The sequence below is a fragment of the Helicoverpa zea genome, chromosome 10, assembly GCF_022581195.2.
Source record: "Helicoverpa zea isolate HzStark_Cry1AcR chromosome 10, ilHelZeax1.1, whole genome shotgun sequence".
NCBI lineage: Eukaryota > Metazoa > Arthropoda > Insecta > Lepidoptera > Noctuidae > Helicoverpa > Helicoverpa zea.
The window spans coordinates 7,985,929-8,056,832 of record NC_061461.1 but is presented as its reverse complement, the minus strand read 5'-3'; the positions used below and the strand labels follow the sequence as shown (position 1 = coordinate 8,056,832).

Here is a 70,904-nt window from a genome sequence, read left to right as displayed (position 1 = left end):
AAGGTCTCTTGTACGAGAAGAATGTCTATCTTATGGGATTGTAGGAAGGCGGAAATCTCGTCGCGTTGGCCGAGAATACCGTTGGCATTATAATAGCCAAGCCTAAGGGAATGGGGTTTAATTTTGGATGTATTATCCATTTCTATTTCCTAAAGTGAGGCAGGTTTTGAACTGCCTGGGCGACGTCTGAATACTCCTGCATAACGGAGTAGAGTTTGATAAGGTCGCCATTGCTGGCGACTATCTCCCTCGAAAGTTGTTGAGCTCTGTCGCTCGTGAATACACTGAACGTGCTCAGTATAACGTTCATAGAACTGAGCGCTGATACTGGGCTAGAAGAGGGCGCGATCGCTTGCGCTTGCGCGGGCTTGGCGGCTATAGGAGCCGCGGAGGGCGCGGAGGGCGCGGAGGGAAGGACGGGAGGGACGCGAGGTAAGCTCGCGGGCGCCGCGGTGGGATTATTCACCGGGGCGGGAGTTGGCTGGTGCTGAGTTGGCCTCGGGGTTGGAAAGGCTCTCTGATGGTTGAGAGGGTTCCATGGGGAGGGCCGTTGTGGGCTGAGACGCTCGGGAAGTTGAGCGGTAGGTAGCCTCGCTGATGGGCTTTCCCTTAGCTGGCGGGCGTTTGCACGCTTGGCCAGCTTGGGAGACGTTTTTGGGGCCTTTGGGCAGCCGCGGTAGTTGGCGGGATGACCTGAGGCGCCGCAGAGTACACAGCTCGGAGGCTCGGTGCACAGAGTGCGGTCCTTGGGTCGCGGGCAGTCGGAGGTGCCGTGTTGGCCTAGGCATTTCACGCACCTAGGCTGGGCGAAACAGTTGCGCTGTGAGTGACCCCACAGTTGGCAACGGTGGCATTGGGATACAATGCCAGATCTATTTGGCTTCTCGATTGAGATGCCGGTTAAATTACATACCGATTTGATGTTAAAAATCGGGTGGATTTTAGAAGGACACGGCTCGCATACTACGAGCACCATGTCGAAGGCGTGGCCGCTGCGGGCGCGGTGCATCCTATGGACTTGCGTCGCAGGGATGTTTTGTGACTTAAGGTGAATTAACTGTCATCGGGTCTAGTGTTTATATATACTGGTCTGCTAGTTTCCCCCTCCACCGGAACCCTTGTTATCTTTCGAGTCGTCATTAGACACCGCCACGCTTATGTCCTTGTGCCTGATGTAATCAGTAGGCAATACCGTATAGTTTAGGTCATAGAATACGTCACTGACGCGCACGCGCACGCGCGGCAATCGACATTCAAACAGCATTAGGTACTCGACATCGAATCTTAGAAAAGTGCCAATATTTCCTGGAAAAAACATAATTACTGCAGCAGCAAAAAGGAAATGGTCGCGGGCCGCTTTGCATGGCGAATTCCAATGACATAATCCGTTGCGCTCTTGTTATCGTCGGCGTTCCAGCCATATTAGAACCCAGTGGTCTTGCACTCGATGATGGCAATAGACCAGACGGTGTGTCGTTATTCCCGTGGAAGATGGGTAGTTCTTTCTTTAGTATCGGACGTGACCTGTGTCGATACTCTTGCACCAATCCTACCTTCCTAGCTCGGCGCGATGAGCTGGTTCCGCTGCTGCGGCTGCAGAGAACCTCCAACCCTGGCAGGTAACTATACCTTAGCTTGAAATCCTCGGGCCGTAAGGTCCAAGAGCTCATCTGCTTTATAAAGCTCCGGCAAAGCGACTTACTGACACTTCAAGTGACCCAAAGGCTGTTTTTTTTTTTGTCAAAAATTAAGCATTGCCATCAATTGCCATCCACCAACGTGGCAATGCTGTCAGCCTCTTGGGTACACTCCCGGTGGGCAGTGATGAGGAGTTTTTAATGCCATTTTATAATGACTATTATTGTTTTATGTTGTATACAGATTATTCCGTACCCAATCACATTAAAATTAAATAGGTTAATATGTTTGTCGATAATATGTCGATTAATACAAAGAAAAAAAATAAAATACATGAAAATATGATTTTTTCAAACAAAGATTTTTTAAATAAAATAAAAATTTCCGAGAATTAGAATACCATATAAGAATCAGAGTAACAACGTAAATTCTCCCTTTAAAACTGACAGCTGTCAACTGGTCAAAACATTCGATACTCCTAACTTTATCTCTGCTTTACACAAGATGTTGTAAATTATGAAAACCACTGAATGGATTAGGTTATTTTTTTACAATTCGCCATAGAATATCATAAAGTATATGTGATACAATTTAATGTGATTAGGTATGCACGACACACCCGATATATAAATAAGTTTTTTTTAAGTTTCATATAAATATGTATGTGTATAACCTTATATAATGACGTTATTAAAACTTTAGTCATTAAAAATCAATATTAATTCTACACAGTCAATTTTTCACAATACGTAAAATTGCGCAATTCAATTGACGGTCTAGGGAGTGCCTAACTCCACACAGTCAATTTAGAACTTACAAACGTACCTAATAAATATATGTAAATGAATCTGCGCGGTCACGGTTATTTAGCCGTTATATAGATAATAATACGGAAACCTTTGCACTTGACCAGTTTTATCACCTACTAGCTTCCGCCAGCGGCTTCGCCCGCGTGGTGTGTTGATGAAAAGTAGCCTATGTGTTAATCCAGGGTTATCACCTATCTACATACCAAATTTCAATGAAATCGGTCCAGCCATTTTTGCGTGATTGAATAACAAACATACATTCTCACAAACTTTCTCATTTATAATATAAGTAGGATTATAAAATATCTCCAACTATTATTTGGGTATGATTTAAGTTGTCACCAATTTAATTCATTTTGTGTTTCTTAAATAATAGGGTTTGCCCTCAAAATAGTAGATTTGTCACCAAAATGTAGTCACCAAACAATATAAAATTAATTCCACAATAAATTACCGAAAATCATGGAGATATGGGGTCAAGTACCAAATAAATGGTTTTGTATGTATTATTATAGGTTTGTCCTAATAGTATTTAAGCAAACTAATAAAAAGAGATCACCAATAAATCATATATTATATCACTAGAAAATTTCATGAAGGTCTAAAAATGTAGGGTAGTCGTCATCATCCTTTCAACCAAAAGAGTCTACTGCTTAACTGGCCATGTGCCTCCCTCAAGGGTCTTAATTTTCACAGATAGTATAAATATATTTAAATTAAATTTCTAGCTGAATAGTAAATAAAACAATTAAAGTCAAAATAATCAATATTTATTGTTAAAAATAACAATCACTATATATATCAGCGCTGGTTTGGATTTTGAACGGCGCCCCCTTTTTCTTTTCTGGCCGATAAGTAAATTTTTTTTGCTTCTGGTGGGGGGCTAATAAAATGCACCCACAACAATTAACGTAATCGTCGCGAATGAAGTAAACTTGCATCTCACTGCCCGCGCCGCGCATCGTATGATCGTACCTACAATCCATCCGTTGAGGTTGAGGCCCGAAAGCGCCCCAATTTGTCTCCCTTCCCTTCCTCTTCCCTTTGAACATATTTTCATTAAAATTATAAACTGATGTATTAAATTGGTAACGAATACATGATTTTAATAACTGAACGAATTAAAATGTAACTACTGTATTGATGACAAAATAACAAATAAAAAGGAGTCGCAGTCAGGGATCGATTAATCGATTTATTCGGTGACAGATGTACCATTTTGAGCACCGAGCTATTATTTAAGTAATAAAACTATTATTATAAGAACGAAGTTTATATTCATGTGATGCACTACAATTTTATTGGTAATCCATCTCATATTTAACACATTATAACAAAAATTTGGTAATTTATACCTGGGAACACTCTTTGTTTATCTGAAAACGAAAATATTTCGTGGCGATAGATCTATTTATTAGGTGATACAACTTGATGACAAATATAAATTTTGGTGACAAAAAATATAGTTCCCCTATTATTTTACCAGTCCGTGTCTCTGACAATAATGGACAATAACCACTCACTGACAACAAGGCGCGCGCTTTTTCAACTGTCATTATCAATGTCAACAGTTAAGTATTGACTGAGAGAATGGGGTATAAAGAGAGATAGCTTGATTATATTTAACGCAAGTGCGAAGGAAAACGATATATATTTATGTTCAATAAGTGTAGATTTTGACGCGGAACTCAATTATGTCAAATTGTTATACTCGAATCTGTGTGAATTGTGTGATTGAGATTGATTGAACTTAAACTGACTTGAAGAAAGAAATTAAGCCGGTTTATGATTTTACCATAAAACAAACATCATTTCATTATTTTTTTAAAGTGAATTGCAACTATGAGTCTTTGGGTAGATAAACACAGGCCTAGAGACTTAATGAAACTAGATTATCATAAAGATCAAGCCGTTCGTTTGAAGAGTTTAGTTCAGCAAAGTGATTTCCCTCATCTATTGGTTTACGGGCCATCTGGAGCCGGCAAGAAGACCCGCATAATGTGTTTACTGCGAGAACTTTATGGTTCAGGTGTAGAAAGGCTGAGACAAGAAACCATGACGTTCACCACACCTAATAAGAAGGTGGAAATCATGACTGTAAGCAGCAATTACCACATTGAAGTTAACCCTACAGATGTCGGGATTCACGATAGAGTAGTTATTATGGATTTGGTAAAGAATGTGGCACAAACCCATCAAATAGATTCCTCAGGGCAAAGAGAATTCAAAGTTGTCATATTGAATGAAGTGGATGATCTAACAAAAGATGCACAGCATGCCTTACGTCGGACCATGGAGAAGTACGTAGCAACATGTCGCCTGATACTCATTGCCAATTCCATTTCTCGTGTTATTCCAGCAATCAGATCCCGTTGCTTGACAATAAGAGTGCCTGCACCATCAGAGAATGAAATTGCTTCTGTTCTACAGTTAGTTTGTAAGAAAGAAGGTTTGAATATCCCACCAGAGCTTGCCCTCCGGCTTGCTAAAGCTGCTGATCGTAACTTACGAAGGGCATTACTCATGTGTGAAGCTTGTAAAGTTCAGCAATACCCTTTCACAGCAGATCAAAAGATACCAGAGCCAGATTGGCAGCAATTTATTAGAGAAACATCATGTTTGATACTTTCTGAACAGTCACCAAAAAAGCTAATTGAAGTCCGACAAAAATTATATGAACTGCTTATACATGGAGTACCAGCAGATATGATTTTTGGTGGTTTATTAAAAGAATTGGTACGGAACTGTGACATGGCTATGAAGTGCCAAGTTGCTAGTAGTGCAGCCAACTACGAACACAGAATGAGGCTTGGAAACAAACCTATTTTCCATCTTGAAGCCTTCGTGGCCAACTTTATGGCTATCTATAAGAAATTTGTGGAGGAATCCATAGGTGATGCTTTCTAAGGATTAAAATTAAATTAGATTGTGCCTGTTTTAATTGTTTATAATAAATAACTAAATACAAAATTATTGTTCTTATTTAAAATTTTTATTCATAATTGCGGAACTGTATGTGGATTATGTTGATAAGAAACATTACTTGTTATAATATTTGTAATAATGTTTAATTGGTACTTTAGCAGAGAATAATCTAAAATTATCTACAATGGAATGCATCAATGCTGCCGTGATCTCATTTGAGAAGTGATCCAGGATGGATTGTTTCTGTTGTAATGCTTCATCAATTATGTAAGAATCGTCAGAATCTGTGAAAGGAATTAAGAAATATTAATTATTTTAAAATAGATGACATACCAGAGTGTGGGAAAAGGCTCAGGAGATGATGCCATACCAGTGTGGACGGGTAGGTACCTTAAGTTTGAGTGTTCAATCAATCTGTACTATAAAAAGGAATCATTTTTTTATTTGTTTGAAGGCTGTTGGTTTAAAAGCTACAAAACTAATAACCACTGACAATGATTTGAACAATTTCCTTATCACATTACTACCTATACGGTTTGAAAATGTTGTGCTGAGTAGCTATATATTTAGAGAAAAAAATCTCGACAGATAGAAAACCTAGATATGTACTAGATATGTCTGACCTGCAATAAGATTTTGAGACGCCTAAATAACAAAAGAGAAAGTTTTACACCCAACCTATTATTTTATTAGACTTGGACTTATTGTTGGCAGCACCACAATACAATCAAAGGCAATTATTTATTAAGTAACTAATGGATTATCTCTGTTGAGTGCTATATTGAAGTCTAGACTAGATAACTAACCAGCCGATATTGGATAACTTATTTAGGCTAAATGGTTAATTAGTGTAGCTTGGAACATTGACACTCACTATTAATAATAAATGACTTTTCTTTACCTACATAAGTGACTTTGTTAAACTAGGTACTTAGGACCGCTTAGTGAGGTACCTAGGAAGGTAATATGCATATAATGTTGCATCACAGGAAGATTTTAGGCAGTTATTTTATTATAGGTAGCAGCATTTGCGAGGATACAGATGCATTGTCTATTTATTTTTTCACTTTCACTATTTTGTCATTCATAGTAGGTACGATCCGACACGACCGAATAGAGACAGATATTTTGATACGTGCACAGGTGCATCAAACGCCAGACTGCTAATAAACCCTAAATAGCGAGTTCGGCCCTACCCGGGATTCGAACCCGAGACCGGTTCATAGCCGCGCTGTGACTATCAGACCAATCACAAAGCAATAAATCATGTCTTACTTGGTTGCAAAAAATACGTTGGCATATTCCTGACAGCTATCCTCTCTGGACCGATTGCAATGTAATCCTCATTATCAATACCCCGCAGTATGGTTCCAATGTAAGTTATGTTGCTCTCCGCGCCATCTGAAATTTTAAACGTTATTTTACGTGGAACAGTCCGAAGCTACCTAAACTGCACTTAATTGCAGTAAAACAAAGTTTAATTGCATGAGACGTTGAAACGGTGTTAGCGATCTGGTTATATCTGGAACTTACTTTGGATGTGCATTGTCACAGGTGTTTTGTTTTTAATACCTACCGACCCCAAATTAAATTAGATAACTTTAGATAGGTATCTGTAGTACCTACAGGCTAAATTAACAAAAACAGATTTCTCACGAACTGTGTAGGTACCTACCTATCAGGTATTATTCTATAGTTAGGTTAGTAGGTACTTACGAATATCCATAGTTATGTAGGCGTTATGAGGTTCTTGTCTTCCAGCTACTTCCATACTTATTTGGCCTGTCAAATGCAAGTCACTACTGAATATGACACCACTTTTGCCACCTTCTAAGTTAAATCTGTAAAGAAACGATATACCTACAAAAAACAGTTTATATAAATCTTTTTCAAATTATTGTGTTACGAAAAATTACTCAAGTCAAAAAGTGTTTGGAGATGCTGGGATTTGAACCCAGGACTTTCAGCATGCGAAGCAGACACTCTACCACTGAGTTACATCCCCGATATGCAAGGGTGATAAAAGTAACGATTTATACCTACCTAAAGATCCGTAGAAGATTCCTAGCCTGTTATCTTTTTGCATTATTATGTTATGAGACATATACCTATGAGGTAGAATAGTGTTTTTAAATAAGGAAAAGTTATTTAGATACTATCTACCCAGCTAGGTAAAAAAATATTGCCCTAATCAACCAAAGTAAGTGCCAAGATCAAAATCGAATTCTAAAGTAAACCCTGTATTCATGAAGATTAAAACCTCCTTTCGACGAGTTTTGTCCACCTGGCGCCAGTAACGTTGACCCTTCTCAGGGAAAATGACGTGTGCTGTTCTGGTAAAGCCAGGGCTACACTATTTATAATGGCGGGGTCCACAGGCTGCATGCCAAAGTGACCGGAGTCCATTAGGAAAAAGAAAGTCCTGAGACTTCGGCGCAGGCAGTCGATGTGGTCAGCCCGGCATGTAGGAAATGGGAGCGGCGGTGGCACTGGAAAGAAATACAATAATATATTTTTTTACTGAGTAGGCAGGTAACTTACTTTCTTGATTGTTTTTAGTACTAGTTGACAGGTGTACCTAGTCCACGCCACGAAAAAAGTTCAACAGATGCGGCGCTAGTGTCTATGCAGTTGCTCAGTAAACATTACATGCAAAATTAAATTCTGTAGTTCCATTATTTTCCGCCTGACTTGAGTCGTGGCGCGTACTCTGGCCTAAAACCTTTTGCTTATAGTTTTAAGTAAAGTTCTAAAGCCCTACATCTCCATTTTTTATTTGAAAGAAATGCCTGCATATATTCGGTAGTAGGTAGGTAGGTACGTATCAATTCGGTACGGTACGTAAGTATCCCGTAAATATATAGGTAGCCTTTCCTGTAAGGGAATAGTGAAGCTTTCCAACAGTTAAAAACCGTCTTACCACAAAAACTTTTTAACGTCAGTTTAAGACTTGTCTAAAAAAATGTCAAATTATGACGTTGACATAAGGTTCATTTTGGAGCCACATTTTTTTTAGACAAGTGTAAAACAGTTGTTAAAGTTTTTTGTAGTAAGGCCAAAAATGTTTAAAATCGGTTCATTACGTAGTTTGGAGCCTTTAGGGTACATACAAACAAAAATGTTAGGACTAATTTGATTCCTTTGTCCTAACTTAGGTAGGTAAGTAGGTACGTGAAAAAAGTAATGTGATGTTTCGTAATCGTAATAAACATAAAAAATCCACAACATGGTAACAGACTATCGGACATCCTGTTCAGATGATTCGGTCGTAAAATTTTATGAATATCATTTGAGCCATCAATCAAAATAAATCATAAATAATAAATAATAAATAATAATAATAAATAAATCTTTATTAGGCATTCCAGAGTATACAGTAATAATTTACAATGACAACCGCACTAGGCAAATGAAATTGCTTTTACTGTTTCCTGTTATAAAATAATCGAAGTAGGTAGGTAGGTAGGTACATAACTACCTATAGGTACCTACAATCTAAATCTATCTATAAATATCGATATTATACGTATACCTATAAAAATGAATCCTTATATCCCTTAGAGGGGAGGTAGCTTAGACCCGGGAGAAGGACATAGGATAATTTTTGTCACCATCAGGCTACAGATCTCCAGACTCGAGTGAAACCGCGGGAAAACGTCTAGTAGGTAGGTAATTTTTGTTAAGATACGTAGGCACCTAGATAGGTAGGTACTTACCTATTTTTTTTATTTAAGCATTAAAATTAATTAAAGCAACCGAGCACTTTACCTAAATTGTAAACTGAGAGAACTGGTTCTCCTAATTCTCCTAATTTTACTTAAGCAACATAAAATGATTCATTATTGAATGACAGAAAAGGATAAAAACGTTTATTTAAAAAAAAAAATAGCGGAATGCAACATACGCGTCAATCGTAATCGAGTCATGATTGAATCGTAATCGAGTCGTGATTGGATCGCAGTCGAATGTGAATCGTATTATTTTTGAAATAAACGTTTTTATCCTTTTCTGTCATTCAATAATGAATCATTTTGTCTGCAAATGATTTACGATTGCAATATGATTGTAGAGCAAACTACAGTATAGACCAAAATCACCAAAATAGCAGACCAATCGCAAACCAATCGAATGTCGTTGGAATACGATCGGTCTTATATTAGTAGCAGAATGACCGATATGGTTAAAACTGCTATTGCGATCATATTGCGATTCGATTTCTATTCAATTTTGACATTATTAACTTAGGAGAATCGGGCCCCTGTAAGACGGGAGAACCATATCTTAAACAACTATTCATTATCCTTAAGGCCAGGTTCCACCGGTGTGCGGCACTGTGACGCCCAAAAGTCACCCAAGCAAACAGTTGGGAAGGTTTGCGAACAAATACCACATTTCTTTTCGGTGGAATCTCACTACAAGAAGGTACTTAGGTACGTGTACACTAACTTAGCATTCTCAGGAGTCATTATCCTCATACCGAGGACATTTGAAAACGGTTTTCTTTATATTTTATTTTAGTGTACTAAGTAAAGTGCTGCAATTAATTTCTGAGACCTGCAGATCGTGTGAAGAGATTAATATCAAAACACCGGCCTTATTTCTCATGTTGGACACACACATTTGTCTTTTCGAGGAATTAAAACAAATAAAAAATATATGGTAAAATATTTCAGAATTGCCTGTGATTAGTGTGATGACTCATGATGTGACGATTTACTCCCTAATGTGCTTTATTATGTTACTATACTTACTTAATTAATTTAATGAATAATGAGTATAAATGAATTTTCTGCCATAAGTATATCTAGGACGAATGGGCTCACAAATCCGCCCCCTGCATGTAAGTTTATGCTCATATACAAAACAAAAACATACCTACTTATAGGACCAAAGAGGTGGCAAGAAAAAAGAATTCTTAGCCGAGGTAATTGACCTATTGCAGAATTACTGGTTGAATATCTTTTTTAAAAACAGAAAACTTTATTCTTCCTGTTGCTGTTCGCTTTTCGAAATTAAAAGATCAAGGTCTGATTACTCGATCACGTAACTTTTACTTTTACAGAATTGCATGAGAATATTTTGATGGTCTTTGTTATGATGTTAAGGTCCTGTTTTTTTTTAAATAAGTACTTTTAATGTCGTCAAGCTTGTTTTAAGAAGACAAACGAGCTAAATGACTCGGTGTGACTTCATGTGACCTTTAAATTATGAGTAAAGTCAACATTACTTACACATCATCTTTATACTATAGTTCGGCCATTCAGAGAATGCGTTCCTGACACGTCGCGATTGAACTGACGACGTAACTACATTCATTGATTATTGATATAATAATGTTGTTTTAATGCTCCTCAATTGTTAAAACGGTAAACAACCAGCAAAAATATTTTTATCGTAACTGCAACGCCATTGCAAAGTTACGTCGTCAGTTCAATCGCGACGTGTCAGGAACGCATTCTCTGAATGGCCGAACTATACTGACTGTTACCTACAGAATATGCGTCCTGAGGACCGACTTCCCATCCGGATAGAAGTAGATAGCCGACCTATAGGTATCTCTAAGGTATTTTCTATATCTAGGTACATTTTTTTTACGTTGGGTAATGTTTATATTATTTATTATGTGATTTTGGGACCGAAGTAATTAATTTGTTTTAAGGTTAGATTTCATGACATTTACTTTTTTAAGACCCTAATGTCTTTAACCTACCTTAAACTTTAAGGTCATCTTTGTTTATTATTACAAAACTCATTAATAAAAACAAAACCTAAAATGTCGTACTTAGTCATAAAAATAATGTAAAGCTTGACAGATAAGGTCGTAGAGAGGTACCTAAATAACACCGTTTCACATTGTAAGTACTGAGTTTTTACTGAAGGTATGTAAAAGAGAACATTAATATCCGTACCTACACATTTTAATGTAGGTAAGTACCTAGGTACAAAGTTACCTAGGTACCTATTTTTGCATTTATAATAGGTAACTACCCACATTACATCACATTTAAGTGAGAATATAGCTAGCCCTTGAATCATTTAAGAGTAGGTAAAGACCCGATCATCCCGCATTCTAAATATGTCTGGCTTCTAACTTACTCCCATGACCTCCAGTCTAGTCCATATAAAAGTAATATAATTCATTTTTTATGTATTCGTTTTTCAGATATGGCTAATATTTACATGCTTTCCAAATATTAATAGACTGGTTGTAAAAATAAATGGGATGGCAAACATCCGAGACAAACATTTCATTATACAGGTCGTCGAGATATACCAAGACCTAAACATTGTTCCTAGATACATATAATAATGCTGTAATAGGTACTGTTGGTACCGTCCAAAACGGTCAAAATTGAAAGCATTTCTACAAAGGATAAAAAGTGTTTAGGTACTTATTTCTTAAGCATTTTTAAATAGTGTCTTATTTACCTACTTCTTTAGAAAACGGGGGTTAAATAGAAGACAATGAATGAAATGGCTTTATTTTGTCTCCAATAATTTTCATTACTCGAAGTGTAGACTGCAGATTATATACCATATTTAGAAAACAAGAGAAAAGACGAAGTTTCTAATTCAATACATTTAGATATCAGGTATTGTATATATTAGCCAAAAAACATATTTAATGTTGAATAATCCGTCCTTAACAATAAGTCAATCTTGGGTGTTATATTCACAATTCCTGATTTAATTGTTCTTACAACCGTGGTAATAAATACGCTATTTATGTTTCTTGTAACAGTAAATAAGTTTCAAAATAAATACCGTAAGCCCATCCTTTTAAGATCGCACAAAATTTCACTAAGACGCCGAAACATACTCACTTGGGCCATAACTCTTTTGTTCTATTTGACCATCACAATACAATAAAGTTTGAAGAACAAATATCACACAAAAAGGGAATTGCACACGACCGAGAACCATCTTGCTTGCACTAATAACCATGAAGAAAAGCTTGTTGTTACTACCAACGTTTTATATACCGAGTTTGTTTTCTCAAAAACAACAAAAAAAAACCGGATCCAGATCGCTGGAGCGAATTTAAGGCGAGTTTACACATGCATTGTTTGTAACCCGTACCTATTTGTCGACTCATTTGGGATTAAAGGTGTTCTTTTTTATTTCATGGCTGGCAACTTTATATAAAGAACTTCAATATTTGTGGTCTACAATCCGCAATTTTTTCGAGACCATTAACCCTTTGAAGATAGTACCTAATGGTGTCTTAGCTTAGAAGACTAGAAAGGGAAATAGGTTAACAGTACCGTAATATAGTAGGTACAATTGAAATTGAGTGTAAATTATAGTTTGATAAAATACTTACTGCGATTAAAATAACAAATCTTCTAGGTACCATTTGTGTTTCATAAAAGGTTTGATTAAGATTGGTCATCGGAATCAATTAATAGCCTGTCTGATGCATTTGTATGAATGGACCTCAGTTGTAAAAGTAAATCGAATTGCCAATACCTTTTTTTTTACGACTTCAAAAATCATCAAATGATGTCAATGAATCATCCCGCTTTGGGTTAGCAGGGGTGAGGGAGTGTCAGACTCTTACTGACTAAAAACCGTCGTGATCCGTCGTAGGCCTTTTATGTACCAGGGCTGCGGTAGCTCTTTCGAACAATTCCGCAGCCCCGGCAGACCTTGGCCCTGTTGGGCCCCGCTGGGGTTGCTGACATCTCTTTGAGGAGCGCGTGGAACAACGATACCTGCGTTGAGTTTTGTTTTTTAGTTAAGGCGACGAATTGGTCAACAATAATTCCATAACCGGCACGCGCATCTAAGGCGCAAAAAGGGGTCGGAGCGTCTGAGCGGGGCGAGGATAACAATACGCGGGCTAGCTTATAACTAAAAGTCGTAAGCGACAAAATGGTCTTGTAATTTTATTATTTAGAAATGATAACTTGATAAAAATTCCTTCTACAATTTTAAAGGGTATGTATATACTCAACTACTAAAAAGTTAAGAGGCTTAAATCGGTCCCGTTTGCCCATAATATGTGAATCTCTTTTTAAAAAGAGGTATGTTTGATATATTTTTCTCTGTTATAAAAGTTACCTAATCATGTTTTGACGTCTAACAAAATAAGGTTTATATCATGAACTTTCAGGTAACCAAGTTGTATTTTGATCCGTTTTGTATTTACTGAGAAAAATTGAGATCCTTGGCGCCAAAAATTCCAATTCGTCCTCTTAATAGCTTGAGTAAGTGTACTTAATTTTATTTTCATGAGTACCAGGTTCTAGGTTCTTCATTACAGTTAATTAACAGGTTTATAGAACCACAAAGAGGACATATAAATATAATATACACGGTAGATGATAGTAAATTCCTATTTAGTTACCAGAGTAGATCCACACACGTCTATGGAATTCAACTAAAAATAAAATGAGACATTTGTAAAGCCTCCTTGCAATAAGAAATGAACGATTTTATGATGATGCTCCGTAACTTGTCTACAAACCGATCGAAATTGAAACTCAATAAAATCGCTGGAGAGCAGTCTTTGTTCAAAAAGATATCTACGCTGAAGGGAAAAAATGACGTATTTTACTATTTTCTTCACCCTTAATTAGGTTTGAGGCTTCTTGATAAATGATCTGTGCAAATTTAATGATCTGCCTTCGTGAAAAATTCTACTCGATGAACAGACAACGGGACTTTTTGTTCCGCAGATCGGATAAGCTTAGAGATTTACTAGGTTTTGAACCAGATACTCAAGGAGCTCGACAAGATTTAGTTTTTGGAGTTATGTTGATTGTGTTTGAGACACATAAATACTGAAAATAATGTAGAACCAGATTATTTATTCAACAAGATCATTGAACTTAAATGATGACTAATACAAATTAGTACACCTAATGTGTGTAGCGTTCCATTCATGAAATGCATTGTTATGCATAGGTTAGGTTCCTTCCTACGCTGGTATTTCATGAAAATAATTTAATTTTGGCAAAATTTGTTTATGTTTCTCTTAGGTTTAAGATTTTCTGTTCCTCCGTGGTTTTGAATTCTCTCCTGATATACAGAACTTTGAAAAAGGCCAATTAAAAAAAAATCGTAAGTAAAAGATCAAGAGAAATGAAACGTTTTTTACAAAGATTGTCTGGTAGCTATGTAGGTTTTGCTATTAGCATTGAAAATCGCAGAGTCCCTTTTTTGTTTCTCTAGAACGTGTTACACCGAGTTTCCAAGTTCAATAAACTCATAAATAAATACTACAGAGCTGACTCATAACTGGATTATTATAGGTACGCCAGATAATTGACTTCCTGACAACACTAACCTTTTAATGTCAGACATAAATCAGAAGAAGATGAATCTTTATTTGCAGAGAATTAAAGTAGCTTTGTCTATCTGGGTACTGGGTTTCCAGTCAGTACTCATCATCTCTCGGGCCTTTCCCAACAATTTTGGGGTCGGCCACCAGTCTCATCGAATACAGCTGAGTACCAGTGTTTCACAAGGAGTGACTGCCTATCTGACCACCTCAACCCATTTACCCGGGCAACCTTACTAGCTTCTAAGATATATCTACTTAGAAAGTACATACAAACTTAGAAAAGTTGCATTGGTACCTGCCTGACCAGGAATTGAACATACACACTTATAGTTGAGAGGTCGGTTCTTTAACCACTACTGAACCAAATGAAATTGGGTGCAGGTAGTATAAAACCTGAGGAAGGACATGGGGTCCTTTTTAACCAGTTGCGAAAAGTAGAAATGCTAGTCTTCTGATAAGAAAATAAAACAAATAATGTGCATTTTAATTTTGTAGTTCAAATAACCAGTACAGTGGGGCTGTTTAACGAGTTCTTAAATGTTTTGCTCGGGAACATGGATATTGCCCTATCGATACTAAGTGGATATAAAAATCTACCTCTAAGTAGCTATATGAATGTAAAAGTAAATACCTTGACCTAATGAGTGAGTGAATTTTAATTATTTATTATTATTATTTCAATTAATGTAATAGGGTAGTGTCCAGGGTCTAAATAATGAAATAATATTTAGTCCGCTTTTTAGATAATCAAAAAATATCGGATAAGTATTTTTTTCTTTTTTTAATTCAACATAAAATGACAAAGATACAACGCTTCAAAAATTAGGAGTGGGGGCCTTTTACGTCTCAGAGTCCTGAAAATTGTAGCACTTTGTGACGTCACACTTAACTTTAATACGCTATATCTTAATAAGTTCTGATCCAATTTAAAAAAGAAAAAAGACGTATCGCTTAATTTTGGACAATCTACAAGACGGACTTATTATTATTTTTTAGGAAACTAGCCTATTGAATAGTATAATGTAAATTAATAGTACAGTGCTCCTGGGTTACACCGAGGGTAATAGCTAGTCTAAAGATATTGCTAGAGTTAGCGGTATTCACAACGTGAAGATATACGTTTATGTACATACATAATGTAGGTACATAAATTAATTAACCAGCAACAAAGATGGAAAAACAAAAATGCTCGATAAGAGGCAAACCTTTACGAGATTGTTAGCATTTTCTTACTTGCTTTAACTGCATAACTCAACTGGGGACTTACCTCGTACGATCAGTGAGCGACCGGTTGCCGGCCAATTAACGGCTGTACCCAATATTTTATCTATCTGTTGTTTTACTTACTATAGATAGGGTTTTGACCGTGGAAACTTGATGTCATGGTATGGGCGTGTGATGCGGAGGAATGAGAGTCATGTTGTGACTTGTGAGGAAGATTTTGAGCATGAACGCGGACGGATATAGGGGAAGAAGACGACCAAAGAAACAATGGATGGATTGTGTGAAAGTTGATATGTTTAGAAAGAATGTTCCTTGCGAGATGACGGCAAATAGAAGAGTATGGAAGGAGAAAAGATGCTGCGCAGACCCCAAATGAAATTGGGATAAAGTTAAAATGATGATGGTGAGATACGGTTTTGACATAGACACATGCAAGTAATGTTACATTCCTATCTTTAGTAAGCAAACCAACAGATACAATATTGGGAGCAGTCGCAGCAACAATTTATCGTTGTGAGTTTTTTCTCTTATAATTAAACATATCTTTGGACCAGGTCCTTTATTGCAGGTATTCCCCAACTTTATGTCTTCCTACTAGAGTTTTTGTTTCTCTTAGTTCATTTTTACTTTAACTTTTTTTTAATCATTCGTCTTCTTTCAGCCTGCGTTTGGCGTTATACGAGATCACAGGGTTGGGACACCCATCTGTAAAATAACCGACAGAAAAAAAAAATCGAGTGCTATCTTATTTTTTGTGTCACGCACCAAGATTAAAAAAAAACCATCTATTTTCTATAAATAGCAAAACCACAAAAATGTTGTGTGATCTTATTGTCAAATTTATAATAAGCCTATTGTTTCACCAAAGTTCGTCGACTTTACGCAAAAGCTTATCATCTCATATACTTACGGAAGAATTATTGCATGCCTTTGCTGTTAGATATAGGGCTGGCACACTAAAAACGGAAATAAAAAATATACGCAATATTCTATTTATAGGTATTCATTCGTTATCATCCTTATCGCCTTTTCCTGCTTGTGCATGCATGAAGACGGGATTACACAAGCCTTGATTTAATGTCTCGCGGAATTAACACTAAATCATTATTTTTTTTAACATCTAATGTTATGTCATGTAACGCCTCGTTCCATGTTTGACTCTAATGTTTAGGTTTGTTCAAAATCATTTTATTTGACTGTTAACTCAGTACCACAGTCCCAGACCAGATAGGTGTTTTTGGTCTATTTTAGGCAAGATGAAATTTGTCCTATATACCTACCTCTCCTATAATCCGCAATAGGTAAAGCTATTGAGTCTTGGACTTTCTTGTAAATATTTCTAACAACCCTACATTCTGTAGGTGTAGCTAATGGTTTTTTATTTTATTACTTTATCAACAAGATACGTTGCTAATGCTGTAAGAATATGAATATTTCATACGATATTGCTTTAACTGGATTTCGTTTTTCTAAGCACAATTTTACTTACAGAGTGATTAAAGCTATGCATTGAAGAAGCAAACGCGATTGGATAATATATAATAAACTTAACTCGGAACACTCCTAAAAATGTGGTTTAAAGCGATCTAGCCATGATCTATCTTCTCTTCTTAATGAACTAGCCTTTTAATGCTTCCTTAATGATTAACCTTAAGCTTTGATCGTGAAGATGAAATTCAGGTTGAATAAAACGCCGACATCTTTATTTATTAATTAAATAATGCTGTCAAAACACTTCTCTTGTGAAATAAAATAATAATATTTTGGCGCTTGCTAATGAGCTGACTGCGTTTGTTCTAAGAAAGCAATGCAAATGCTGGTAAATAGGTCGCGGATATTATTATTATATAGATATATAAATAGATGACGAAGGTTTAGTTCGACTTCATTCGGTGTAGATTTATTTTCAATGTAAGAGATAGATATGAGTATTTACATATAATGGTTTGTGAGATTCAATAGCTTTACCTACTGAACTTATCGACATCGAATATTTTGCATCGTTAATAAATTGGTGTCCGAAAATCCTTTTACATATCTTCTTCTACTTACTTCGAACTTAAAAAAGTATCTGTTTATTCTATAGGTCCCGTTCGTTAAAAAGTATATCAAAATGAGTTTTGTTGTTTCAAGGATATACCAGGTGAGAATTTTCTTTGAGTTTGATTAAATTATGATTCCAATTTCCGTCTTAGTGAGAAATAAAAATGTCTTCAATTTTTCTTTGAGAATCCTCGCGTTCTGTGGATACTAAAATAGAGCTTTGTAGAGTTATTCTACTGAAACTTTGAAGATGATTAATGAAGTTTGTGGCTTTACAAAGAACTTACCGGCATTGCCTTGGTGATAATAATTTATATTTACTGAAATCGCGAAAATCTTAAATAATTATCATAAGCAGATAACTGCGATTTTTTGCGAGGGAATTATAATAATTAGGTATTTACTGAATTAAAACTGTAACTTATTTTATTGAGTTGTAATTTAATATACGGTATTTGACCGCTATAGCGGTCAATCATATACGTACCAGTACCCCCATAAATCTATTATTATCATTGACCGGGTGACTAATAATTGCAGTAATTAAGAGTCATTATCAGCCCACCATTTGATAAACAAACATTTTGATCTGTAGTGTAGCTAATTATATGTACCTAGATAGGTATCGGATTAAGTAGGTCAGGGAACAGACAAAAAAAACTGGGAAACATTAACGTAATTCGTTTAATTTCACACAATTAAGTTGCCAAGAAAATAAAGCAACGAACATAAATTATGATAATCGAGATTTTCAGCATTGTTTACCTATTTTATTAATTGGAATACATAGACTACCCGGAATCTATACAAACCGACTCCATCCAAAGATTGTAAGAGATTCCTTTTAGCGATAAAACCGGTCCTTGAACTACGCATATTTGTTTGTTGCGTCATTGTCAATGTTTGTCCTTTTCGTGTACAATAAAGAATATTGTATCTATTTATTTATATTGACAGCATGGTTAGGTAGGTGCAAGTTCCACTGTGTTACAAGATTGTTGTAGATTCAGTTTTTTTTGTTCTAGCGGTACCGGTGTTTAGTAGAATATTACAATATAAAAGGTATCATCGTGTAACTTTTAATTGTTATAATATGCTTGCAATACTTGGCGTGTTACAACTGAACTGCCAACAGAAAATATTTCAATTTCGAGATGCACTCGTATGATTTCGCATGATATATGGTTTTGCAGATTGCACTAACGGAGTGTCAGCTAGAAACCGCTGTGAATATACGTATTTTGACAGTTATTGATAGATAGAACGCAATTTGAGTCTTAGCGTCCAGAGTTATTCTAGAATTTGTAGAGAACAAACATGTACCTACTTTAAATTTTGGAGTGTTTGCTGAATTTAGGAGAATTACTATACTACAGATATCCTAAACTTCCTCTGTAAGCGGGTGAGCCCAGCTGCTAACCGGACGCAAGAAGGCTCTAATCTAAATATTCGAAGTTAGCGGAATTCCAATTAATCTTCTGTGTCAACCCGTTTGAACGCTATCCTTTACTAAGCGTTTTTTACCTATATAACTTTTACCTATTTTAATAAAATTAGCCAGAATTAAAGTTTCATTGCCATCAAAGAATTCCATCCTTAATGTTTATTTTAATAGCACGAAGATTCGATAAAGCGCATCTGTGACTTAAAGTCACACTTTCCTCACGCTAAGAGTAAAAAGCCAACAGCCGTAACGCTCAACACATTTTTCTCCTTAGATGATAACAAAGAACAATTTCACCTGACATCTAGCTGACTGAGGAAAATGGTATTTTCTAATATTTACCGAACATTAATCAAAGTAAAAGATTCTTTTGTTTATCGGTACGGTTACCTGAGACAGCGGGCGGGCTGTACTGTAATGGGCTTAACGGAACGTCGGGAAATAAAATTCAAACGATAAACATTAAACATGGAATTATCTGGAACCTTTTATATGTACAATTTTATACGGAAACCGTTCAGCAAAGAGTTTCTACATTGAATTAAAAAAAATACGAATCTGTATAAAGGAATCACAGTCACTATGCAGTCTTTTATTTACCTACGTCTATATTTACATTCTGGTTTTCTTCTTCTTTCCTTTCATTAATGCGATCAGCTGTCTTTCATTAAATAATAAGTAAGTACTATCCATATGAAGTTGGCGTAATGCCACCAAAAGTATCCAAGTATTAATTCATGGCCAAAAGCTATACTTAGTTAGCCATATTATTACAGCACGATTAAGGCTCTTTGACACCAAAAGATTTATCCTGCAATTTCAACGTGCCAACATGTCCAAGATACACGAACCAGTCGTTAAACATGAATTGGGTATCTAATCTTAAAAATGTACAAACCCTTTTTACGTCGGCTGAATTGATTTTTGTATTATGTATACGTTCATTTTGTGTTTGACATAACACATTTGTCGTGTAATTTGGTACAGACTCATGTTGATAGCAGGGGTTTTGAGTGCGTGATGTTTTTGCTACATTGCATACATAATTTTACGATCAATCGTCCTTGCAATGAAGGGATCTGTTACTAATTGCTGCTTACGCCCCCGAGGCAGATTCCAATATTATGATACAAAGACGATATTACGTATCCTTGTTTGCAACTGAAATAAGGGATGTTTACACATATTGATAATGTTTGAAGTAATTTTTCCTGTTATTGCTTTGAAATGGATATGTTGGAAATCATGTTATATTCAGTTATCGAGTATCCTTCAATTATATTTAATACGAAGGTATTGACAGTATCTAAATTGGGAAACGTTGAAATGGAACTATAATCAGAATTTAAGGATTGTGTGTATAGACTACTAGCCGTTTCCCCGCAGTTTTACCCGCGTCCCGTGGTAACTACTGCCCGTACCGTACTCGTGGATAATGTAGCTTTTGAAAGAATTTTTAAAAACGGTCCAGTAGTTTTTGAGCCTATTCATTACAACCAAACAAACAAAGTTTTCCTCTTTATAATATTAGTATAGATACTATAGAGGAACCCATACCTGTTAATTTTCATTAAATCCGTTATTTTGCTTTTGTGTGACTAAGACATCTTTGAGTATATATAAGATTTTGTGTAACAGATTTACCTGTTCTAATTAGTATCTACCAACAGAGTGTAGTTAAGTGTTTTTAAAAGTCACTGCAGTACAGTAATTAGAACCCGAAATCTGTTTAGTCAAATCTGCGGCCCCAGTCTGTTTTTATTGGTCAATATCTTATATGGAGTACGTCTCACACTTCTTATTTGCGAAATCCCTGAAATATTCCTACGCTTTTCACTGATTCAAGGGGATATTCAAAAGGCCATATCTAAGCTTTAGATCTTTTTCTACACAAAATATTATTTATATTCTAATCTATTCCAGGTCACTTGATATTAATCCAGCCCCATTTTTCTATTAGATCGAGAGTTGCCCTCTGAAGTCAGCTGTCGCCAAGTTATTTTTAATATGTATGTGGAACAAATATGGGTTCTCTTCAAAGTATAATCCGACCTTTTTCCTTTTAAAGAGCCCAACTAGCTTACGGTACAAGTTTAAAGGTCACATCACATCAATAGAGTATCGTTCCTTTGACTTTAATAGGTAACATCTATTTGCCCAATATTGAAATCGTGATTTATTGAATGAACATACAGAAAATAATCATGGTAAAACAATTACCTACTTTTTGCAACTTCTTTTAGGTCACACGTGTGTCGATATATTTTTTGCTACAATTTGTGGTTTATTATTTATTAGCTTTTTTTTTCTGAGTAGCTCTCTCGGACCGCGAGTGAAACCGCTAGAGAAGACTGGTTCTAAAATAAAAAAGATCTTAGAATTTAATTGGTTTAATAGATGTCAGTAAAAAAGGCTTCTTTAGGGAAGATATCTGCGATTGCCCTGATGTTGTGTATGACGGTGACGTAGGCGGCTTCTACAATATGGCATAGCGTCTTCTTCCGTAAAGCCACCTTGTTAGTCTCGTAACCAGGTTTCAGAGCCTGTGCATCGGAGTCTGTTCAAACAAAAACAAATTTAAAAAATTAACAGCGAAAAGAAGCCAAATGATATGGTCTTAGATTAACCCATTGTGTGACGGAGTCCAGATATGCACGAGACACAATTAATTATCTATTGTCTCCCAATTACGATAGGTAAAAAAGCCGCAAATGGAGAATGTTATTTAATGATAAGTATAGAATTAGTAATCAGAATACTTCACAGAAGGAAGAATCAGCGGTTCGAATTTTCTGAAAGTGTTTTTTTAATTAACCCTCTTTATATCTAGGTGTCGATATATTCCACACAGATTCAAGCAACGTCATCTTGTATCAAACTAAGTCAAACAGAGCTACTATGTACAATTGAATATGGGTACGTTAGTGTTTCTTTTAAATTCATACTGTTCATATAAACAATCAGACTAAATTATAATGGCGTCCACGGCCGATTTCGGCCACGGCGGCTGTTCTCATTTAAGGAGATCAGCCAGCTGCGCAGGACATATTATAGTGCACGAGCATTTGCGCAGACACAGGTGCACTCCCTATTCCTTCACTCTCATAACCCGATGGGACGGCAATCCGACACGACCGGAAAGAGATCAGGCGCCTCGGGGCGCCTGATCTCTTTGGCTCTGATGGCGAGGCGGGGCGATCTCCGATGCACGGGTGAATCAATCACCAACTTCCAGACTACGGGCTGCTTTGTGAAAGTTTAAGAAAACCCCAATTTCGGCCCTACGGGAATCGAACCCGAGACCTCGTGCCAAGCAGCCGCGCTTGCGACCACTAAACCAATGAGGCAGTCTACAGAGACTAAATTATACGCCATACGGACATGTTCATGCATACAAAAGTTTTGACTCACACTCGAATACATCAATCGTAGCAAGAAGATACACTAACTACAACGCCATTTGGAAGGCTTAGCAGATGATCATTACAGTAAGTAGTTAGTGACTCGAATTTGCTTTTGCTACTTACCACTGTTCAAGGCCTTTTGTAAATCATCTCCAATATCCACGTTCGGTTCTCCAATGATTTCACATGTATTCACCTCTGGGCCGACTACGAAGTAATCTTTATCATCTTTTTTCTTAAAACTGTAGCCATATTGTGAGCTTCCTATTGCAGCTGTAAAATATAATGTAAGTATTACATAGTACTTCTGTCTAATGCATAGGCGTAGCCAGGCATCGGTTTAGGGTGGGGCAACAGTCTAAAATAATGTGAACATAACTAGTAGTCTTACCCCGAAAAAAATTGATCTTCATATCTTAATACTTAAAGGTAAAACATTTATAGTAAACAATCACAAATATGTATGAAAGTTTGTTTAATCGCATAGCAAGTTTTGATTAGTTTGAGGACTAAAAAAGTAAACGCAAAAAAATTAAAACTACGCAAAAGTGTAGCGTGTACGTGTGTAACGTGAGGTTTTTTCGAGATTTGGGAAAAACCACCACGAACTATGGTAAAGACATTTCTTTGTTATTAATAGGACTGATTAGTCAGTTGGTAAAACCGAAAAATAATCAAAACACTCAGCCTCATAAAGCGCGATTTTTTTTTTAAGTTTCATGTAAAAACTACCAGGAGCTATAGCCAGCGCGCTTATTTTATTAGCAGGACTGTTTTTTTCTCAGTAAATCGAAAATAATATAGATCAGTAGCTTCAAGATGCGAGAGCAAGTGAGCGCGAGTTTCACAAAGTTTGACGGCAAAACATCAGAGAGAAGTAACGGACTGCTCGACCTTAGCGAGCCTGACTATTTTTGCTATTAGCAAGACTTTTTTCTTTGTTTGAAGGACTCTTTGCTAGTTGCTGTACATATGCCAACATTGAATTTGTGAACTATGAATAAGCGTGCGAAAATAGTGTGCCTTTTTAGCTTGAAGACTTCGAATTCTAATAAGTGAATGCGCGAGCAGAGCGAGAGAAACTCTTTTAAATATATTTTTATAGAGGACTCAAAAAGAAAATAAAATTGTAGGCCCTATGTAGGTACAGCTGAATGCGAGAGCAGTCTTTGTTCATGTTAGTTTGCGATTGCAAGAAAAAGTTAGCATGTAGGTCCTTAGAGTATAATCATAAAAAACTAAATTTCTCATATTTATTTATATCTAGAATTACCCTCAGTTCTCCTTAACTAAACTTAGGCTTAATCTAAAGTCCATTTCACGAAAGAAGTCCCGTGGAAAATTGTGGAACTATGTATATATTTTTGTACGTATGTATTTACTGAACTATCGCTTAGACACTAGCGCTGCGTCGGGAAATGGACTTTACCTATATTCTGATTTAAGAAAATAGGAAGTATGCAAAAGTTTGTTGAACTTACTTGTTGAAGCTGTATAAGCTCCATTAAAAACTTTATTTTGCTTGGCGAATTCGATTTTGACATCACCCACGATATTCAAAACAGCTTTTGTTTTTAAAACCACAGATTTCTTGTCTGTATCCATTCTGTAAATAATTATACAAAAAGTTTATCAAAATTGATAATGAGGCAGGAACGGGCAATTAGTGCTATCAATAAGTCAATTTACTGCATCTTTTCTTGTTTTTGTCACATAAAGCGTGTACGGGATGATTTGTGTTTTGTATTCCGTTATTTGGACGAATCTTTATTTTTAGCGGGGCTCGTAAACTAAAGATTATCGGAACTAAAATTTTTCCACTGCCTATAGACATTGTATGTATACTAAACTTGGTTAGTTTTCAGCTCTGTTGCATACAAGTTAATGTGCTGAAAAGATGGATAATATGCCGGTTGTTAAATCTTCCCCATTCTTAGGTATCTTCTTCCTATTTCCCGTGGTGAAACCGCGTCTCGTGGGAACTGCTGCCCGGGGTAAAATAATCAATTTCAGAATATGCGGAAGAGTATAGCTTTCGTTTGTTTTGGAGCCTTTATGGTCAAACAAACAAAAAATGTTTCCTCTTCATTATAATCGTATAGGTAGAAGTATATATAGTGTAGATAACGTAAACTACAGCCACATGGTGTGCACGTGGTTCCCATTTATTTACCGTTTCCCAAAACGTAGTAGGTGCTCAATTCGGATATTCGTGTTTTTCTTGTATCAAGATAATAATTAAATTAATTCTTGTATTATTTGTGTTACAAAAGTTGTGACACAGTTACTTTCGCATTTATAATTTAAAGTAAATTGCTATGAGCGAAAAAATAAGCAAAGATGTATGTTATGCTGACGAATTAGGATAGTGTTATGAGTAACATTTTGAGCATGAATGTGGATATAGAGGAAGAAGACCTCTATAGAAACGATGGAAGGATATTGTGTAATAGAAGATTTGGGCACAAAGAGCGTCATTTATGACATGACGTCAGATAGGAAGAAGAAGACATGCTGTGCCGACCTCTAATAATGAATTGGGACAAGGGCACCCAAATGTTGATAGCGGTGTGTCTGACTTATTACTAGTACAGATTCGGTACTTACTTGAAGTCTGATATCTGCTGCCTCTTCAATCCAGTTATATTTATGTTTTTGAAATCAAAGACCAGTCCCAAGCCTTCGTCGACCACGACTTTTAACTCAGGAATGATCAAAGGGTCAATTGCCTTGATTTTGTAATCCGGAAAACCATTGCTTGTTTTTTCCAAAAAAGATTCGGTTGCTCCACTCAAGCATTTTATGTCATTTTTACTGCATGGATTGAAAAGTGTTCCTGTAAATGAATAATCATCGCAGATATAGAAAAAATAGTAGAAGTTAGCATAGGGACTAAATGTGTATTTAGACTGGAATTTAACAGGGCTCAGTATTACTGAAGTTTTGTTTTTTTAAATTTAGACTACAAGAAGAATAATAAAAATATCAAGTAATTGTTGTAGAAATACAATATCCAAAACACTTTATTATAATGCAAAAAGAGAGAGATTGTAATAGTGATTAAATTAATCTCAAAGGAAAGAACTATGATATATACAGCTAAACAACTAATTCAACACACCATGAACGGTAATCGTCACTGAGATGAAATAACAGAAGACTTACCTCCTTCCGAAAGTACACAACTCGCAAATGCAAGCAATATCAAGCTCCTATAAACTGCCATGTTGTAGTCTTAATGATTAAATGAAGAATACTTAAGAATTAACCAGAGACCACTTATCTTTACACTTTCCTTTGTTTACAGAAACTGATATAATAGGTAAAGTGACTAAGAATTTCGATAACAGAGGTCAGAGTTATCGAGTAGCATTCAAATACGTAACGAGATATTGACATTAAACTTCAAATAGAGATTTATTGAAAATGTTTCCTTAAGCCGATAGCGGTGTTTGTAGCTAGCATAATAGTAGAAAAGTGAGTGAGAAATAGTCATTTTTTTCTATAGATGACGTTATAGTTATTTCAATGGAATAACTTAAGATTTTCGCCGTCGCCGTCGTTTGCCGTTCGCGATCGCCGTCTACATGTACGAAGACAAGGTCAATTTAGTGGAACGTAGATTGAAATATATATTTTCCCTTGTATTTCGTGTGCTCATTCATAATCATAGTCATATTATACGAAATGAGGTAAATCAAAGAAGAATTTTCTGCAGGCATTCTAATGTTGAATGTTTATGCGAAAACATTTTTAGTATTTCTAAAGGTCTTATCGATGCAAAATCAGTTTTAGCAAAGGCTGTCCGACTTGTCCGTGTCTCATTATCGTTTGCATCGTTTTCCGGAAAATAAAAGCTTGTTTGTGAGTTAAAAAGTATGGGAAGATGCGAAGAATGCGAATATGCTGAGATATCATGACCTTAATTAAATAAAATAAAACCGTCGGACTCCCACTCGGTGGTTTTCTCACCTATCTACTAAAAAAACTGGCCTGGGGCTTGTCGAGCCACGCTCAGTCACGCTCAGTGGGGTTCCCTAGTTTTCCGATTTTAGCTCATGCCTATACCGATCCAATTTGGAAGAAATCTTAACACTGTGAAATAGTCCAAAGTACACTGACATCTCTCGGTACATTTTACTGTTTTTTTCACTAAGATACAACATAAAAACAATTTTTTTTATTAATAAAACTAAGTGGTATTTAAATACCAGCCGTCTAGAGAGAGTTGTCATGTCCGGCGGCCAGTTAGCCCAAGCGTAACTAATACCACAGGACGTATCTGAGAGATGAGAAAACTATTGAAATAGTAGGTTTAAAAGAGGCTATAGATACGATTCTACTGGTTAAATCCCCTTCGGCAAGGAAATTAGCAAAAAAGTCTTTTCAAGTATTACAGATGCGGGCAAAAATGTAATAAATGCTATTATAAACTATTGTTTTCAAGAAAATAATGGTGGATTGTCTTCTATCATCACCGTTCTGCCCTGAACCCAATTTTATTAAAGTTCAGTGCCACAATTTTTTTCTCTTCCACCGTTTTCAACTTACCGTTATCTCACGCCATAACTATCCATATGTTTTTTGCCCATATCGAATTTTAGGTACACTTTCTTTTACTCAACACTACCATTTATCGTCATCTTTCCCATCCTCTAAACTAAACCCATCCAAAATCTGTCTCACAACATGAATTGTGTATTGTCATCCATCCTAGGTACGATTACGAATTTAACTGAGGCCATGGGTATCTATTTGGTAGGTGCACTGTTGAAAATATATAGGCAATTGTGTTTAAAACATATTTGTTTAAATTGTTTTATCTCCTTATTCCTGGGTTTTTCGCTTCTATTTCTCTATGTCAGCCAGCATACTATCATTCCTTGCTTTCTTATTCACATGTTCTATCACTATTAAACGATGCAATATGTTAAAATGATCACAAAAAATGTTTATCGCTTCTTTTTATTACCTACTAGCCGTTTTGTCTGCGGTTTCACCCGCGTCTTGTGGGAAATACTGTCCGCACCGGGATAAAATATAGCCTATGTTACTTGGGAAGAGTGTAGCTTTCCAACAGCGAAATATTTTCTTTAACAGGCAAAAAATGTATCCTCTTTCTTATATTAGTTTGCATAATCACTTTTCCTAATATCAATATCACGTCATAGCATTGCTGCGGATGGCTGGCGATCGTCTATTGTTTTTCTACATTAGCAACACGTAATGGCTTTGCTTTGATTGATGCGGTCACTGTGATGTGGTTACTAGAGTAACGATCCTAAATTGTACCACTAATACATTATTATAACTAGGTGTAAGGTTAAGAGCTTGTCGGTCCGATAAAAAAGACCTTTCTTGAAATGACTATCGTCATACGTCATTTTGTTTGACCACATAAGAACACATTAGCACTGTTAACCATTTCTGTAAAGTCGCTGTTTTTTGGTACGTAAGCTTATTTGTGGCTATCGAACTGTCTATGTATAAAATACCAAAAAATATTCTTCTTCATCTTAATTTGTAATACCTATTTAAGTAAATACTAGTCATTTGGTTATACATATTTTGGTTAGTTCGTATTAGGTGAAAATGTAGTATATGCGTATATGAATTACCTTTTTTTGGGTACCTACCCTATGATCCTGCTACGCAAGGGCTTGCTCGTAAAAATGTGATGATATTTTCTGATTTAAATAATAAGATTAATTGAGTCTTTACAATGGGAAGATTTCATTTCCCATTCGGGTTCTTTTGTACAAGTAAAGACTACAGAAAACGGATACATACTGTTGTTTTCATGAAATTAAAACTGATAAGAGGATTACGCAAAAATAATGTCATGTCATTCTTACGCATTATTACTGAAATACAGGGTGCGTGTTCGTTTGGTGTTTATGTCACTGCAAAACTATACTACTGTATAATCGTATGTTGGCCCGTTTTTATTTTCTTAAAATACAAATAAATTAAAATACGCAATGAAGTAAAAAAAAATGGGTACCTACTTTAAGATTTTGTAATATTTTTAGAACAATGTCTTTTACCATCGTGGTTTGTTAAAAAAATTAACTTCCATTAAATTCACACGCCAGCTCACTCCTAAACATAAATCTTTTAAGTGATATAATACCTATAATGGAACGTAAACTTCGCATCACTCTGTAGATATGTAGGTAGACTTCTCAATAAATATTTTGAGGTCGAATGGGCATACAAATAACAAGCGATTAAAAAAATGACATTCCACATTTACGCATCATAAATTCATGCAATTTATTGCCTTATCCGCTTATTGGCACAATTTATTTAATGTTTGTGGGAATACAGTCTAGTCGGGATACCATTATAGCTTTGAATCTTCTACAGTTCCCCGCGGTTTCACCCACCCATACATTCAACTGATACCTTCTGACTTAACAGTCGGCCCACAGTTGGCCCGATAGTCAGTTTTTTTTTAATAATGAAAGTTTTTAGCCTGTCTGATACCGGCCTGATCTAAAATACCTGATCGCTGTTATGTGCCTATTCTCATTAATTTTCGTAATGATTTATGAGCCGATCAAAAATCCGACTGCCAAGGATGTTCAATGACAGCCGGGACCTACAGTTTAACGTACCACCCGAAACACATTCTTTGGTATCTAAGATATACTTAGAAAGTACATACAAACTTACAAAAGTTGCATTGGTACTTGCCTGACCTGGAATCGAGCCCGCGCACTCATACATTAGAGGTTGGTTCTTTACCCACTAGGCTGACGACTTTATACGATACTCGTGAATACATTCACGATGGCTCCTCATGTTTTTATCAGAATCATAAAATGCAGTTTTTTTGTTTTTTTTTTCCTCCAAATAATATCTACCATTATCTTTATAGGGTTCCGCAGGTACATAACCTTTTTCTGTGGGAAATCATCAAATGACGCCTCCCGCTGTGGGTCAGACTCTTACTGACTAAAACTCACCATGCTCCTTCTTCAGCCGTTTATGTGCCAGGGCCACGGGTAAAGCGGTTGGACCCTATTACCTACTATTACATAACATTTTTTTACAGATCTATAGTTTTGTTGCGGCTGTGCCTAACTAAAAATATTAAGTACATAATACAAGGAGCGAAATATAATTTCCCCTCTAGTGATATTCCACATTCATTATATCAAGGTATTTTATTTTCGGTTTTTTCAGTAGGATGGTACGGAACCCATCGAGCGTGACTCCGACGGTTTTATTTAATTTGATTAACGTCATGATATCACAGCATATTTGCATACTTCGGATAACACAAGTTAACTCATATAAAAGCTTTTTTCACCGGAAAACGCTGCAAACGACAATGTGTCACGGACAACCTCTGTAAAACCGATTTTGCGTTGATAAGATTCCTCAGATATGCTAAGAATGTTTTGCATGAAGATCCAACAATTAATCAAAAGAATGCCTGCAGAAAATTCTTCTTTGATTAACCTTTATTTTAAAGACGTCAAAAATTATCAAATGACCCCTCCCGCTGTGGGTTAGCAGCGGTGAGGGAGTGTCAGACTCTTACTAACTAAAACCCGTCGTGTTCCGTCGTAGGCATTTTATGTACCAGGGCCGCGGTAACTCTTTCGAACAATCCCGCAGCTCCGGCAGGCCTTGGCCCTACTGGGCCCCGCTGGGGTTGCTGACATCTCTTTGAGGAGCGCGTGGAACATCGCGCGCCGCCGACACGGGTGTGTTGTCTATCTAGACATGAGCGATGAGCCGCCCGAACTCACCGCCCACAGACCCACGCCTACGGTGGCCGGGAGTCATCTCGCGACACCAGTATGTCTCACTTATTTTGCTAGCTACAAATTATCACCGTAATCGCCTTCTTAAAAACAATTTGAAGAAATCAAAATTCGAAGTTCAATGTAGCTAATTATCTCATTAGGTATGTTATAATTACATTACATCCAATGCTTCTCGATAACTCTGACCTCTGCTATCAAAAGCTTTAGTCACTTTAGCTTTTATATCAGTTTCTGTAAACAAAGGAAAGTATAAATATAAGTGGTCTCTGCTAATCTTAATTAATCATTAAGACTACAACATGGCAGTTTATAGGAGCTTGATATTGCTTGCGTTTGCGAGTTGTGTACTTTCAGAAGGTAAGTCTTTTCCTATTACATCTAAATAATGATTAATATTCATGGTTTACTTAATGAGAATTTATTTGTCCCTATACTTATCAGCCATCATGGTTTATCTTATATCGCTATTACGATCTCGATTTATCTTTATTGAATTCCCGAAACGTGTATTTCTGTAAAAAATACTTAGTATTTTTCTTATGAGAAATTCAGTCTACTGTAGATTTCTTTTCTTTTAAAACAAAACAGCGTAAACACTGAGAAGTGCTTAATTTCAGTCTAAATATTATGTCAACATTAAATCCTTATGCCTTATGCCCTAATTGTTCATTTGCAGAAGCTATCTTCACTGCAAGCAGTAAAAATGACATGAAATGTATGTGCAAGTCAACCGAAAGTTTTATGGCAAATACCTTCAATGGTTTGCCGGACTACAACATGAAGCCTACCGACCCTTTGATCATTCCTGAATTAAAAGTCGTAGTGGACGAAGGCTTGGGACTGGTCTTTGAATTCAAAAACATAAATATAACTGGACTGAAGAACCTACAGGTACAGGATTTCAAGTAAGTATCAGCGTTTTCTGGAATCTGTACTAATAATGAGTTGAAATTGGTAGAAATAACTGGGGTCATTTTAGAAACCACATTGACAAAAACTCATCATCCTGTCCTTGTCCCGATTTATCATTTTCCATACCTTTTTCTTCTTTTCTGACGTCATCTCTCTCTATGCACCCATAACAACTTTCACACACTTTCTATCCGTGGTTTCTTTACTAGTCTTCTTCCTCTTATTCATGCTCGAAAAATGATCTTACCTCACTGCGTTTTCATGAGTAATCTATACTAGTACATAGGTATAATAAAGAGGAAACATTTTTATGGCAACCACCATAATGATCCATCTTTACAACTGAGCTGAAAACCAACTAAAAGTTTGACGAATTTTAGAATCTACATTTGCGAATTTTCGCACGATTTTCGAACATTCGCATTCGTTAAACTTGCGAATGTTTCGAATCCCAAATAGTCCCATGTTTATCATCAGATTTAAGATCTGACCCTGACCTTGACAATGGACTCAAAATCGAGAAACTGATGAAAAGTTTAGGTATGCATAGTTTAAAAACATGGTACTCAGCTGTACGTTTGATAGTGTTTATCATTTCAACAGTTGAGCTGATGATGGAAACGAAAAAAAGTTGAGGGACCTCCGTGTTTGGGCTTATATTATTCCTATTGACGAGAACTTTCCATTAATGTGGATAGTGATATTTAAGTGAAATCACAGAAAAGCTACAAAACGATTTCTAAAAACACTAAACGCAACAAAACCCGGTGGGTGCAGTGGTCTAGAAGTGAGGAGCGAAATAAACATAGCTGTATCCTCTAGACACCAAATTCTTAACGTTTTTAGATTGCTTTTTTCAACTCGGTTTTTATTTTGTTTCATTTTTAGACGATTATTTAGTAACCTTTTTAAAGTAAATATCAAATCTTGAAAAAAAAAAACTTGGTAAATAATATACGTAAAATTTTTTTATGGTCCAAATCACCTAGTTGGAATTGAACCTAGCTGGTTAAAAAACTTAATATTCGCAATCGTGAATGTTTAAAGACAGTTGACATTGTTACATCACTAGTATGAATGAATACGCAGTGCCTATAGGCAATGGAAAAATCTAAATTCCGATAATCTTTATAAATAAGTCAAAGTCCATGAGCCCCGCTAAAAATAAATATTTATCCAAATTACGGCATACAGTATTATCATTTTATTATACCCACAAATCACCCTATACACGCTTTATCAAACAAAAACAAAAAATAAAGATGCAGTAAATTGACTTATTGATAGCACTAATTACCCGTTTCTGCTTCTTTATCAATTTTGATAACCTTTTTGCATAATTTATTTGCAGATTGGACACGGACAAGAAATTGATTGGTTTAAAATCGAAAGCTGTTTTGAATATCGTAACAGATAATGTCAAAATCGAACTTACCAAGCAGAACAAAGCTTTTAATGGTGCTTATTCAGCTTCAACAAGTAAGTTCAACAAACTTTTTCATACCTTTCTTCTATTTTCTAAAGCTAGAAAATAGGAGGTTAAGCCTGAAGATGTAAATTATATAGGGACGAAACAATCATTAAAATATTATTTTGTAATAATAATTTTTGTAATAATGTATTAAACGAAGAGCATTTGAATGAGTAAAGTTGAAGGTGATGATGATTAGGTATTAGAAAAAAATGCATTGACCAAATCCAATAACTAGCTCACAAGAGAATAAGATAAATAACTAAGTACCTTAGACTGAACTCAATAGTTTGACAAAACTAAGTGGATGACTATATTTTTTCTTAATATATTTCAAACAACAAGAAAAAGACTGTTGTAATCTTCATTAGCGCAAGATTTAGCTCCCTCTGGACACACACCATAAGAGTAATAATAATACTTACTTTTTATTCTACAGCTGCTTTGGGCCGCTCAGATTATGGCTACAGTTTTACCAAAAAAGATGGTAAAGAATTCTTCCTACTCGCTCCAGAGGTGCATGTTTGTGAAATCGTTGAAGAACCGAACGTGGTTCTCGGAGATGATTTACAAAAGGCTTTGGACAGTGGTAAGTAGCAAAAGTAAACATAAGTCACTAAAACAGTAATCATCATCTACCTGGCCTTTATTCGACTACGTTGGGGTTAGCTTCCAGTAGGGATAACCGGATGCAGCTGAGTACCAGTGATTTGCAAGGAGTGACTGCCTATCTGACCAGCTACCCGGGCAACCCAATATCCATCGCAGTCGTTACGGGTAGTATAATAAAAAGTAAAAACAGCTGGTCCCACAGTTTACAGAGTTTTTCGAAACATTATATGAGACTTTTTCTCTGCTAATATTCATTAATTGTGTTTGTTTGAACAGACCCCGATGCGCAGGCTTTGAAAGCTGAATACGAGGCTTACAAAGTGGCTCTACGCAAGAAGACGTTGTGCCGTATTATAGAAGACGCCTTCACAGTGATAATTAACAACTATAGAGAAGTGGCACAGCAATTCCCTAAAGAAGTTTTCGTAAGGGATATCTAATAAACTAATTAAACACGAAGATCCTTTTCATTTGACTACTAGTTTCCCTCTAGGCTTACTCCCGGTCTGTAGGAACTATTTTGTCGCTTTAGATAAAAAAGGCCCATAACCTTCCTCGATATATGGTCAAGCATAGGTTTGTAATCGATGAACATGATATTTTTTTGGTAGGTTGAAAGAACCAAGATTTCATTATTTCCCCTTTGGGCAAATAAGATGTTAGGTACTTCATAATTCAGATGGGCTCATAAAAGTCAGCTATTAAGACTAGAGAGAGCTCAAAGGAATGTGCTAAAAGTAATTAATTTCAAACCTCGTGGCTATCCTTCAGACATGATTCAGACTGCAATGTCTTAAGATCCATCGTCTACATGCATGCTATGAGATTGTTCAATAAGCAGCGTGTCAATCAGCGGCATACCTTCCTGTACATCCTTGCAGAACTGCCTTCGCAAGACAACCTTACATTATATATGAATTGTCATCTATCCTAGGTACAGATTGAGAGAAAGAGAAATACTTTAATCTGCGATTCACAAAATAAACCTTATCTTACATATAGATGACGATACACAAAGTCTTTAGTTATTCCATGAAACAACTCCTGACGTCATCTTTAGTAAAATGTGTATCTCTCAATTACTTTTCTACTAATTTGCTATCTACGAACTATCACCGCTATCACTGTCTTAAAGAACCATTTGCAATAAATCAATATTCGATGTTTTATCTAGCTAATTATCTAATTACGTTATAATTACATCCAATGCTACTCGATAACTCTGACCTCTGCTATCAAAAGCTTTAGTCACTTTAGCTTTAATATCAGTTTCTGTAAACAAAGGAAAGTATAAATATAAGTGGTCTCTGCTAATCTTAATTAATCATTAAGACTACAACATGGCAGTTTATAGGAGCTTGATATTGCTTGCGTTTGCGAGTTGTGTACTTTCAGAAGGTAAGTCTTTTCCTGTTACATCTAAATAATGATTAATATTAATGGTTTACTTAATGAGAATTTATTTGTCCCTATACTTATCAGCGGTCATGGTTTTTCTTGTAACACATATTTAATCGTTGTTACGATCTCGAATTCCCTTTATTGAATTCCCATAAAGTGTATTTCTATAAAAAATACTTAATATTTTTGTTATGGGAATTGTAGACTGAATTGCTTTTAAGATCAAACTGCAGAAACACTGACAAGTCTTACATTTTAGTTTTAATATTATGTAAATGTTTAATCCTTATGCTAACTTCTTTTCGTTTTACTGTATCTGTCGTGATTATTCACTTGCAGAATCTATTTTCACTGCATGCAGTAAAAATGACATTAAATGCTTGATCAAGTCAACCGAAAGTTTTATGGCAAACACCTTCAATGGTATGCCGGACAACAATATGAAGGCTACCGATCCTTTGATCATTCCTGAGTTAAAAGTCGTAATGGACGAAGATTTGGGACTGGCTTCTGAATTCAAAAACATAAACATAACTGGACTGAAGAACCTGAAGGTTACGGATTTCAAGTAAGTACCGAATCTTTACTAATGTCTCATGATTTGTCTAACATTTTCTCGAATCTGTACTAATAATGAGTTGATATAAGTAAATGGAACAACTGGGGTTATTTTAGAAACACCATTGAAAAAACTTATCATCTCTCAGCTGCCCTTGTCCCAATTTATAGTTTGGGGTCCGCGCAGCTCATTTTCCTCTTCCTTTCTGACGTCACCTCATGGACACTCTTTGCACCCATAACGTCTTTCACGCAATATCCAACCACTATTTCTTCTGTCGATGACATGAATAGGAAGGGAGTGAATGTCAGTATGACGAGTGACAGGGGAAAATGGACGAGGATTGCACCGACCCCAAGTAAAATTGGGAACAGGGCAGGAGGAAGAAGCAGATTTCTTCTGTCGTCTTCTTCCTCTATATCCTCATTCATGCTCGTACAGGTTTAGTTAGCTGTAGCATTTTTATGGCAAGTACCATAATTAACTATATTTCCGATTAAAGCTGAAAATTAACTAAAAGTTTTAAAATAAGTATGAATTAGTGATGTTACGAATTTTCATTCGCACAATTTCTTGCGTGTGTGATGTAGTGCTTATTTGTAACAAAGAAAATAGATTCAAAATGTTTGCTATAAAAAAATAAATATTCGCATTCCGAAGCGCGGTAGCAAACATTTTCATTTGGGAATAGTATTAATACACATCCTCCGAGCCTTTTTCCCAAACTATGTTGGGGTCGGCTTCCAGTCTAACCGGATTCAGCTGAGTACCAGTGCTTTACAAGAAGCGACTGCCTATCTGACCTCCTCAACCCAGTTACCCGGGCAACCCGATACCCCTTGGTTAGACTGGTGTCAGACTTACTGGCTTCTGACTACCCGTAACGACTGCCAAGGATGTTCAATGACAGCCGGGACCTACAGTTTAACGTGCCATCCGAAACACAGTCATTGGTGTCTAAGATATACTTAGAAAGTACATACAAACTTAGAAAAGTTGCAATGGTACTTGCCTGACCTGGAATCGAACCCGCGCCCACATACTCGAGAGGTTGGTTCTTTGCCCACTAGGCCACCACGACTCGTATAGTATTAATACACAGTGCCTATAATAATATAATATATTTGCAGATTGGACTCGGACAAGAAATTGATTGGTTTAAAAACGAAAGCTGTTTTGAATATCGTAGCAGATAATGTTAAAATCGAATTTACCAAGCGAAACAAAGCTTTTAATGGTGCTTATACAGCTTCAACAAGTAAGATCAACAAATCTTTGAATAACTTTTCATTAGCGATTAGATTTTGCTCCCTCTGTACACATAATAAGTGTATATAATAATTCTTACCTTTTATTTTACAGCTGCTTTGCTGAGCTCAGATTATGCCTACACTTTTACCAAAAAAGATGGTAAAGAATCCTTCCTACTCGCCCCAGAAGTGAATATTTGTGAAATCGTTGAAGAACCGAACGTGGTTCTCGGAGATGATTTACAAAAGGCTTTGGACAGTGGTAAGTAGAAAAGGTAAACATAAGTCACTAAATCAGTAATCATCATCTACCTGGCCTTTATCCGACTATGCTGGGGTTGGCTTCCAGTAAGGATAACTGGATGCAACTGAGTACCAGTGTTTTGCAAGGAGCGACTGCCTATCTGACCCACTCAGCCCAGCTACCCCGGCAGCCCAATACCCCTTGGTAAGTCTGGTTGGTGGTCAGACTTTCTGGCATCTGGTTACGGATAGTAAAATAAAAAGTAATGGCAGTCCGTCCCACAGTTTAAAGTGCCTTTCGAAACATTACATGAGACTTTTTCTCTGTTAATATTAATTAATTATGTTTGTTTGAACAGACCCCGATGCACAAGCTATGAAAGCTGAATACGAGTCTAAAAAGGTGGCTTTACGCAAGAAGACGTTGTGCAGTATTGTAAAAGATGCCTATACAGTCATAATTAACAACTATAGAGAAGTGGCACAGAAATACCCTAAAGAAGCTTTCATAACGGATGTCTAATAAATTAATTAAATACCAAGATATTTTTCATTTTACTGCTCGTTTCTCTCTAGGTTCGCGATCTTCAAGAACTACTCCATAAAGGACATTGTTCTGGCTCCATACATGTTCTGCCTAAGAACCGTTCGAATCGAAAGTGACTTATATAAACTCTTAAAATTATATGTAATCCTATGAAATAAGTTTCCACGAACGGACACTTCAGGAATAATTAAAATAATTACAAAAAAGTTAATACTTTGAGGTTACAAAAATACGGGGAGCAGTCCATTGTTGTATGCAACGAAGTATATCATTGTTTTCTAATACCAAAGAGCCTCCAGCAGATCCCCAATTTACACAATATAAACTATATTCTGCATCCATTGTTGTAATTATAATACAACTAAATTCGATCATAGACAGAGCAATATCCGAAAATGACAGGAAAATCCAGTCCTTTACACACAGCCGAGTCTACCAAGTATGCAATCTAATCGGAGTCCGTAATCAAGCCAAAGTTGTTTGAATAAAACCATGAAACGCATAGAAAATCACAAAAGAAACGATAGTCGCAAAGCAATCAAAAATTGAATGAAACACTGGATAAGGTATGAAGTGCACTGAGGAGGCGCCCGGGTGTCACCATTGTGCGGACAGCCCCGAGGACACGGTGGACCACACAGTCCAAGTGTGCCCCGCATGGGAAGGGCACCGCCGGGTCCTCGTCGAGGCTTTGGGCGGCGGCGACCTCTCGCGTCCGGCCCTGGTTCAGGCCATGGTCCGGGGCGAGAGGGAATGGGATGCCGTCGCCTCCTTCTGCGAAGCGGTCATGCTCGAGAAGGAGGAGGCGGAAAGCCAGAGAGTACGCACCTCTCATCCCGGCCGCCGCGCTGGACCAGGTAGACACCATGGGCGCCGGGTGTGGCGTGATGACTCCCGGCCACCGTAGGCGTGGGTCTGTGGGCGGTGAGTTCGGATGGCTCATCGTCCCTCTGTCTGCTTAGACGACAGACCCGTGTCGACGGCGCGCGTTGTTAAACGCGCTCCTCAAAGAGATGTCAGCAACCCCAGCGGGGCCCAGCAGGGCCAAGGCCTGCCGGGGCTGCGGGTTGTTCGAAAGAGATACCGCGGCCCTGGTACATGATGATGATGATGATGACCCCAGACCGATTTCGGTCACGGCGACTGCCTCAACTCCGTACAGATAATTGTCGCTGGTGTGCTCGCATATGACTACAGTAGCCAATCTTCTTTGAGAAGGTCCGCGCACATTGCGGACATGTGAGCACACCATTATCATAATTGTAACTGATTGCCGCGGGTGGTCGGGCTTTCAGTTCGTCGCGTCTAGAATCAAGCTCTGACCGACGACGCTCCTCAAAGTCAGAAACTTTGTTTCTAACTAGAGCTCTCCAATCAGGCCGTTGGGCTGCTAGCCCTTCCCATTGCGAAGGCTCAATGTCACATTTTTTCATGTGACGTTTTTGCACATCTTTATATCGGAGGAACTGTCCGCCCTGCTTTCGTTTGCCCTCCTTTAGTTCGGAATAAAAGATGCGCTTAGCCACTCGCTCCTCCGCCATACGTGACACGTGACCGCACCATCTAAGCTGTCGCCGCATAAGGTAAGCCTCAATGCCACCGACATTGGCTCGTCGCAGCACTTCGGTGTTTCGCACACGATCAGACCATCGGATCTTAAGTATTTTACGTAGACATTTGAGGTGGAATTGGTCTAGTGTGCGGATATGCCGGCGGTACACAGTCCACGTTTCAGCAGAGTATAAAGCTTGGGTTTCCTAGGAAAGCGGTGCCGTCATATAGCGGCCGTCATATTACGGACGCAAATATACGGTCGTCTTTACGGTGATGACATGCGGAAAGTTCCACGGCCGTTTTAACACACCGTCATAAACTTTTTGTTAGTTGTATCATACTTACTAACCTGTTTTATTTAATATTTCTCAAATTTCACGACACCAATTCTGTTTCAGTTGACTTTTTCTATAATCTTTATTTTTTATATTATATATTGCTTCGTGGTTACGAACGAAATCTATTAAAATTTCGTCGTCCTCGCTGCTCTAAGAGTTGTAACTAATTTTTGACGTTGTTCCGAAAAAAAAAACATAAATACGTATTAAAAAAGCTTCACCGCTTTCAATAAAACGTTCACCAAACTATCTGACACCGTCAAGACGGCCGTCATGCAAATGGCGGCACCGCTTTTTGAAGTTACGGTGTCAGTTACCGCTCTCTAGGAAACTGCCCCATTTTGTTTACATAGACAACGTTCTGGTGACGTCTTTCACCGCTGTATTACGGCCGCTATATGACGGCACCGCTTTCCTAGGAAACCAAAGCTTAAGATGTTAGGCAATACTATTGCCATACAAACCGATATTTTTGTAGCCAGTTTAAGATCATGGGAACGGAAGACCTTGGCATCCAGCTTGCCGAATGCTGCGGCAGCAGCACCGATTCTGCTGTTGATCTCTACATCAAGGTCGCACTTCGATGTTAATGTGCTCCCCAAATAACGGAATTTATCGACCTGCTTTAACGAGTCCTCACCGAGTCTTATAGTCAGTGTCTCGTGACCGTTATTGTCCAAGGACATAACCTCCGTCTTCTTGACACTGATCTTCAGGCCAAATTTTTGACAAACCTCGTGAAAATTGGACATCAATTGTTGCAGGCTTTCTGGGGATTCCGCCACGAAACACAGATCGTCAGCATACATGATCTCGGTGATCAGGGCATACGATACTTTAGTGCGTGCCTTAAACCTGGCTAGATTGAAAAGATTGCCGTCGGTGCGGAAACGGATGCAAACTCCATCGGATGACAATTGTAAGGCATCGCGTACTACGACTGCAAAGTACAACGTGAACAGTGTAGGTGCAAGCACGCACCCTTGCTTCACCCCACAGGTAACGGGAAAGAAGTCTGACTGATCGTCATCGACAGCGACACAGCACTCCATGCCATCATGCAGGAGTCTCAGAAGCCTTACAAATTTATCCGTGCATCCTAACTTATTCAGTACTATCCAGAGGGCTTCTCGAGGCACACTGTCAAAAGCCTTCTCAAGGTCAACGAAGCACAGGTATAGCTGTCGCCCCTGTTCACGGCTCTTTTCTTGTAGTTGACGCAATGAAAAAATCGCCTCACAAGTACCACGGTCAGGTCGGAAGCCAAACTGGGTTTCCGGCAAAATCTTTTCAGATAGGGTCATTAGGCGGTTCAGTAATACTCTAGCAAAGACTTTCCCAGGGACTGATAAAAGAGAAATACCGCGGTAGGAGTTGCAGTCAGAACGGTCGCCTTTGTTTTTGTATAAAGCACAGATGCGAGAGACTTTGAAATCTGCTGGAATACGTTCCGTTTCCCACAAATGGACAAAAAGTTCATAGATGGCGGAATGCAACTCGTCACCACCATATTTGATCAATTCTCCCGGTAAAGAGTCCATGCCTGCAGCGCGTTTGTTTGGCTGTTGTTTAATAGCAAGAACAATTTCGTTACGTGACAGTGGCTGATCCAGCAGATTTGCTACAGGTAATTGAGGTATCGAACTGATGTATTCTAGATCTGCTGATCGATCACAATTAAGCAAAGAACAAAAGGCTCTGCCCACCGCTTTAAAATGGCGTCTTTGGATTCTAGAAGGTCATTACCGTCATTGGACTTTAAAGGAACCTTCAGCGAATTTTTCGTACCAATCAGTTTTCGAACCTCACCGTAGAACATGGCTCTTAATGTCATCAGATTGGATGTCCTGGGCATGACGTTAAACTGCCTTGCATTCGACATGTACAATCGAATGTATTATTGCGGTTCTCTCCCGCGTTGTACAAAAAGTCTGCTTCGGCGAGGAAGGCAACCCACAGCAGATATGTGGCGGGCTTGGCGGACTCGGCGTAGCAGCACGGCATTTGTGGAAGGCCTAGGGCGACGGTAGAGAGCGTATAGTTACCGTCGGCCAGACACATCATCCAAACTCTCCTCTAGTCGTAGCGGTTTTCCGTTCCACTAGGGATAGGAGGGAGAGGACGAGTGTGTGCATCTGTGTTTGCGCGAACACTTATGCACCTTAATATTTCCTGCGCACCTGACTGCAAAGCACAAAGGGACAAAGCCTGATTCGCATCAAACCAGACCTCTCTACCTCAACCCATCGCCACGGGACTTAGCTGTAATCGGAGTCCATTTTCGGAAGCAGTCAGGTGTGCAGGAAATATTAAGGTGCATAAAAGGCCTATGACGGAACACGACGGTTTTTAGTCAGTAAGAGTCTGACACTCCCTCACCGCTGGTAACCCACAGCAGCGGGAGGGGTCATTTGATGATTTTTGACGTCGTTAAAAAAAAAGGTATGAAGTACACCAGTGTTGCCAATTACGAAAACTATAATACTCGAACGCCAAGCTAGAAATTCGCTTAAAAAATATAGAATACTAGTCTTTTTTTCTAGCTAGTCAATTTACGTATTTAAATGAATAAAGTGTTATCAACTAATTTAATAACCAACTTCAAAAAGGAGGAGGTTCTCAATTCGATTCGTATTTACAAAAATCGCGAAAACTTCTGAAACTGGCAACACTGGCTGACGGAAAACATTATATACGGCATCAAGTTGTGACCCAACTTTTTATGTGGAATTTATTAATTTGAAGTGTCCGTGAAATACTCCAATATGTTTAAAACGATATAAGAATAAATGAAAATTATGGAATAATTTATATTCACATGGGTTCTTAGGCCAAAATTGAACAATGTCCTTTAGATACAAAGATGCCCATAACCTTCCTCAATAAATATAAGTATGGGTGTGTAATTGAAGAACATGATATTTTTTCGGTAGGTTTAAAGAACCTGTTATTATTAGTAGTAGTTAATACGATCATCATCATAATTCAGGTGCTCTCATAAAACTATTAAAATTAGGGAGAGCTCAACGGTAAGGTAATGACTACCCTACACATAATGCTGTATTATAATATTTATAATGTAATGTCTTAACTGTTAGGAAATTATGTCTTAAGGTCCATCGTCTTCAAGCACTCTATGATCTCGTTCAATAAGCAGCTTGTCAGTCAACCCTTCCTAAGCGTCCTGTTTTAACAATCAACATTTACCATTCAAAAGAACTTAAATACTTGAATGAGAACAATCAAGTAAGTTGTAGCCACAGTTATAAAGCTTAGAGTCAGCGAAATGTCCACTGAAAACATATCGTAAATATGGATACGCAACGGCCACGTCTCCACGAGTTGCATGAACGCTTTAGCTTGATCTCTCATTGTCGTCGGCAGATCATAGTTCATGATGATTTTGTTCACAAGAATTTTTGTTTCGTTGCGCGCGTAAAGAAATCGTTCACACGTAATCAACTTCATAGCTATGAACGATATCCAAGTACAGCAGGACACTGTTACGTTAATTAAAACACCCAATTTTGAAGATATTGGTGCTCGGTACATTATCAGACAGGTCCACATCATGTCAATCATAGTTATGAAGGTGTTCATTAGTATCGTGAGAATTTGCATGTTGAATATTTCGTTAACCTTGGAACAAATTTGTCCGATCATGACATAAATCTTCGCTAGATTACGTATTTTAGTGTTGTTCTCTCTGACTTGTCCAATAAAAGTGAAATTTTCAATTATTCCTCTTTTGAATTCTATTGTAAGGGCTGTTGCAGCTTTCTTCGCTTGATCATCAACAAATGTTTTCAAATAGTTGTTTACCATATTCAGTCTGCCCTTTAGTAAGCCAACGTATATACAAAAGGCTGCAATTTCCAGTCTTTGCACAAAATCAAGGAATCCAGCAGTTATTGCCCATGAAATATGTACAGTAAGGAAATCAGTAATATTGACAAGTATCTGGGTTGTTATAACTAAAGCCAGGTATACGTTCGTATCCAAGCTGGATTTTTTGTAAAAATTACTAAGATTTTCGACTTTCAACATGGTGTCTACCTTGGCAAGCATACTAATAATGCAAATATTGGATGTATTGCAAGTGAAAGTACTTGACGCACCAGCAAAGAACTGAAGGAACATAAATATAATGCAAATTAAGTTCATAAATTTATAGGAGGTAACATTGTCAACACTAGGAAGATCTAAGTCGTACGCAGCAAATGAAAAGAACCACACAAAATTTATGGTTATGACGAAAATGGATATCGATTTCATTCTCCAATTAGGTCGGCCTAGTTTCTCATTTAAAAGAGCAAATCTGAATATTCCAACGAAATATTCAATTTTAATTATAATCTTTAGAGTGTTAAAAATTTGCTCTTCATCTGTTCTTGTGTTTCTGTTTCTATAAGAGGGTATCTTTTCTTCTAGTTGAAATTCCATTTTGTTAATATTTTTTGACTATACTAGGACAATTTATATTCAAGTGTTTGTCCAAAGTTGTGTACGAGGATGATCTAATTCTTATCGACTTTTAGCTTTTCTCCAATTTATTTTATGGTGTTTACCTTATCCATAATCTAAATAGGTTATATTATTATGACGATTGTATTTAGTGTACATACATCAATAATAGTAAGCGATCATTTTGAAAAGTTAAGGAACTTGGCAACTTTTAGCTTTTCTCCAATTTATTTTATGGTGTTTACCTTATCCATAATCTAAATAGGTTATATTATTATGACGATTGTATTTAGTGTACATACATCAATAATAGTAAGCGATCATTTTGAAAAGTTAAGGAACTTGGCAACAATATAGATCAATATTTTTTAAAGTTTTGCTATAAAACAGGGCCCTATAACGCTTCACTATATTAAATCATCCATCTGTCCGTCTGTTAACAAGCTGTATCGTATTATTACAATTTTTACAGATGATCTTTTTCTATTTATTACTATCCCACTCAACGGGAATGCTTTTTTGGAAGTTTCTTAGATACATAATGTTACGAAACTATTCGTCAGCGAGTACGACTCCCACTTTACTTTTGTCCGATCAATTCAAGTCCAGCAAGTTGTCCAGCCAATTTAATTACAATTGAAAGAATATTATTTAACTTGCATTAATATAGTTCGCTTGTAAACCTACCAACGATTCAAACAAAGATGAATGTTAAAAACATAAACTATGCTTGAATAATCTAATTATGTTGTCTAGTCATGTTCAAACTATGATGGATGGAAAACTTTTTTGTAACTATCGAGGGTAAAAAGAAAACTAGGTACTAAGTTCTAGTACAGTTACTACTGGACTATAAGATACATTTTGAATTTTCTCAAATTACTTTTGCAATGGCCATATAACAAACAAATTCAGTCAAAAAGTTGAGTTAAATGAAATTGATAAAAACATAATAATATATAGTCGAACATATAATTTATTACAAAATCAATGCACACGAATTCTACTACACACGTGACAACGATTTTAATTATGAAATAACGTATAGAATTAAGAAATAACGTAGGTATCATTAATATTTTATCTATAGATAATAAGACGGATGAGAAAATACAGAATGGTAAAAATACACATCTGTTATTTTTTTGAAACTTGGTTAAAATAATACATAACAGAAATATTCATGTTAAAAGGTTTCAAAAGTAAAATAATCCTGACGGTACTGCTCAGATAAAGTGAGATATTTGTATAAGTACAATTAAATAGGTGGTCGCCACACTTATAAACTTCAACATGAGTGTGATATCTATGGAGAACATATCGTATACATAGATACGTAATGGCCATGCCTCCACGAGTTCCATGAACGCTTTAGCTTGCACTCTCATCGTCTTTGGCAGGTTGTAATTCATTATTATCTTGTTCACAAGTATTCTTGTCTCATTACGTAGTACAAGAAGTCGTTCACAAGCAAATGACATGGCTGCGACATTACATATCATATTCATACACCAAATCAACACGTTTATCAGCTGACTGGACTGATAATCTGGTTTACGGTACACGTTCAGGGATGTCCAAATAGTAATGACTATAAACGTAAATGTAGTCACAAGGGATATAAAGATCTGGAAGTTAAATATTTCATTTACCATGAAACATATTTCTCCCATGATGTCATAAGTTGTTGCTAGATCTCTTATTTTAGTATTTCGTATTGAGGGACGTCCAATGTAATTCAAAGTTTTCTCATTCTTCGTTTTTGTGTACCTGACTGTGAAAACTGGAATGCTTCTCTTATCTTGCTCTTGAATGAATTCTCTCAAGTAGCTGTTAATGAGCCTTAATCTACTGTTCAGCATGATAACGTAGGAACAAAATATTAACACAACTATTTTTTGGTTTAAATATAGTGGCAAAATTGTCATTTCCCATATAATATCATCCGAGCTAAACACATCCAAAACGCCGTGTATGAAATGAGTTAAAATCAAAAGAATCAAGTACTTATTAAGTTTAGATTCTATTTTCTTGTAAAAGTCTTCGATTTTTTCTACCTGGAGAATAGTATCCACTTCTCCAAGCAACGTGATTGAACGAACATTCTTCGAGTTCATGAGAAAATTGCAAGTTATCATCGAAGCGATGTATTGAATGAGTACAAAGATACAAGGGAAATCGTCAATATTGTTTAAGAAAACATGTAATCCAGTAATACAATCTGAAGGGTCTGGAATTATGAACCAGATGAAAGCAGCAGTGTAGATTGAAACGATGAGAATTCCTAATGCCTTCAATTTCCAATTTGAGGTACGTAACTCGCCGTCGATGAGTTGAAATCTGTAAATCCCAGTGAAGTATTCCAAAATGAGTTCACGTTTTATGTTGTTATAGATATTGACGATTTTCTTTCTTTGGTTACTGTAGTCTTGGTCAATGTTTGATTCATTGTCCTGATCTTTTCCGAACTCCATGTCTGATCTCGACTGAATTCTCTGGATTAATAAGCAACGCCAGTATACTAGTTATTATTCGTAACCAAAAATGTCAAATTGCCCAAGATAAAGCAATCTTTCCAATAACATAATTAGGTACCTGTTTATCGCCAGTAATGATAAATTAACTTCATGTATGAAAGTAATTTAACAAATTGATTAAGCCACCTATTTTTGTAAGCAGCTTAATACATTGGGAAACAATTTCCATGGAACCTTTTAGACTTGAACCGGAATTTTCCATTGTTTACATTTAATATCTAATAGGAAATATCTAATACACTTAATCATGGATGTTATTTTTCTCCATTTTATATTCAAATTGAAACCCATGAAATATATTTGAAAACTAAATATAAAATTAAAACATTATAATCAAGACGATAAATAATATGCAGCAGATTATTTATTTTATAATTTATTTCTTACAAAATTATTTTTTACACACAAGAGTTTTCACATCGAGCAGACAATAATTTAACATAAAGTATGTGATGATATTGCTTTCGATATCACACACCCAGATTATTATTAAACAATATACGTACATCCCTATAGGTAGCTTATCGAAAATAAGAATCTAAAGTTACCATTTAGAGTTTACCTACTTGAGCTGATATCAAACTAAAGTAACAATTAAAAACTTAAATAAAATGAAATATTTGGATGATAACAATTAGATAAGTAGTTGCCACGCTAATAAATTTTAATAATAGCGTAATATCTAGAGAGAACATATCATAAATATAGATACGTAGCGGCCAGGCCTCCACAAGTTCCATGAATGCTTTAGCTTGTACTCTCATCGTCTTCGGCAGATCATAATTCATTATTATCTTGTTCACTAGAATCCTAGTCTTGTTTCGTGCTCGAAGCAATCTTTCACAAACAAATGCAAGTGCACTCAGATTGCAAACGGTACTGAAACACCAAAGAGACAACTTGACAAAATCTTGTGTGCAATATTGAGGACTCTGGTAGAATGAGAGCGCCTGCCAAATGGTTACGAGGATGAAAGTAAAAGCAGTCACGAGAATCATGAATAGCTTTAAATTATAAGCTTTGTTAATCATCAAACAAATCTTGCCAATGATGTCATACATTGTTGCCAAATCTCGTAATTTAACATTAGTTTCTGACACACGTCCAACAAAATTCAACTTTTCCTGCGCTTCGTTATTTTTTTCTCTAACTAAAAAAACCGTAACATCCCTCTGTTCTTGACCATTATTAAAGAAACTCAAGAATTTGTTTATTAACTGTATTCTATACGTTATCATGGAGACACAATTGAAAAATGCTAGTAACTCAATTTCTTGGGTCATATGTAAATGATAAGATATAAATACTAGCCACAATGTTTTGTTTGAAGTCAAAAATTCTAACACAAAATTGGCCGCATGAATAATAACAAAAATCAGCATGATTAAGTTCGTTTTAGACCCTAATATTTCATAGAAATCATTTAAAACCTCGACTCGTAGTAAACTATCTAGCTTAGCAATAGTAGTAAATATACGAATGTTTAGCAAGGATTCTGATATCGAAAAGTTTTTGATTGTTGATATGATGTATTGTAATAACACTACCATAGAAGGCACAAATTGTATGACTGTGTAACTGCCCAGAAAAAACGTTCCATTTGTTAAACAAACATTTATGTATAGCATAAAAATGTACGCTGCTATGCTGAGGAAAGCTGTCATTTTTATTAATATATTGATGGGCTGCAACTGCCCATTAGTAAACTGAAATTTAAACAGTCCGTAGGAGTATTCTAATATAGTTATAGTTTTCATGGAGCGCATAACTTTTGCGATCTTGTCATTGTATTCACTTTCTTCTAACTGTTCCATGTTCGGTTTACTTTCTTGCTTCTTTACTGTTGCTGGATTAACTTGCATGTTTGTATTGTTAGTAAGAAATGATACGTTATTATATTATTTTATAACACGGAAGGAATTCTGATTGAACGTCAACTCGTTATTCGAGGATGGCACGAAATGAATTGTTCTATCTACGACAATTTCAGTGTTAATATAACGATTATCCTGGTGTGACATTTACAAACGTTTCTATAATATTGAGGTGTAATAGGTCAAGGACACCTGTTCCTATGTACATTAAAGTCTGATCCGTGGCTGACATAAATGGACACTTTGACATATTTAACAATTATATGTATAAGTAAATCATCATTAGTAAAAGGTATTATTCATTTACGTAGTGAAACGCAAAGTCACGCAGAAATATGGATAAATAAAATATGATAGATAAACTTTGGTAGATATAGTGCTATGTCAAGCAAAAAATTCATAGCAAGACAAGCTTATTATCATAATAGTCGACCTAGACTTCTTCATAGCTAATTTAAGAATCGGCCTCAGTCCAGTAATCTTAGTACTTAGAAGCATAAGCAGTATTTGACGGAGCAACTGCGTATTTGACCTCTGGCACAGATATAGTCATATTGAGATAAGACTCGTTGACAAAACAGTTGATGTTATACACAATGTAATTATGTTGGTTTGTAGTTCCAGAAAAGGATTCAAAAGCCTGTAATGAATGCAGTACCGGCTTCTGGCTCTTTTTCATATTGTAGGATGGTGATGGGCTCATCTGTTCAATCATATCGTGGGGTGTACTAGCCATAATATCTCAAGATTATAAATTATTACGTTCGACCCACAATTTAATCTGAATAATTTCTTTACGCTTATTTCTATTTTACGAATGAAAAAAAAACAATCACGTGACATAACTTTATTTGTGATAGAAGAAAACATTACAAACGTATGAAGGTAGCTCTTCACATAGTAAAACTGTGCTTTATTTGAACAAAATCGTGACAGTTTAAAAGAAGTTAAATATTTGAATAACAACAATTAAGTAAGTTGTGGCTACACTTATAAATTTCAACATCAGCGAAATGTCTATTGAAAACATATCGTAAACGTGGATACGCAACGGAAAGGCCTCCACGAGTTGCATGAACGCTTTAGCTTGATCTCTCATTGTCGTCGGCAGATCATAGTTCATGACGATTTTATTCAGTAGAATTTTTGTCTTATTGCGTAATGAAACCAAACGCTGGCATGTAATTGTGATGAACAGTAAGTAACAAATCCAACAAAAAAATGATAAAACAACATTTATGTACAAACCCAAGTTATCACTTGAATTCCGGTACATAACGAGGCTTATCCACATTATAGTAATGATGAAAATAAAACTATTAAACAACACAGTGAGAATCTGAAAGTTAAAAATTTTGTTGACCATAGAACAAGCTTGACCAATCATGCCGTACATCCTAGCCAAATCACGTATTTTAGTATTATTATCTGATGCATGGCCAATGAAATTGATTGCTTGTGTTGTTTTGTTAGTTCTAGATCTTAATGTAAAAACTGTTATAGTCTCTTTTTCGCATTCATCCGTAAATGCTTTTAAATAGTTGTTAATGATCTTTAGCCTGCGTCTTAACAAGTCAACATATTTACAAAATGTTAGGATTGTCAATCTTTGACTAAAATCTAGGAATGCCGCAGGGACTGCCCATCCTAAGTACACAGTAAAACCATCTATAATGCTAAGAGTTACTTGAGTGATAAACACAACAATGACGTATTTGTAAGTTGTGAAAAGAGATTTCTTATAAAACTTTTTGTAGTCTTCGATTTGTAACATGACGTCCAAGTTAGCAAGCGTTGTAATAATTTGAATATTTGTAAAATTAAAAAAGAACGTAGTCGATAGAGCACTGCTACAGAATTGAAAGAGCATCGTTGTAATACAAGTTAAATTGATATATATTGCTTCCCTAATAGTTGCAAGCATAACGATATTTAGTGTAGTCACTGAGTATGCTACAAATGAGATAGCACATGTTGATGTAATGCAAAAAGATAATACTTTCTTTTTCCAATTGGGTTCTCGTAATTCTTCATTTACTCTTTCAAATCGAAATATTCCGAAGAAATATTCAATTATGATGAAAATATTTAAAGTTTCAATAATTTGCTTCTCGTGACTTTTTGTAAGAGTCATTCTTGTAAAAGATTTGTTTTTATTATCGTATTCGGCTTCCACTTCTTATCGTCTATCGTTATCGCTTTCACAGATTCGAAACGTTTGTGTTAAGTAGTACTCTCTAATATAATATTACTACAGTAACTTACTTTAAATGACCCATTTCACTAATTTGTGTTAGGTTCATTATTATAATGGGCATTGAAGAATCTTGCTTCGAAATGCTAGTTTATTTTCATAGATATCATCTAATTATCGTAAAGTGTGGAATTTCCTTGGTCCAATGTTTATGGCACGTGCAACCCTCGGCTACAAACGTTCCAATGTACGATGTACTCAGAATATGATGGATGACATAGTTACTTAATGCGTCATATAGGGATAATTATCTAGGTAAAAAAAAACATTGGAAAACCATTAAACAAATTTATTTCAAAACCATCAAACACAAGACCAAAACGAATGTGTGAGCCAAACCATAGATTATACAACTACACCTATTAATCTTATTAGCTATGAGTTTAAATACTATTGATCAGATCTAGAAAGGTATTCTGCAATGATCCTTCTTATAACTAAAAGGTGGAAACGCTTCATGTTAATAACAGAAATCAAACTAAATGAAATGAGATATCTGGATTATGACAATCAAATAGGTTGTCGCCACACTTATGAAATTCAATATAAGCGTAATATCGATAGAAAACATATCGTATACAAAGAATCGCAACGGCCACGCCTCCACGAGTTCCATGAATGCTTTAGCTTGATCTCTCATTGTCGTCGGCATATCATAGTTCATTATTATCTTGTTCACCAGAATCCTAGTCTTATTACGTGTCCGAAGGAGTTTTTCGCATATGACTGCAAGGGCAGCCAAATTAAAAACAGTGTTGCAACACCAGAGAGTAACTTTCATTATATCTTTCATGTCATATTGTGAAGAACTCTGATATAAAGAGAGTGTCTGCCAAATGGCAACTAATATAAATACAAAAGCCGTCACAAGACTCATTAGCAGGTTGAAATTGTAAACTTTATTGGTTAACGAACAATTATTCCCAATTATGTTATAAATAGCTGACAAATCCCGTATTTTTTCGTTGTCTTCTGATGCGCTTCCAATAAAATTCTTTGTCTGTGTATTTTTAATCTTTTTCCGTATTATAAATACCGTAACGTCTTTTTGCCGGTTTTCAAGGATAAACGTTCTCAACATTTTATTAATCACATCTAGCCTGTATGTTAACATGTACACGATGTGTAGAAAATTTACTATTTCCATCTTTTGGGTCACAAATAGATGAAACCAGATGATGGGTAGCCATATTTGATATGTATATGTCATTATTTCTAATAATAAATTAACAGAGTGAAAGACAATAAACAGGAACACCATTAAGTTGACTTTAGAACGTGATATATTATAATAGTTATTTATATCTTCGACTTGGAGTAATGTATCAAGTTTAGCAAATGTTGTAATAATTTCAATATTCAACTTTGGATAAGAATTAGAAGAGTTCTTGATTGAAGAGGCAATGTATTGGATGAACACTATAATACCGGGCAAAGCTGCAAGTACAATCTTACTGTTTAAATCATTAGTTTGGATGGATTCATAAAAATATTCAAATAATACAAAAGTATACAAAACAACGAAGAAAACATACGTTCCTTTAATTATTTTGTTGGGTGCATGCATCTGGCCATTGCGAAAGTAAAACTTGATTGCGCCAAAACAGTATTCTAAAATTGTGACTGGTTTCTTAGTGTACATAATTTTGGCCAGCTTATCATTATACTCGTTTTCTTCCTGTTTTTCCATATTTGATTCACCTGGCTTCTTTGCTTTTACTTCGTTATTATCTTTCATTACGAAACGTTGCATGTGGGCAGCACGACAATACAAAATGGATTAAACTCAGTATCTATTATCGTAATGAAACTTGAAACATAAGGGAGTAATTTTCCATAAATAATCATTAGTTTTATGGTTCTGCACTGTAGTAGGTCTGTAGCCCATTAAATTTTCTTAGATATTTTTTGCTTGTAAGCACAGCGTTTCGCTGGGAAATAAAATACTTCCATATAGGATATTCTTCTTACAGATTCCTTATATATATGGGTTTTTTCAGGTAATATTTTATCACTTTGTTTACCATTTATAAGACAAAAAAAATATGTAGTTCAATCTCTACAGCATGTCCCTATTAAATATGTCCTGTGAATAAAACTAAATTCCATGAATGTCCGCAATCAGTTAGATGTACTGTGTTATGTCCTCTGAGAACATATCGTAAATGTGGATACGCAACGGCCACGCCTCCACGAGTTGCATGAACGCTTAAGCTTGATCTCTCATTGTCGTCGGCAGATCATAGTTCATGATAATTTTGTTTGCTAGAATTTTCATTTCTTTGTGCTCTGTCGATAGTTTGTCACACGTAGTTGACATCAGAACTATGTCTGAGCTGAATTTTAATCAATAATATTTTAAAATTAATTCGTCAGGTATGGGTAAAATATCCATATAGAAAATTGTTATTTGTCATTACATCGTATCTAGTAATTTTGTTTGAGTAGAGTTCTAATATTGTAATGGACGAAATTGTTGACTTTTTGTAGTAGTAAAATATTCATGTGAAAGTAATTATTCGATAAAAACCTAGGGCATGTATGGGATTATAGCAAACATGTTGTACCTTTATATATTTAGTACATACTCGTACATACACTAGGTATTTAGCTTTCCCAGTTGCTCCTTTGACTTTCGATAAAGATGAAATCGATGACAAGTTGTCTGAAACTAGTATAGAATATAGTTCCTTTTCTCTTTGGAACTTTGCTGCCACGAATATAAACACACCTTCGAAACGGACATGATCATTACAAGATGGCGAACTATTCTTTAGTCAGCGTCTTTGGCGCGCATGATGTCTACCGGTGTGGTAGTCCCATGGCTTTCGAGACCTAGGCTGGATGTAACTCACTCCTTCAAGCATACTGCTTTGGGAAATATATAAGCACAGCAGATGGAGGGAGGGGTATTTCATTTTCCTCCGACCCCTAGCACTAGAACCCAAAGGTCATCGCCACTTGATTTTTTCGACACAGGATATAACAGGTATTTTAAGGAGCACTGAACACAAATATACATTATGCTGATATCACACACATTTATTTAATACCAGACAATTGTTACAAACAAAAATCAAGAAAAACAATTCACCAAGCTAACCTTAGAAAAATTTATTACTTGAATGACTACAATAAAGTAAGTTGTAGCCACACTTATGAATTTCAACATCAGCGTTATGTCTACTGAGAACATATCGTAAATATGGATACGCAACGGCCACGCCTCCACGAGTTGCATGAACGCTTTAGCTTGATCTCTCATTGTCGTCGGCAGATCATAGTTCATGATGATTTTGTTTACCAGAATTTTTGTTTCGTTGCGCACTGAGAGTAATCGTTCACATTTGAAAGACATGAAAGCAAAGTAAAAAAGCCAAAAGGAAAATGAAATTATTGCATTTACTGTTCGACCAAAGACATACATTGATGTTTGGTAAATGATGAGGTTGTTGTACATGATGGTAATTAATAATATAAAGACACTTATAAGTATCGTATAATCTGTAGGCTGAAAATTTTGCCGATCATAGAACAGGTATGTGCGATCATGCCATACATCTGAGCCAGGTCGCGTATTTTAGTGTTACTCTCTGACGCATCGCCTATTAAATTGGCCGTGTCGTTTGTTACAATAGTTTCGGTTTCAATTGTGAAAATTGTTTCGGATTTTCTGTCTTGTTCATTAACAAAGGTTTTTAAATATTTATTTATAATTTGCAGTCTGCGTCTTAATAAGTCAATATATTTACAAAAAGTTATAATTTCCAGCCTTTGTACAAAGGAGATCACTCCAACTGCAAGTGCCCATGCCACATATATTGTTAAAGCGTCTAAACTGATTATGACAACCTGAATGGAGCCAATTAAAATAAGATATTTGTAGGATTCTAAAAGAGATTTTTTATAAAAATTCTTGATATTCTCTAATTCCATCTTGACATCTAGATTTGCAAGCGTAGTTACGATACAAATATTGGTTGAATTAAAAATAAAAGTAGTGGTCACAATGATGACAATGTATTGAATTCCCTTCACTACAACACAAATAAGGTTTAAGAAATTTGCCACAGAGATGTTATCAATATTAATGTGAAAGGAATTTATAGATAAGTAGAAAAAGAGGCAGGCACATGTAATTGAAATAAACAAGGATATCATTTTCATCATCCAAGTTGGTTCTCGAAGCTTTTCGTTTACAAAAGCAAATCTGAACAATCCACAAACATTTTCAATTTTTATAATAACATTAAGAGTTTCGATAATACGTTTGTCATGTCCTAATTTATGATCAGTTGCGAAATCAGATACAGATTCAGATATATTTTCAGGTTCCATTATTAAAAGAAAACGATTACGTCAATTCGTAACGTTAGACCTTGCTTCTTGTTCACTTCTTGTTGTCTTTTAATAATTCTTGATTATTGGAATGTTCAAGTCATTAACTTTAGTGATCATTACTGTAACTATGTAATATTCATGGTTACTTGATTATTTGACGATAGGGCTATCCAAGTAATTGGTCATTTGAATTTCAATAAATATTTAGACAAATATTTTGAAAGTCTGGAACTAAACACAGTAGCACTATATGGATGTCGTTTTCACGGTGACATTTTATTAGTTCCTTTGTATACTTCGATGGTATAAAATCAAATTCAATCAAGATTAAAATCATATTCAATATTCTTGATTGAATTTGATTGATTAAAAAAAAAGTCGTGGCGCCTAGTGACTAAAGGACCAATCTCTCAAGTATGTGTGGGTTCGATTCCAGGATAGGCAAGAACCAATGCAAGTTTTCTAAGTTTGTATGTATGTACTTTCTAAGTATATCTTAGACTCGAATGACCGTGTTGTAGAGGGCATGATCTCCTGTAGGTCTCGCCTGTGTCGTCAACCTCTGGCAGTCGTTACGGGTAGTCAGCACCCAGTAAGTCTGACAAGCAATCCTACTTAGGGGTGTTTGGGTTACCCGAGAAACTGCGTTGAGGAGGTCGGTAGGCACTCCTCGTAAAACAGTGCCTCCAGTCGAAGCTCAAGAGATTAAAAAGGCCTGGGTGCCAGGCAGATTATCAGGCCGTGGGGCGGTATTTTTGGCTTTAAGCCGCATCCGGAGGGCGGATACGGAGCTAGCGGAGTCCTGTCTACAAGTGTCTCGCGGAGATGCAAACTCGCGCGACCCCCAGTACCCGGCGAAGGGCGCGTCCTTTCTGAATCGGGGCATGGCCACATCGCAGATTTTCCACATGGTCTCCCGGAACCACTCCTGCTCCTCGTTGATGTTGGCGGGCCAGTTCGCTAATGACACCTAGGCCCGTACGACTGAGGCTTCCAAAAGAAGCTCTCGGCTCTTATTCTCGTAGGGAGATCATCGTCCATGGCTATCCTGTTGACCAGAATTCTAGTTTTATTTCGTGCTCAAAGTAATCATTCACAGCCGAATGCTAGTACAATGAGGTTGGATAATGTACTTATGCACCAAACTGCCTTATAAATCAAATCAGTTGAATACATTTCCGCAGACTAGTAGAAGGAAAGCGCATGTCAGAGTGTTATCAGTGTGAACAACAAAGAGTTGCAGTAATTATGGTTCGGTAAGTATTAGGTCAAAATGGGAATTTGTTTTTGGGGATCAGACCGATTTTCAAAGTAAAGAGATGGGTATGGATCGATCCAAATCAGATAAGGTCTTTATTGTAGATATTTTTGCGGAATACTGAAAACAAATATAAATATGATGACACTCATTTATTCAATACCAGAGAATTGCTATAAACAAAAATCGGAAAGAAACAAATCACCAGGATAATCTGTGAAAAATTAACTACTTGAATAATTATAATAAAGTAAGTTGTGGCCACACTTATGAATTTCAACATCAGCGTTATGTCTACTGAGAACATATCGTAAATATGGATACGCAACGGCCACGCCTCCACGAGTTGCATGAACGCTTTAGCTTGATCTCTCATTGTCGTCGGCAGATCATAGTTCATGATGATTTTGTTTACCAGAATTTTTGTTTCGTTGCGCACTGAGAGTAATCGTTCACATTTGAAAGACATGAAAGCAAAGTAAAAAAGCCAAAAGGAAAATGAAACTATTGCATTTACTGTTCGACCAAAGACATACATTGATGTTTGGTAAATGATGAGGTTGTTGTACATGATGGTAATTAATAATATAAAGACACTTATAAGTATCGTAAGAATCTGTAGGCTGAAAATTTTGCCGATCATAGAACAGGTATGTGCGATCATGCCATACATCTGAGCCAGGTCGCGTATTTTAGTGTTACTCTCTGACGCATCGCCTATTAAATTGGCCGTGTCGTTTGTTACAATAGTTTCGGTTTCAATTGTGAAAATTGTTTCGGATTTTCTGTCTTGTTCATTAACAAAGGTTTTTAAATATTTATTTATAATTTGCAGTCTGCGTCTTAATAAGTCAATATATTTACAAAAAGTTATAATTTCCAGCCTTTGTACAAAGGAGATCATTCCAGCCGTAAGTGCCCATGCCACATTTATTGTTAAAGCATCTAAACTGATTATGACAACCTGAATTATACCAATAGAAATAACATATTTGTACGATTCCAACATTGATTTTTTATAAAAATTCTTGATATTCTCTAATTTCATCTTTACATCTAGATTTGCAAGTGTGGTTATGATACAAATATTAGTAGAATTAAAAATAAAAGTAATGGTCATAATATTAACCATGTATTGAGTTCCCGTCGCTACAACACAAATAAGGTTTAAGAAATTTGCCACAGAGATGTTATCAATATTAATGTGAAAGGAATTTATAGATACGTAGAAAAAGAGGCAGGCACATGTAATTGAAATAAACAAGGATATCATTTTCATCATCCAAGTTGGTTCTCGAAGCTTTCCGTTTACAAAAGCAAATCTGAACAATCCACAAACATTTTCAATTTTTATAATAACATTAAGAGTTTCGATAATACGTTTGTCATGTCCTAATTTATGATCAGTTGCGAAATCAGATACAGATTCAGATATATCTTCAGGTTCCATTATTAAAAGAAAACGATTACGTCAATTCGTAACGTTAGACCTTGCTTCTTGTTCACTTCTTGTTGTCTCTTAATAATTCTTGATTATTGGAATGTTCAAGTCATTAACTTTAGTGATCATTACTGTAAAATACTCATGGTTACTAGATTATTTGACGATAGGGCTATCCAAGTAATTGGTCATTTGAATTTTAATAAATATTTAGTCACCAAATATTTTGTAAGTCCGGAACTAAACAAATAATGTTTGTAATACTTCGACAGTATAAAACCAAATTCAATCAAGATCAAAATCAGATTCAATATTCTTGATTAATTTCGGTTAAATAAGAAAAACAAGTCGTGGCGCCTAGTGACTAAAGGACCAATCTCTCAAGTATGTGTGGGTTCGATTCCAGGACAGGCAAGAACCAATGCAAGTTTTCTAAGTTTGTATGTATGTACTTTCTAAGTATATCTTAGACTCGAATGACCGTGTTGTAGAGGGCATGATCTCCTGTAGGTCTCGGCTGTCTCTTCAACCTCTGGCAGTCGTTACGGGTAGTCAGCACCCAGTAAGTCTGACAAGCAATCCTACTTAGGGGTGTTGGGTTGCCCGAGGAACTGCGTTGAGGAGGTCGGCAGGCACTCCTTGTAAAACAGTGCCTCCAGTCGAAGCTCAAGAGCTTAAAAGGGCCTGGGTGCCAGGCAGATTATCAGGCCGTGGGGCGGTATTTTTGGCTTTAAGCCGCATCCGGAGGGCGGATACGGAGCTAGCGGAGTCCTGTCTACAAGTGTCTCGCGGAGACGCAAACTCGCGCGACCCCCAGTACATGGCGAAGGGCGCGTCCTTTCTGAATCGGGGCATGGCCACATCGCAGATTTTCCACATGGTCTCCCGGAACCACTCCGGCTCCTCGTTGATGTTGGCGGGCCAGTTCGCTAATGACACCTAGGCCCGTACGACTGAGGCTTCCAAAAGAAGCTCTCGGCTCTTATACTCGTAGGGAGATCATCGTCCATGGCTATCCTGTTGACCAGAATCCTAGTTTTATTTCGTGCTCAAAGTAATCATTCACAGCCGAATGCTAGTGCAATGAGGTTGGATAATGTACTTATGCACCAAACTGCCTTATAAATCAAATCAGTTGAATACATTTCCGCAGAATAGTAGAAGGAAAGCGCGTGTCAGAGTGTTATCAGTGTGAACAACAAAGAGTTGCAGTAATTATGGTTCGGTAAGTATTAGGTCAAAATGGGAATTTGTTTTTGGGGATCAGACCGATTCTCAAAGTAAAGAGATGGGTATGGATCGATCCAAATCAGATAAGGTCTTTATTGTAGGTATTGTTGCGGAATACTGAAAACAAATATAAATATGATGACACTCATTTATTCAATACCAGAGAATTGCTATAAACAAAAATCGGAAAGAAACAAATCACCAGGATAATCTATGAAAAATGAACTACTTGAATAATTACAATAAAGTAAGTTGTGGCCACACTTATGAATTTCAACATCAGCGTTATGTCTACTGAGATCATATCGTAAATATGGATACGCAACCGCCACGCCTCCACGAGTTGCATGAACGCTTTAGCTTGATCTCTCATTGTCGTCGGCAGATCATAGTTCATGATGATTTTGTTTACCAGAATTTTTGTTTCGTTGCGCACTGAGAGTAATCGTTCACATTTGAAAGACATGAAAGCAAAGTAAAAAAGCCAAACGGAAAATGAAACTATTGCATTTACTGTTCGACCAAAGACATGCATAGATGTTTGGTAAATGATGAGGTTGTTGTACATGATGGTAATTAATAATATAAAGACACTTATAAGTATCGTAAGAATCTGTAGGCTGAAAATTTTGCCGATCATAGAACAGGTATGTGCGATCATGCCATACATCTGAGCCAGGTCACGTATTTTAGTGTTACTCTCTGACGCATCGCCTATTAAATTGGCCGTATCGTTTGTTACAATAGTTTCGGTTTCAATTGTGAAAATTGTTTCGGATTATCTGTCTTGTTCATTAACAAAGGTTTTTAAATATTTATTAATAATTTGCAGTCTGCGTCTTAATAAGTCAATATATTTACAAAAAGTTATAATTTCCAGCCTTTGTACAAAGGAGATCACTCCAACTACAAGTGCCCATGCCACATATATTGTTAAAGCGTTTAAACTGATTATGACAACCTGAATGGAGCCAATTAAAATAAGATATTTGTAGGATTCTAAAAGAGATTTTTTATAAAAACTCTTGATATTCTCTAATTCCATCTTGACATCTAGATTTACAAGCGTAGTTATGATACAAATATTGGTTGAATTAAAAATAAAAGTAGTGGTCACAATGATGACAATGTATTGAATTCCCTTCACTACAACACACGTTAGGTTAAAGAAATTTGCTGCGGAGATTTTGTCAAAATGAATGTTAAATGAATTTACAGTAACATAGAAAAAGAGGAAAGCACATGTAATTGAAATACACATAGAAATAGTTTTCATCATCCAAGTAGGTTCTTGAAGCTTTTGGTTTACAAACGCAAATCTAAACAATCCGCAAACCCTTTCAATTTTCATAATAACATTAAGAGTATCGATAATACGTTTCTCATGTCCTAATTTATATTCAGTTGTGAAATCAGGTATAGATTCAGACATATTTTCAGGTTCAATTTTTAAAGAAAATTATATATAAAGGTAAGCTATATCGCTATAGACATTGCTTGTATTAAGACTTCTTGTTGTCTTTTGATAATTTTTCAATTATTGGATTATTCTAGTCATTAACTTAAGTGATCATTTAAACAATAAGATATTAATTGTTGCTAGATTATTTGCTGATGAAGCAGTCCAAAAACTAAGCAATAGGACATATGAATATCAATATACATTTAATAAAATATTTTGAAAGTCCGGAACTAAACACTGCACAATATGGATGTCGTTTTAACGGTGACATATTTGAAATGATGTACTACTTCATTGTTAGAAAAACAAGGTGATGAATTCACCATTCAAAGAGGTGTCAGACAGGGTGACCCGCTGTCCCCGAGACTCTTCACCGCAGTATTAGAAGGCATATTTAGGAACCTAGACTGGGATGATTATGGAATAAATGTGAATGGTATAAAACTCAGTCATCTAAGATTTGCAGATGACTTAGCGCTATTCGCTGAAAACCCTGAGACACTTCAGGTCATGATGTATCAATTAGATCAAGAAAGCATCAAAGCCGGCTTGTCAATGAACTCCGAAAAAACTAAACTAATGACTAATTCACTACAAAATAATATAAATGTGGGAGAAACTACAATTGAATATGTTGATGAGTATGTGTATCTAGGACAGCTAATATCAACTAAAGACCAATATACAAAAGAAATTGACAGAAGAATCAGTAACACATGGAAACGTTATTGGTCTCTCAAAGAAATAACCAAGAATAAATCAATCCCTATAGCAGTGAAAAGTAAATTATTTAACTCAACTATTCTCCCCTGTCTTACATACGGATGCCAAACATGGCCAGCTACAACTAAAAACAACAAAAAACTAAGCGTTTGTCAACACAGTATGGAGAGAAGCATGTTAAACATCAAACTAAAAGATAGGTGGAACCTTACAAAAATCAGGAAAAAAACCAAAGTAAATGATGTCATACAAAAAATAAAGAAACTAAAATGGAGTTGGACTGGACATATTATTAGAACAAATAAAGACAAATGGACAAGGGATGTAATAGAATGGTATCCTAGAAATGGGAAAAGACAACAAGGCCGTCAAATAAAAAAATAGGAAGATGACCTACCAAAGGGATGGAGAAAGTTAGCTCGGGACAGGGACACCTGGATACAATTAGGGGAGGCCTATGTCGAAGGACAGCCTGACCATCCAGTTGCTGCAAAGTATACATAAAACATTTTCATTTCTGTTTATTATTTTCAGTTTTTATTATTCTTAAGTTTAAACTTTGTACAAATGGTCAGAGAAATAAAGGCTTTATCTTATCTTATCTTACTACTTCATTATTATACTTCAATATACTTGATTGAAGAAAAAGATGGATTGGTGGCCTAGCAAATGGGGGAAAAATCAATCAAATAAAGTCTTTACGGTAGGTGTTGCTGCGGAATACTGAAAAGAAACAAAGCTAATGATCACATCAGACACATTTATTCAATACCAGACAATTGCTACAAACAAAAATTAGGAAGAATCAATTAACCTTGCTAACCTAAGAAAAATTTACTACTTGAATAACTACAATAAAGTAAGTTGTGGCCACACTTATAAATTTCAACATCAGCGTTATGTCTACTGAGAACATATTGTAAATATGGATACGCAACGGCCACGCCTCCACGAGTTGCATGAACGCTTTAGCTTGAGCTCTCATGGTCGTCGGCAGATCATAGTTCATGATGATTTTGTTTACCAGAATTTTTGTTTCGTTGCGCACTGAGAGTAATCGTTCACATTTGAAAGACATGAAAGCCAAGTAAAAAATCCAAAAGGAAAATGAAATTATTGCATTTACCGTTTGACCAAAGACATCCTTTGAAGTTTGGTAAACAATGAGACTGCTGTACATGATGGTAATTAATAATATAAACACACTCATAAGTATTGTAAGAATCTGGAGGCTGAAAATTTTGCCGATCATAGAACAGGTATGTGCGATCATGCCATACATCTGAGCCAGGTCACGTATTTTAGTATTACTCTCTGATGCATTGCCAATAAAATTGACCGTCTCTTTTGTTCTAATAGTTTTGCTTTCCATTGTGAAAACTGTAACGGATTTTTTATCTTGTCCATCAACAAAGGTTTTTAAATATTTATTAATAATTTGCAGTCTGCAACTTAATAGGTCACTATATTTACAAAAAGTTATAATTTCCAGCCTTTGAACAAAGGAGATCATTCCAGCCGTAAGTGCCCATGCCACATTTATTGTTAAAGCATCTAAACTGATTATGACAACCTGAATTATACCAATAGAAATAACATATTTGTACGATTCCAACATTGATTTTTTATAAAAATTCTTGATATTCTCTAATTTCATCTTTACATCTAGATTTGCAAGTGTGGTTATGATACAAATATTAGTAGAATTAAAAATAAAAGTAATGGTCATAATATTAACCATGTATTGAGTTCCCGTCGCTACAACACAAATAAGGTTTAAGAAATTTGCCACAGAGATGTTATCAATATTAATGTGAAAGGAATTTATAGATACGTAGAAAAAGAGGCAGGCACATGTAATTGAAATAAACAAGGATATCATTTTCATCATCCAAGTTGGTTCTCGAAGCTTTTCGTTTACAAAAGCAAATCTGAACAATCCACAAACATTTTCAATTTTTATAATAACATTAAGAGTTTCGATAATACGTTTGTCATGTCCTAATTTATGATCAGTTGCGAAATCAGATACAGATTCAGATATATTTTCAGGTTCCATTATTAAAAGAAAACGATTACCTCAATTCGTAACGTTAAAGATACTTGGACGTCTTTTGATATTTTTCTATTATTTGAATGTTCTAGTCATTAACTTAAGTGATTATTTAAACAGTGAAATATCATGTTTACTAGATTATTTACTGATCCAAAATAGCAATTTGACAATTGATTTACAATCAATATTTGGACAATTATTTTGAAAGCCCGGAACTAAACACAAAAGGCCTGCATAATGGATGTCGTTTTCCAGGTGTCATTTTTGAAATGATATTTGTAATACTTCGATATTCTTGAATTAAGTTATATACTGCTAAAAACTTATGTGTAACCTACGTGTAGCCTAGGTGTACCCTATTTTTGTAGCCTATGTGTACCCTATGTGTACCCTACGTGTACCCTATGTGTACCCTATTAGTACCCTATGTGTACCTTATGTGCACCTTATGTGTACCTTATGTGTGTATGTAGTATTAGAACCCTAGCTACTGCAAACTTTTAGTTGACTGATGGTTTGATCGGGGTCACATTCAAGATAAGATGCTTGAAAACATGCTCTATAGGAAATACTGACAATATCTTATTAATTACCAAATTAAAATTACTCCAGCTAGTAAAATTGGACCTACTGTTATTTTGAATATTTGTCTTACCTATTTATATTTTTGACGTTCAGAAGTGCTTGTAAAGGCCTAAATGAAATAAATAATGATGAATGGTCGTAATAATTGGAATTCTGTTAAATTACTAGAACTAAAGCCTTGATTTGTATACACACATGAATATTTTGTTGATAAAATATAGTCAGTAATGCTGGGCTACTTATTTATAAATTGCATGTAAACCTAATTTTGTCATAATTATATCTGCTTATTTCCATCCACTGGTGGACTTAGGGCCTTCCCGGTGTGCGTCAACCAATTTTGTTACATAGCAACATTTATCACGCCTCTCCGACACGATATTAGCAAAGTTGTGTATCATATAAGTCACTGAAACATACATTACATTATTGATGTGTATTAAGTAGGTATTTAAGTAGGCATCAAATAAATTAATTAAAATAGGCAAGTATTAATTGCTATATTATTTTGACAGAAATTCAGAATAGAAACTTGTAACGCGCGCCTACTTTCGTGGTCGAGTCCATGGCCATATAAGGCCATCGCGTGATCATCGAGCCGACCAATACGTGGCCGGCCGGCAGAGGGGTGCGGGGAGCGAGGGCCTACTCTCACGAGCGGGGACGCTCGCTGAGTCGCCAGTCCGGCGCACGACGCCATGTATTTCGCACGATGTGTTAACTCTCGCGACCGTGGCTATGTAGTTAAGTACGACGTGTGTTTGTGAACTACCTATGTAACTAATTACCATGTCTGTATTCGAATTACAATAAACTTTCTATAACCAACAATGTGTTTGTTGTTATAAGTGGCGCTTCCAACTAGTGGCCGTGAATCCGCTAGCCAGTTTAAACCGGTTCTTTGCCGATCGACTTAGGACATTAGTGTTCGCGTTTATACCTGCGTCGCTGAAAATGCCGCCACGCAAAGTACGTACCGACGCTAATGTGGAGGACGCGCAATCCAGCTCGGATGAAGAAGCACCGAGACCGTCGCCAACGCTCATGTCTGGGGACCAGTTGGCCTCGTTCCTTGCCGCCTTCGCGAAATCTCAGGCGGAAGCGAACCGGCAGCTCGTCGAATCCCTCATGGCATCGCACGCGATAGGATCAGCGCGACCCTCATCGACGCCCTCGTCGACATGCAAGACCGGCAACATGTCCAAGTGTACGGCACGCTTCGACGGGCATAGCAGAGATCCAGAAGTCGTAGAAGCGTTTATCGACTCCGTGGAAATCTACAAAGAGTGTGCATCTGTCTCCGATGACCTGGCACTCCGTGGTCTCCCGATGCTTCTACATGGCGAGGCAGCTGTGTGGTTCCGCGGCGTCAAGGCATCGCTTACGTCGTGGGATGACGCCCTTGCCAAGCTGCGGGCGATGTTTGGTGTTCCTCGTCCGCCACATAAGGTATTCCGGGATATGTTCGCCGCGGAACAAAGTGAAGAACGGACGGAGGTGTTCGTCGGTCGTCTCCGCGCACATATGAGCAGGTTACCTTACAGTCTAGACGAACGAATCAAGCTCGACATAGTTTACGGTTTGTTAAACAAACGCATTCGTAAACGCGTAACGCGCGAGTCTATTGAGGACATCGATCAATTAATCGAAAAGTCGAGAGCCGTCGAAGATTCGCTCTCCGAAAAAGAGATGACAACGTCGTCAAGTTCGAGTAACAATAACACGCAGTCACAGCTCGCACGAGCAGCGCCAGCACGACCCAGCGCGGCCGGCTTGCGGGCTCAGCACGCGGCCGCTCCGATGCAGACGCCGTATTCGGCGGGGAAGGGCGCGTCGAAGCCGCCAGCGCTGTCCAGCGGCGCGGGGGCACAGCCGTCGTCGTCGCAGCTCCAGCGTAATACTTCGCCGAGTGTTAGTGCCGCGAGTGATAGTGTAAACAAAAAGTCGTTTTGCGTGTATTGTAAGTGTCGTGGTCATACGCGTGAGTCTTGCCCAAAAAGAGACTCTAAAGACTTATTCTGTTATGGTTGTGGCGAGAAAGGGTTTGTTAAATCAAATTGTCCGTCGTGTAAAAATGTTTCAACTTGTAATGTTGATGTTAATAACTCAGTTTCACAACCACAACAAAATGTTTTCTACTCACTTAACACGGTACTCAGTGAGTGTAATGTAAGCTGTGAGAGTAAGAATAATATTATTATCAGCCAAGGCCGACCGATTTTAAATATTGAAATTTTAGGGCACAGTGGCTCAGCGCTTATTGATACCGCGGCCCGACGTAGTATCGCGGGTTCGACCCTGTATGCCTTACTTTTACGATTGGGTAATACATTTGTTTCAAAAACCATGTCGGTGAAACTGGCTGATGGTACTATTAGAAATAGTACCGTTTTGTTTACATGTGTGAATGTAAAATGTATGTCACTGTGTATACCTATTGAATTTATTGTGTTCCCCGATGCATGTAATAACGAAACCCTTTTGGGAATAGATTTTATTAGGCAGTCTAAGATTGTTTTAAATTTTAGTAATATGACGTGGTTCACAGCTGATCGGCCTCAGGTCATTCACCCCCTGCTCACAGAGAGTTCACGCGAGGCGGTGGAATGTGCTTCGGTCAACCTGCTGCGGGAGGACGAGGGCACACTATTGACCTTGGATCAGCGTTCTGACCTTGAAAATTTATTGGGTGAGTATTCTGATATTTTTGATCAGGTGGGGGAACCAACGCCATTTGCCGAGCATCACATCGACACCGGTGACCATCCTCCTATCGCCGTGCCTCCATACAGGGTCACGCCGGCGAGGAAGGAGGTCATGCGAATAGAACTGGACAAGATGCTCGCAGAAGGTGTCATCGAGGAGTGCGAGTCTGCCTGGTCTGCACCTACTGTTTTGGTACCGAAGTCTAACGGTAGGTATAGGTTTTGTGTAGATTACAGGAGACTCAACGCTGTCACTAAGACAGACGCGTATCCTATGCCGCGTATTGATGAGCTGCTGCAGTCCACTAAGAGAGGTTGTGTGATGAGCACCTGTGACCTTCGGAGTGGCTATTGGCAATGCAAGGTCAAGGATAAGGATAAAACCGCGTTTGTCACGCCGTTTGGTACGTACCGATTCTTACGTATGCCCTTTGGACTCAAGAATGCACCGGCTACGTTCCAGAGGCTTATTGACCGGTTCCGTGCGGGGTCGTCACTTAATGACGTCACCGTACTGACATATTTAGATGACATCCTAGTGATATCAGAGTCACATACTCGTCACCTTTCAGATCTCCGTGCAGTATTTGACCGTCTCCGAGTGTTTAAGCTCCGTGCGAATCGAGACAAGTGTGTATTCGCCAGAGAAAAGGTTAAGTACTTAGGTCACGTGATCTCCCAGGAAGGTATATCACCGGATGAAGACAAAGTACATGCTGTACTTAGTATGAGGGAACCTACCTGCCTCCAACAGCTGCGCACCTTCCTTCAAACATGCTCCTGGTTCCGTAAGTTCATACCAGAGTTTGCGAAGGTGGCCGAGCCGCTAACCCGCCTCACTAAGAAATCACAGGCGTGGCAATGGAGTCTAGAGCAAGGTAAGGCTTTTGATACTCTTAAGAAATTGTTAACTACGGCACCTATACTAGTGCAAGCTGACTACACGAGGCCATTCATATTGCGAACCGATGCCAGTAATTATGCCTTAGGCGCTGCCTTACTCCAGGGGGAGTCACCGCATCAAGAACATCCGATCGAGTATGCCAGCCGTCTGCTCACGCCAGCCGAGCAGAATTATTCTACTACGGAGAGAGAGGCTCTCGCCGTTGTCTGGGCTGTGGAACGGTTCCGCGGTTACATTGATGGTCATCAGGTCCACGTGATGTCTGATCACCAACCCCTGAAGTGGCTCTTTTCTCTCAAGTCACCTAGTGGAAGGTTAGTTCGCTGGGCCATGAAGCTACAAGCTTTTGATCTACGTGTCGAGTATGCACCAGGTAAAGTTAATGTTATTGCCGACACGCTTAGCTTGTGCCCTGTGTTGGAAGATGGTTCTGCATCTGAGTGTGACATCTGCCCAGTTGTCGTGGATGTTCCACGCTGGGATGCCACCTCAACTCGGGAGGCGCAGTTAGCAGATGCTGAAGTCGCCAAGATCATCCTGGACTTGGAAGGTAAGGATGACCTTTCTGTTACTCGTTGGTCCGAGCGAGGTTACCTATTGAATCAAGGTGTTTTGTATCGGTACGTCCCGGATACTGATTCGGAGGAGCCTCAGCTCGTTGTCCCGGAGAGCCTGCGGAGCACAGTCATGTTCGAGTGCCATGACTCGCCCACCGCCGCTCATGGTGGAATTGATAGGACTTTACATCGTATCTCGCAAAGGTTCTATTTCCCCGGGATGAGAAGGTTTGTTACTGACTATTTGAAGACGTGTGTCGAATGTCAACGATTCAAGCCGTCGAATGTCAAGCCTGCTGGTCTGCTACAAACTCCAGTTCCAGCTCAGAGGTTTGAAACTGTTGCAACCGACCTCTTCGGTCCGTTGCCTAAAGGTCCTCAAGGTGAGAGATGGATCCTGATAGTGGAGGATACCACTAGTAAATGGGTGGAGGTTTTCGCTCTTACTGAAGCTACAGCGGAGACATGTGCCAAAACTTTGGTTAATGAAGTCTTTATGAGGTTTGGTCTTCCTAGGCGTATTATCTCAGACAACGGAGTGCAGTTCGTAGCAGATGTTATGCAGAAGGCTATGTTTGTCTTAGGTATAAAGCAAAGCCTTGTGCCTCTCTACCACCCTGAAGCTAATCCAGTTGAGAGGAAGAACCGAGACCTCAAGGCTCAGCTCGCCATCTTGGTGGAAGGTCGTCACCAGAATTGGCCCGAGGTATTACCTTTTGTACGGTTTGCTTTTAATAGTTCCGTTACCCGGTCTACCGAGCACACCCCTGCTTATCTTACCTTCGGTCGTGAGCTGCGGTCTCCTCTGACAGTTCAAGCTGACCTGAGAACTGTGGTCGAAACTGAAAACTTTGTACCACAAATCACACCTTACCTGCGGAAACTCGCGGATACCATCTCGACAGCCAAGGAGAACCTCGAACGTCATCAGGATGTACGTAAAGCATACGCTGATAAAACTCGGTCTTCGCCTGTAAAGTTTCTTGAGGGTGACTTGGTGTTGATGAAGACTCATGTCCTCAGCAGCACTGCTAAGGGTATCACGTCCAAGTTCACTCCGAAACAGGACGGACCCTACGTTATATCTAAAAAGGTGAGTCCTACCACTTACCTCCTAGCTCATAGTAAGACGGGGGAAGTTTTTGGTAAGTACCATGTGTCTGACTTACGCCCATATCATGCGAGGGAAGGTGAGTGTCCTGAGCCGATGGTGCCTAAGCGTGGTAGGGGTAGACCGCGGAAGGGTGTTACCTAACTATATTACTTACCTTAGGTGGTTGTTCAGCTGAGTTGTTACTTACCTTGTGTTGTTTTTCCTTATAAGTTTACATACCTTGTGTTGTTTTCCTTATAAGTTTACTTACCTTGTGTTGTTTTCCTTATAAGTTTACTTACCTTGTGTTGTTTTTCTTATAAGTTTACTTACCTTGGGTTGTTTACCTTATAAGTTTACCTACCTTGTATTGGTTACCTTTCAAGTTTACATATCTTGTATTGTTTACCTTTTAAGTCTACTGTATTGTTATTTACCTTATAGGCTATATAGGCTTGCTTACCTTGCAATGTTTAACTTATAATGTTACTTACCTTGTGATGTAACTTAGAGCCTCGCGTTACTGTTGTTCGACCAGTCGGGGGACCCTCCCTGGTCTAAAGGGGGAGTGTGTAACGCGCGCCTACTTTCGTGGTCGAGTCCATGGCCATATAAGGCCATCGCGTGATCATCGAGCCGACCAATACGTGGCCGGCCGGCAGAGGGGTGCGGGGAGCGAGGGCCTACTCTCACGAGCGGGGACGCTCGCTGAGTCGCCAGTCCGGCGCACGACGCCATGTATTTCGCACGATGTGTTAACTCTCGCGACCGTGGCTATGTAGTTAAGTACGACGTGTGTTTGTGAACTACCTATGTAACTAATTACCATGTCTGTATTCGAATTACAATAAACTTTCTATAACCAACAATGTGTTTGTTGTTATAAACTATTTTATATGAAGGTAATGTATATTTTGGAGTTTATGATTGTACTTAACTAAAACATACAAACGTCTTGTCAGCTATGGTGGATGGTCAGGGTAATGAAAGACTTTGATTATTTAATGAACAAAAAACTTTGATTTGAACACATTGCACAGTTTGACATCTTAAACTAAAAAGTAAAGCTTGTATATTTCTTTTAAAGCATGTATGTAAGTAGTTATTTTAAATATAGATGTATATCTTGAAATAAATATTATAAGTCTCAGCACAGAGTTCCTTTCTTCCTTTAATTGTTTTAACTTCAAATTAATATTAAGTGCAGTTACACTCATTCACACATCAAGTGCTTACCACTGTACTTTTTAAACACAATTACCTATTCTTGTGATTTGAATGGGACAATTACTATAGTAATTAAACTTGAATTAATTACGTAATTATAATCACACATACTTAGCTAATTTATAATGATAATTATGAATCACACAAATTGATCTCAAAAAGTATTAGAAATAAATACATAGGTATATGAATTACGTAAACTAACGTTTTGAATGGAAAAATAACCTTGGCATAATTAAATTAGATGAGATATTTGAATGATAACTATTAAATAGGTCGTGGCTACACTAATAAACTTCAAGATTAACGTGATATCGACAGTAAACATATCGTATATGTAAATATGTAATGGCCAGACTTCCACAAGTTCCATGAAAGCTTTGGCTTGCACTCTCATACTCCTAGGGAGATCATAGTCCATTACTATCTTGTTGACCAGAATCCTAGTCTTATTTCGTGCTCGTAGCAATCTTTCGCAGCCGAACGCTAGTGCGATTAGGTTGGATATTGTACTCATGCACCAAACTGCCATGTAAATCAAATCACTTGAATCCATTTCCTGAGATTGGTAGAAGGAAAGCGCCTGCCAAAATGTTATTAGTATAAACGCCAGCGAGTTGGTCAGAATCATCAGTAGACTAAAATTGTACACTTTGTTAATCATCATACAAGTTCTTCCAAGTATGTCATATATCGCCGCCAAGTCTCGTATCTTTACATTATTTTCCGAAGCACGTCCAATAAAATTC

The 70,904-nt window shown here is 37.1% G+C and overlaps 10 protein-coding genes, 1 non-coding gene and 1 pseudogene across 12 annotated transcripts in view; 3 read left to right on the top strand and 9 right to left on the bottom strand.

Moving 5' to 3' along the window:
- Nucleotides 1-4,151: 4,151 nt before the first annotated feature.
- Nucleotides 4,152-5,417, top strand: LOC124634004 (replication factor C subunit 3). The gene has a single exon (XM_047169397.1). The coding sequence runs from the start codon at nucleotides 4,290-4,292 to the stop codon at nucleotides 5,352-5,354; it is 1,065 nt and encodes a 354-aa protein (XP_047025353.1). The 5' UTR covers nucleotides 4,152-4,289; the 3' UTR covers nucleotides 5,355-5,417.
- Nucleotides 5,418-12,311, bottom strand: LOC124634005. 2 transcript variants are annotated; one of them, XM_047169398.1, is made up of 5 exons: nucleotides 12,197-12,311; nucleotides 7,633-7,861; nucleotides 7,089-7,213; nucleotides 6,648-6,773; nucleotides 5,418-5,656 (listed from the first exon to the last, which is right to left on the bottom strand). In XM_047169398.1, exons 1-5 carry the CDS (start codon nucleotides 12,294-12,296, stop codon nucleotides 5,487-5,489), a joined length of 750 nt encoding a protein of 249 aa, XP_047025354.1. In that variant the 5' UTR covers nucleotides 12,297-12,311; the 3' UTR covers nucleotides 5,418-5,486. The 2 variants fall into 2 exon arrangements, 1 of the variants encoding a protein (XP_047025354.1); XR_006984811.1 differs by lacking the exons at nucleotides 5,418-5,656; nucleotides 7,089-7,213; nucleotides 7,633-7,861; nucleotides 12,197-12,311 and adding an exon at nucleotides 6,949-7,041 and having other exon boundaries at nucleotides 6,669-6,773.
- Trnaa-cgc lies at nucleotides 7,306-7,377 on the bottom strand. The gene has a single exon. It is a non-coding gene; the product is annotated as a tRNA-Ala (tRNA).
- A 9,435-nt stretch (nucleotides 12,312-21,746) lies between the features above and the next one.
- LOC124633814 (juvenile hormone-binding protein-like) lies at nucleotides 21,747-26,065 on the bottom strand. The gene is made up of 5 exons (XM_047169165.1): nucleotides 25,942-26,065; nucleotides 25,384-25,612; nucleotides 24,258-24,382; nucleotides 22,900-23,049; nucleotides 21,747-21,929 (listed from the first exon to the last, which is right to left on the bottom strand). The coding sequence occupies exons 1-5, from the start codon at nucleotides 26,000-26,002 to the stop codon at nucleotides 21,763-21,765; spliced, it is 732 nt and encodes a 243-aa protein (XP_047025121.1). The 5' UTR covers nucleotides 26,003-26,065; the 3' UTR covers nucleotides 21,747-21,762.
- Nucleotides 26,066-30,806: 4,741 nt separating this feature from the next.
- Nucleotides 30,807-34,011, top strand: LOC124633809 (juvenile hormone-binding protein-like). The gene is made up of 5 exons (XM_047169157.1): nucleotides 30,807-30,914; nucleotides 31,234-31,462; nucleotides 32,821-32,948; nucleotides 33,380-33,529; nucleotides 33,829-34,011. The coding sequence occupies exons 1-5, from the start codon at nucleotides 30,857-30,859 to the stop codon at nucleotides 33,990-33,992; spliced, it is 729 nt and encodes a 242-aa protein (XP_047025113.1). The 5' UTR covers nucleotides 30,807-30,856; the 3' UTR covers nucleotides 33,993-34,011.
- An 835-nt stretch (nucleotides 34,012-34,846) lies between these two features.
- LOC124633810 (juvenile hormone-binding protein-like) lies at nucleotides 34,847-37,547 on the top strand. Its single transcript, XM_047169158.1, has 5 exons — nucleotides 34,847-34,950; nucleotides 35,293-35,521; nucleotides 36,643-36,770; nucleotides 36,875-37,024; nucleotides 37,365-37,547. Exons 1-5 carry the CDS (start codon nucleotides 34,893-34,895, stop codon nucleotides 37,526-37,528), a joined length of 729 nt encoding a protein of 242 aa, XP_047025114.1. The 5' UTR covers nucleotides 34,847-34,892; the 3' UTR covers nucleotides 37,529-37,547.
- A 5,107-nt stretch (nucleotides 37,548-42,654) lies between these two features.
- Nucleotides 42,655-43,887, bottom strand: LOC124633606. The gene has a single exon (XM_047168876.1). It carries the CDS (start codon nucleotides 43,885-43,887, stop codon nucleotides 42,655-42,657), a length of 1,233 nt encoding a protein of 410 aa, XP_047024832.1.
- Nucleotides 43,888-45,134: 1,247 nt separating this feature from the next.
- Nucleotides 45,135-46,382, bottom strand: LOC124634142. The gene has a single exon (XM_047169566.1). It carries the CDS (start codon nucleotides 46,380-46,382, stop codon nucleotides 45,135-45,137), a length of 1,248 nt encoding a protein of 415 aa, XP_047025522.1.
- A 4,557-nt stretch (nucleotides 46,383-50,939) lies between these two features.
- Nucleotides 50,940-52,201, bottom strand: LOC124634010. The gene has a single exon (XM_047169405.1). The coding sequence runs from the start codon at nucleotides 52,138-52,140 to the stop codon at nucleotides 51,052-51,054; it is 1,089 nt and encodes a 362-aa protein (XP_047025361.1). The 5' UTR covers nucleotides 52,141-52,201; the 3' UTR covers nucleotides 50,940-51,051.
- A 1,889-nt stretch (nucleotides 52,202-54,090) lies between these two features.
- Nucleotides 54,091-57,851, bottom strand: LOC124633852. The gene has a single exon (XM_047169218.1). It carries the CDS (start codon nucleotides 57,620-57,622, stop codon nucleotides 56,321-56,323), a length of 1,302 nt encoding a protein of 433 aa, XP_047025174.1. The 5' UTR covers nucleotides 57,623-57,851; the 3' UTR covers nucleotides 54,091-56,320.
- Nucleotides 57,852-58,259: 408 nt separating this feature from the next.
- On the bottom strand, nucleotides 58,260-61,627 carry LOC124633828 (annotated as a pseudogene).
- Nucleotides 61,628-70,390: 8,763 nt separating this feature from the next.
- LOC124633999 overlaps nucleotides 70,391-70,904 on the bottom strand; it is a 1,357-nt gene continuing 843 nt past the window's right edge. Inside the window, exon 1 of the mRNA XM_047169392.1 lies at nucleotides 70,391-70,904. This exon is cut by the window's right edge and continues 843 nt beyond it. Within this exon, the coding sequence (XP_047025348.1) occupies nucleotides 70,391-70,904 (514 nt within the window).

Bases quoted from the DNA above. Each gene is read 5' to 3' on its own strand.
- LOC124633809 (XM_047169157.1), top strand. From the start codon at position 30,857: ATGGCAGTTTATAGGAGCTTGATATTGCTTGCGTTTGCGAGTTGTGTA. The intron at 30,915-31,233 runs GTAAGTCTTTTC...GTTCATTTGCAG, and splicing joins GAGTTGTGTACTTTCAGAAG to AAGCTATCTTCACTGCAAGC. The intron at 32,949-33,379 runs GTAAGTTCAACA...TTTATTCTACAG, and splicing joins TGCTTATTCAGCTTCAACAA to CTGCTTTGGGCCGCTCAGAT.
- LOC124634004 (XM_047169397.1), top strand. From the start codon at position 4,290: ATGAGTCTTTGGGTAGATAAACACAGGCCTAGAGACTTAATGAAACTA.
- LOC124633814 (XM_047169165.1), bottom strand. From the start codon at position 26,002: ATGGCAGTTTATAGGAGCTTGATATTGCTTGCATTTGCGAGTTGTGTA. The intron at 25,613-25,941 runs GTAAGTCTTCTG...ATTCATTTACAG, and splicing joins TTGTGTACTTTCGGAAGGAG to GAACACTTTTCAATCCATGC. The intron at 23,050-24,257 runs GTAAGTTCAACA...TATATTTTACAG, and splicing joins AGCTTATACAGCTTCAACAA to CTGCAATAGGAAGCTCACAA.
- LOC124633810 (XM_047169158.1), top strand. From the start codon at position 34,893: ATGGCAGTTTATAGGAGCTTGATATTGCTTGCGTTTGCGAGTTGTGTA. The intron at 35,522-36,642 runs GTAAGTACCGAA...ATATATTTGCAG, and splicing joins CTGAAGGTTACGGATTTCAA to ATTGGACTCGGACAAGAAAT. The intron at 37,025-37,364 runs GTAAGTAGAAAA...TTGTTTGAACAG, and splicing joins ACAAAAGGCTTTGGACAGTG to ACCCCGATGCACAAGCTATG.
- LOC124633606 (XM_047168876.1), bottom strand. From the start codon at position 43,887: ATGGAATTTCAACTAGAAGAAAAGATACCCTCTTATAGAAACAGAAAC.
- LOC124634005 (XM_047169398.1), bottom strand. From the start codon at position 12,296: ATGGTTCTCGGTCGTGTGCAATTCCCTTTTTGTGTGATATTTGTTCTT. The intron at 7,214-7,632 runs GTTTTAATCTTC...GTTTCTTTACAG, and splicing joins ACAAAACTCGTCGAAAGGAG to ATTTAACTTAGAAGGTGGCA. The intron at 6,774-7,088 runs GTAAGTACCTAC...TTAAAATTTCAG, and splicing joins CTACATAACTATGGATATTC to ATGGCGCGGAGAGCAACATA.
- LOC124633852 (XM_047169218.1), bottom strand. From the start codon at position 57,622: ATGGAACCTGAAGATATATCTGAATCTGTATCTGATTTCGCAACTGAT.
- LOC124634142 (XM_047169566.1), bottom strand. From the start codon at position 46,382: ATGGAGTTCGGAAAAGATCAGGACAATGAATCAAACATTGACCAAGAC.
- LOC124634010 (XM_047169405.1), bottom strand. From the start codon at position 52,140: ATGCATGCACCCAACAAAATAATTAAAGGAACGTATGTTTTCTTCGTT.